At 51.3% G+C, this 70,328-nt stretch overlaps 1 protein-coding gene across 1 annotated transcript; it reads left to right on the top strand.

Annotated features, from left to right (window-relative positions):
- The first annotated feature begins 37,973 nt into the window (after positions 1-37,973).
- Positions 37,974-62,517, top strand: HTRA1 (HtrA serine peptidase 1). Its single transcript, XM_077779519.1, has 8 exons — positions 37,974-38,097; positions 38,390-38,489; positions 38,931-39,135; positions 55,145-55,378; positions 57,603-57,717; positions 58,802-58,859; positions 60,351-60,446; positions 61,804-62,517. Exons 1-8 carry the CDS (start codon positions 37,974-37,976, stop codon positions 61,970-61,972), a joined length of 1,101 nt encoding a protein of 366 aa, XP_077635645.1. The 3' UTR covers positions 61,973-62,517.
- Positions 62,518-70,328: the final 7,811 nt, after the last annotated feature.

Here is a 70,328-nt window from a genome sequence, read left to right as displayed (position 1 = left end):
CCTAGAATTCTGCCTGCCTTGGGGTTGTTAGGCTTTTTCATTTCAGCCATTCTTGTAGGCGTGTGTCATTGTTTTAATCTGTGTTTTCCTGATGTCATTGGCTATTTGTAGATCTTCTTTTGTGAAGTCTTTGGCTCAGATTTTTTTTTCTATTCCTTTGTCTTTTTATTGTGGAGGTATATTCCAAGTATGGGTCCATGTTGAAACACAGTATTGTAAGTATCTTCTCTCCGTGGGTGCTTTTCATTTTTGATGAGCAGAAATTATTTATTTTAATCAAGTCATACTTGTCAATTTTTTAAATAGTGATTTCTGTGTCCTGTTTATGAAATCTCTGCCTACCCTGGGACCTTCAAGACATTTTCCTATCTGGAATCTTTCTCCTGAACTCTGCATTGTTTTTACTTTTCAAATTTAGGTTTATGATCCACTTTGAACAGATTTTTATTTCAATATGGGACCTAGTTCATTTTTCTTCCATATCACTAGCTAGATGATTCAGTGCCATTTATTGAGAAGACCCTACCTAATTGCAGTTATGCCTTTGTTAAATCGGGTTGCTGCTTGATGTCCAAGTCTGATCTGAGCCCCCTCCTGTTTCAGTGATTTATGTTTATCTGTATGCCAGTATCAACCTGTCCTGATTGTTACCTTTATTTTTAATTTTAAGGTTTTTATTTTTATAAATTAAGAGATTTTTTTGTTTACTTCTTTATTTTCATTTATTTATTTTGAGAGAGAAAGGAAGCATGAGTTGGGGAGTGGCAGAGAGAGAGGGAGAGAATCCCAAGCAAGGGGCTCGAACTCATGAACCATGAGATCATGACCTGAGCTGAAGTCAGACGCTTAACCAACTAAGCCTCGTCCTGATTATTTTTCAGTTATGTTGTGATATCTAAACACCATCTTTAAAGGTATCCTGGGAGTCGTGTCCTCTATGGCGTCCACACGGCTATTTCCTTGTGCCAGGGGGCAGGGTATGGGTCACTAGGGATGGGACAGGGAAAGTGGGAAACAGGGAGTGAACAAGCCATGTCCAGGGACAGAGCTTCATTGAAGACTTTAGAAAGATGTATGAATGGATGTCTTGGATTAAAAAGGATGAAAAAGTGTCTTCATTTTTATTTTTTTTAATGGTTTATTTATTTCTGAGAGAGAGAGAGAGAGCGTGAGCAGGGGAGGGTCAGAGAGAGAGGGAAACAGAATCTGAAACAGGCTCCAGGCTCTGAGCTAGCTGTCAGCACAGAGCTCGATGCGGGGCTCAAACCCATGAACCATGAGATCATGACCTGAGCCAAAGCTGGACACTTAACCGATTGAGCCACCCAGGCAGCCAATGTCTTCATTTTTAAATGTCAGCAAATATAGGGGTGCCTGGGTGACTCAGTTGGTTGAGCATCCCACTTCGGCTCAGGTCATGATCTCTCAGTTTGTGAGTTCAATTCCTGTGTCAGGCTTTGCTCTGATAGAACAGAGCCTCTCTCTCCCTCATTCTCTCTCTCTCTCTCTCTGCCCCTCTCCCCACCCTCAAATATAAACATTAAAAAAAAATTTTTAATGTCAGAGAATACAGATTTGGAACAATCTATAAATTTTTGGGTTTATTCAGTGCTCAGCACTTGTGCACACTCAACTACATGCTGGATACATAAACAGCAGTCAGGGGCGGAGTCTACAAAGGCTGAGGAGCAGATGCTGAGCTCAGTGCGGGGACAGGGTGGGTTGGAGGGGCCTGAGCTACAAGAAGGGACCACAGGCAAAAGCATGGTCCAGTGTTGGGGGGTCCTCAGACGGGGAGCCCCTGCTGTGGGGAGAGCATGCCCAGGAGCTTGACTCTCACTGACGGAAAAGGCCTCGGCTTTCTTACCTTCTCTTCCTTTACTTCTAATCGTCTATCTCCCCCAGAATTACTGCTTAGCCCAGAAAATGTGACCAATCACCCTCCTCCCCCCCACCCAGAATTAACCTCGGGCTTTGTTCTGCCCATGTTTGAGTCTGACAATCAGTTTCTTGGCAGTCAGGAGCAAGCCCCCCGCATGCTTCTGTATCCTGCATTTCTTGCTCACTGTATAGCATCCCTCTGGGCCATTACTGTGCTTCCTCTGGAATCTCAAACTAGGGAAGTTGGGCCATTAGTGAGGATTTCCTGAACCCCCTTTGAATGATCACAGTGGCCGGGCTTGGGCTTCCTGCAGCTGAGGGGTCAGGTTATGTGTCCCTCCCCCTTCTCTGGCTGCAGGTCTGCATGACAGGAACACTGGTGGTGATTTTTCAAGTGGTGACTCTTCTTTTTTAAGGAACAGTGAAGTCATTTAAGGACTGGGTGCCAGGATCTGGGCTAGGCGTGAGCACCCAGACCCCACCTCCAAGAAGTGGAGTCCATCGGGCAAGAGGGACACAGGTCTCCACAATGCGAGGTGACAGGGCTTTAAGGAAGGATGGAGAGGGGCCAGTGGAAAAGTACCTCGGCTGTGATTCATCGGGGATAATGCTCCGCTGGTCCCACGCCATCCAGGAGCGCTGGCAGCTGACGGCTGGAGGACGCATCAAAAATAGAACCAAGTTTGGGCGAAATGGGTGAAGGGGATTAAAAGATTCCAAAAAAATAAAAAAAAAATTTTTTTAAAAATAAGAGGAATCCATTTAAGGGAAGAGAGTCGATGAAAATCAAGATAAAACGCGTTACTTCGGTGCCATGCCCGGCCTCTGAGGCAAGTGTCTCTTTAACTCAACAACCTGAGAGCGTTGGTGGCTGGCACTGTCTGGTGCAATCGGCAGGTCAGGCTTCCCAGTCCAGACAGCTCCCAGCCTGCTGGGGGAGGGCAATGCGGTGGCCCATCTGAGCACAGACCGGCTGATTAAACTACAGGCTGTGAATTCGACAAATAGAATTCCCAGAGCCACAGAATTTTGGATCCCAAAGGACATTACTCTGGCTGTAAAACAACGGGATGGTTTAGAGGTGTATTCATATAGTCTCAACACAGAGAAATGGCTTGTCTGTGGTTCTCAGCCCGACTGCTCCCTGGAATCCTTGGGTGCTCTGAACACTCGTCATCAGGGATGCTCAATCACACCCCCTCGAGAATCCCTTTTCTACCACTCCTATTGAGATATCCTCCAAATACCATACAGCTCACCGTTTCCAAGGGCACAGGCCAATGGTGTTTAGCATATTCAGGGGGTTGCAGCCATCACCACAATCATAAAACATTTCAATCACCTCAAAAAGAACCTCCTGCCCTTTTACTGCTACCTCTCATTCCCACCATCCTCCCCACAGCCCTAAGCAACCACTAATCTATTTTCTGTCTCTGTAGGTTTCCCTGTTGTAGACTGAATGGAAGCGTACAATGTGGCCTTTAGCGACTGGCTCCTCTCATTTAGCATAATGTAGTCAGGATTCGTCTATTTCGTAGCAGGTGTCAGGATTTCATTCTTCTTTCATGGCCGAATACTATTCCCATTGCGTGGATACGGCACCCCCACTGGACATTTGGGGTATTTCCACCTTTCGGCTATTGTGAATAACGCTGCTACGAACGTTTGTGTCCGAGTCTCATGTGTGTGGACATATGTTTTGGTTTCTCTTGGGTGCATACCAAGGCAGGGAATCGCTGGGCCACGTGGTAACTCTGTGTTCATCTGAGGAACCCGTAGACTGGTTTCCAAAGTGGCTGCACCATTTCCCATTCCCATCAGCAGCGCTGGAGGCTTCCCATTTCTCAACATGTCTGCCATCTCCCGTTATCATCTGACATTTTATACAAGCCTTCGAGTGGGTGTGAAGTGGTGTCTCAATGTGGTTTTGATTTGTTGATGACTTATGATGTTGAGCATCCTTTCGTTATTGGTGCCTTTAGAGCTTTTTTTCTTAATGTTTATTTATTTTGAGAGAGAGAGAGAACATGCATGTGTGCATCCATGAATGGAGGAGGGGCAGAGAGAGAGAGAGAGGGAGAGAGAGAGCCCCAAGCAGGCTTCATGCTGTCAGTGCAGAGCCTGACTCGGGGCTCCATCTCACTGAGATCAAGACCTGAGCCAAAACCAAGAGTTCATCGCTTAGCCAACTGAGCCACCCAGGTGCCCCAGTGCATCCAGAGTTTTTGATTCAGTTGATCTGGGTGACTTATTGTCAAGAAAGTTTTTTATCTGGAAGTAATTTTTGGCTTAGGGAAAAGTTGTAAAAATAGTACAAAACTCTCATTTACCCTAAACCCAGCTTCCCCATATATCGGTCACATTTGCTCATTCTCCTCTTCTGAACATTTAAGAGAGAGATGCAGACCTGAAGGCCCTATAACTCTAAATGCTTTAGTGTGTATTTTCTTTTATTTTTAGTTTTTAAATTATTTTTTAATATTTATTTTTGAGAGAGAGAGACAGAACACAAGTGGGGGTGGGGCAGAGAGAGAGGGAGACACAAAATATGAAGCAGGCTCCAGGCTCTGAGCTGTCAGCACAAAGCCCGACGTGGGGCTTGAACTTACCAACCGTGAGACCATGACTTGAGCCAAAGTTGGACGTTTAACCACCCAGGCATCCCATGCATTAAAAATTTTTTTATATGTTTATTTTGAGAGAGAGAGAGTGAGCGAGTCAAGGAGGGGCAGAGAGAGAGGGAGACACAGAATCTGAAGCAGGCTCCAGGCTCTGAGCTGTCAGCACAGAGCCCGATGTGGGGCTCGAACCACGCACCGTGAGATCATGACCTGAGCCGAAGTCAGACGTTTGACCGACTGAGCTCCCCAGGTGCTCCTGCATGTATTTTTTTTAAAACATGAAATTAAAAACCAAGTTACTCTTATGCAACCACTGTAAAATTATCAAAATCAGAAAATCAACACTGATTCAGTACTTTTACTGAATTTGATCAAGTCTTGCCAAATTTCAGGATGTCAGCATTTTAAAAAAGCTCCACAGGTGATTCTAATACACATCAGGGGCGTCTGCCTCCTCCTCTCAGAGCGGGGGACGGTAGAAACGAGAATGCCCTCCCCAAGGTCACCAGCAACTTAGGGCAGAGTGTCAGGGTGCCCAGCCCCTGAGGCACCTCGTATGACTTAGGAAAGGAGGCCTCTCCTGGAGCTGAACCGGATGGGCACTTGGCTTGGCGAGGGGACAGGACCTTTGTTGCTGAGTCGTGCCCCTGCACCCTAGCACGAGGCACGCTCTCTATCTAGGACTGACGATAACTGAGGAAGCAGGGGGGAAAGGCAGGGCTCCTGAGGGCCTGGGACTATCAGTCTGCTCTGCATCATGGGCCCCATGCCCTTCATGTCTGCCCTTGGAGACTCTGCGCTTGACCCTGAGTGGGAAGGAGCGGAGCTGGTTAGAGGCTGAGGGGCAAACCGTTTCTTTGTTGTACTCCACGACCTGAGCTGCTAAAACCCGGACTCTTCTCTCCTGCTAAACCCTGTCTCCAGACCCCCCCCTCCTTCCACACCTCCATCCCTCAAACCAGATTTCACCCTGGTCCTGGTGATCTTTCCAACCCACAAATCTGACCACATCCCTTTCCTGATTAAAACCACTAGTTGAAGCCGGAGGTCCCCCATATTCAATAAACGGGCACAGCGACTCTCTCTGCTCGGCCCTTCCCCGCACCCTGGTCTCTAACTCCTACTCACTCCTTTTTTTTTTTTAATTAATTTATTTATTTTTATTTCTGAGAGAGCAGGGGAGGGTCAGAGAGAGAGGGAGACACAGAATCTGAAACAGGCTTCAGGCTCTGAGCTGTCGGCACAGAGCCGGACGCAGGGCTCGAACCCACAAGCTAGGAGATCATCATGACCTGAGCCGAAGTCGGACGCTCAACCGACTGAGCCCCCCAGGCGCCCCTAACTCCTACTCACTCTTAAGACGTACTCTGGGGTGTCTCTGCAGAAGCCCCGCCGAGGCTGGTCATCCGTTCCTGCAAATGACGCCATGCTTCTCCCCCACATACAACCCAGCGTGTGTATGTGGAGATGTACCAGCAGAGCAGGGATGGGGGGTCGACCAGGGACAGGAGGGGACACAGATTATTTGCCTAGTGCCTCGTTACCCCAAGTGCGCTCTCCAGGCCAACAGCACCACGTCACCGGAAACTTGTTACACATGCGAGTCCTCAGGCCCCACCCCAGACCCGCTGAATGAGAAATTCAGGGCGGAGGTCAGCCACCTGCCCGTCAGCCAGCCCGCCCTCCAGGTGTCCCTGATCACGCTCAGGCTTGACAGCCACTGGCCTCGAAGCCAGAAGCAGGGTGAACTCAGCCCTTCTCTGGGTTCGAGTAATTCAAGGTTGATATTCTCCATAGCTGGTAAGTCAAGAATATCAACAAATATTTCCAGTGCACCTAATATGGGCCAAAGGACACAGGAAGATGCACCGGGTGGGAGCAGGTGGGGGAGACGCAAAGCCCATAGAAGGCCGTCTGGGGGGCCCCTCCAGCTCCTGGGCTGGGTTTGGAGTTACACTGATGGAAGCAGAGACCTCAGCTCTCAGGGACCTCTAGCCAAGGCTTCTAGAGTAGCCATTAGCTAAGGGGCACCACCTTTATATTCCCACGGCTTCACATTTCTCATGGTCCCATTAGGATAGGGATTCAAAAGAAACCACATGCAACTGTAAATGTAAGAAGGTAACAATGCAAGTCTGTATAGAAAGAATCTGGGCCTTCTAGGTCATGTTGGTTTAGAATGATGACATTCAGGGGTGCCTGGGTGGCTCAGTCCATTAAGCATCGGACTCCGGCTCAGGCCGTGATCTCATGGTTCGTGAGTTCAAGCCCTGCGTCGGGCCCTGTGCTGACAGCTCAAAGCCTAGAACCTGCTTCAGATTCTGTGTCTCTCTCTCTCTCTGCCCCTCCCCTGCTTGTGCTCTGTCTCTCAAAAATAAATAAACTTTAAAAACTTTTTAAAAATGTGGACATCCAAGCACCCTTCTACTGATAAATACACTCAGTGAATATTTTTTAATACATCTAGAACTTTGGCCCTTTGTCTGTAACTTAGTGCCTATATAACTAGATGATGAAACACTTCTAAGAGTGATCATCCTCCCCCATTTAAAAGCACGTCTTTTTACAAGCACCTTTAAAATTCTGGTTCAGAATTTCTTTTATTCAAACTCAGACATCGTTGCCTCAAAGGTAGCCTGTTCTATATGTGACCCTGTTCTGTTTTCATGCTGCTCCTATCAGAAAATTGACACGTTGTCACTCATTGCACTTTGGTGGCTGCCTGTGGCTCTACTTGAACTTGTGTCCATCAGATATTCGGTCAATGGGAGTGGAAAAATTTGGTCATATGGCATGTACTTTTCATTTCTTACAGCAAATACGTTGAAGAGAGTTGATTAATGCAAACACAGAGCATCGGTCTTCTGCAAATGACAGGGGACAGGTTAGCCTAAATTAATGAGAGGTCTGAATTATAGATCTTGAAGGCTTAAAAGGAAACATAGAACAGCAGGGAGGCTAGAGATTGGTTTCTACGGGTCCTCCTTTGATTAAGAGACATGAATGTTTTGTGATTTGATATTAGAAATGCTAGTGTCTCCTCTTTTAAATTTTAGAGCGAGAGGGGGGAGAGATTTCAGGAGAGAGGGGAAGGGGCATGGAGGGAGAGAGAGAGAGAGAGAGCGAGAGAGAGAATCCCAAGCAGGCTCCATGCTCAGCACAGAGCGACCCTGGGATCATGACCTGGACCGAAATCAAGAGTTGGAGCCTCAACTGACTGAGCCACCCAGACCCCCAAGAAATGCTAGTATAAAGAGGCTCTGAAGGTCTCAAACATATTTTATTTATTTATTTTTATTTANAGATTTCATTCTTTCTCATTGCCATGTAGTATTCCATGGTATAGATAAACCACATCTTCTTGATCCATTTGTCAGTTCAAACATATTTTAAACATCCTCGCCATTTGCACTATATTTGAAGGAGGCGCTTGCATGGAAGAGGTCATGCTGAAATGAATTAATTGTTACAAAGCTATTGGAACTTCTCTGCTTCTTACCCTATTGGGTTACATTAACTGCATCTTCAATGTAATTCAAAGTGCTTCTTAGCCTAAAAGCTAATAATGTGTGTATACTTAAAAATGTATGTGCTGAACCCATTTGCTTTTTCAATCCGCCATCCACACTGCAGTAAGGTGATTCTGCCAAAGCACAGCTCCTTCCAAGCCCCCTGGAGCTCCGCGTCAGCACCAGGGTAAAGCCCAAATTCCTCAGGAGGATGGCGGGAGCCCTTCAGAAGCTGGCCTTCCCCTCCAGCTGCCTCTCCTGAGCACGGGGCCCCTTTTTTTGGAACTTCTCCAGCTGAGTGGACTCCTAGGTTCACCCCCACCCATGGCTGCCTGTTCCTGTCTGCCTGGTGACTTCCTCCCCATCCTGTGAGCTGCAGTTCAGTTCGTATCTTTCAAGTCCTAATTCTCTCTCTCCTGGAGTTCCCTCCTGTCACCCTGTGCTTGCTTTCTTATCGCTCTCTCCAGTGTCATAGGCGCTAGTTTCATACCACTAACAGGGTGCACTTGTGTGGTTACACTCAAAGGATTGAAATGAAATACAAATAAAAAGTGAGTCTCTAAGCTGCACTTGCCACATTTCTAATGCTCAGTAGCTACACATAGTGGCTACCATCTTAGACAGGTAGAGAACATTTCCATCATTGCAGAACATTCTAGACTGAGCTCCATTTAATGCTGCATCACCAGTGTCTAGCAGAGTGTCCAACACATATATGGTAGATGCTCAAGAAGTTTCTCTAAACGAAACTGAACCGACGTGGGACTGTCTTCAGAGAGGCAGGAAGGAGAAGGGTGTGTCTTTTGTCAAAGGAGGTCATGACTTTCCGATGGGTGCAAGAGGAGTGTGCTTGCTTCGCAGAGGGAAGGGAATCGAAATTGGCTCAGAAGTCACCTTTGACCTGGGCAGCCTGTCCCCGCCAAGGTTGTCACTACGGAGAGAGTAGGAATGGACGCGAGGGGCAATGTGGGGACGCCTGCCACCCTAGCCAACCTGGCTTGAGGGGCTGTTCGGGTGACAGCATGGAGCATTCTGGAAGTCAAGTTTAAGAAGTTTGGACTTTGTTTTGCTAAGATTTCGAGCCCCTGAAAATTGTTGAGTAGGGCAATTGTAAGATTGTAGGAAGAGTCAAAATTATTGCTACAGCTCCTTAGGGTTTAGGTCCTGTGGGTTAGGAAAGGAAATTTGAGTCCCCAACCATTCTGGGTCCTTCATACTTTTGGGAGGCCCCAAAAGTGGGAGATCTTTCTCTTTGGGGGCAGCACAGACATGGTTGCTCTGTGCCAGTTCAGAAACCTCATTTCCTAACAAAGGCTTTGTCAGCCATGGTGTTTTATTTGTTCATTATTGATGAATAGACTTGACTTTGCTCAAAATTAAAGTTTAAATGCTGCAAATTCGAGCTGCAGAGAAGATAGCAGGGCTCGTGTAGCTTCAGAACTGCCCCCTTTTCTCTGGAAAAATCCTTTCTAGGAATCTGCCAAGCCCTGCTGAGAAAAGAGTTTTCATGACGTATTTAAAAAAAACACACACACACATCTTATAAGACACTGTCTTTATAAATGGCATCAGAGGGGGGAGAAATAAAAGAAAGAGTAGACCTTTCAGACCAAAAGCATTAGTTTTAGATCCAGAAATGCTAGGAACAAGGGAAGGGTGATCAATGAGAAGCGCTTGATGCCGGGTTTCAATTGTATTATTCTGTGGCCTTCACCGCAAGCACTCTCATGGACACACGCAGGCACATGTACACACATGACACAAACCCAAGTGGATGATCCAAAATCTCCATAATCCATCCAGTGGGACTTTCATTTCTCGAACTCAGAGTCAAAAGGTCTTGCAGATGGGGGGCCTCCAATGAGTTGTCTTCTCAGCGATCCTGTTAACGCAAGTGGGTGATCTGGGGTCACATCCGGGAGATGATGCAATCACGGTCTTTCTAAAACCTTGGACATCGTCGATTCTGCTTGTCGGGTACTGCTCAGTCTTCCAATCCTCCTCCGTTGGCTCCCTGGTGACACCACCCTGGTAGAAGAGTGACCCCGGCCTCTGTGGCTTGTACTTCCTGATGATCGCCGTTGGGAACATCTCTTCCAGGCTGTGAACCCTTAACAGGGGTGGTTTCGTTGCCGCAAACACCCTTTTTCAGTCACTCAGTGCAGAGTCATCCCCATTTTCCCAGTGAAGGTCTCCAAGGTTCTTGAATAACTTGCCCAAAGTCACAGAATTAAGGGCCAGAAGTGGGACTTTGACTCCCAAACTTCATCAGATGACGTGGCTTCTGCCAGCGTCACTAGGTCACAGTAACTCACTCTGGCGAGGAGGAAGGGCATTGCAGGAGGAGGGAAGAGCATGAGCAAAGACATAAAGACTTTAAACAGAAGGTATGTTCCAGAAAATGTTCAGCACTGGAGGAGTCAGGTGTGTGTGGTGGGGAAAAGGGGTGGAGATGGGAGTGAGGGCCAAGGGGTGATGGGGACTCAGTGAAACCAGCAGGGACTTGTCCTCTGATAGGGTAAAAGCCAGGAGACGTACCCATCATGCACTTTATTTATTTTAATGTTTTTTTTATTTATTTCTGAGAGAGAGAGAGAGAGAGAGGGAGAGAGGGAGAGGGAGGGAGAGAGACCGTGAGCAGGGGAGGCTCAGAGAGAGAGGGAGACACAAAATCCGAAGCAGGTTCCAGGCTCTGAGCTGTCAGCACAGGGCTCGATGCAGGGCTCAAACCCACAAACCGTGAGATCATGACCTGAGCCGAAGTCGATGCTTAACCAACTGAGCCACCCAGGCGCCCCCATGCATTTTTATTTTTAATCAGCTATTTCACTCCAGAAACTTAGCTAGAGGGTGAAGGATGGGGTGCTGGCTGTTATCACTCTTAACTTGTAGTGTAATCCTGGGGGAGTCACTTACTCTTTCTGCTCCGTTTTCTCTCTCATCTGTAAAATAAGAGTATTAGACAAAAAGAAGTCACCGCCACAGGCTGAGTTTATCTTATCTGCCCACTGGGCTGCAGTGGGGAGACTATGTATTGGCTGATCCACTTTGGAAATTCTTCCCCTTACCCCACCCATCCCTCATTTTGGGTAATCACAGCTAGCCAGGCGCAAGGCTGTGCCCCTCTCCAGTATCCAGGGGCCGAGTGAATGCTGGGTCGAGGTCTCCCTTTACACAAGGATGAAGTTCATGGCTTTAGGAAATCCGGTGCATTAATGTCTTTCTCGAGCTCCAGGCTGCTGGACCTCCTGTTTCCCAACTCTCTGTCCCAGGTACCCCTCTGGATTCTGGACACTAGCATGGCTCACATTTGGGAGGTGCTTTGGGCAGGGGTGGTTATAAATATTTGGATTTTGCTTCTTAAAACTATTTTTATTGGAAANAAAAAAAAAAAAAAAAAAAAAGTACAAAATCCCTAAGCCTCCCATGCCCCTTCCCACACCTACTCCACCCCAAGGTCAGAGCTCCCAGCCTGCCCGCCCTTGGGCATCTCTGCCTGGGCAGGGCGTGTGCAAACAGGTCTCCTCCCTGGGCCTCAGGCTTAAGCTTTGTTCTTTTGCTCCATATTGGCCTGGTGGCCGGACGCCCTAGGGCCTGGCGCCTCCAGGACAAGCGGATCCACCTCCGGAGTCGCCCCTGCCCTTCCAGGTGATGCCTTGACTTGCATCTGTCCCAAAGGATCCACCGAAGACCCTCAAGCGTAAGAGCAAAGAGGAACTTCTTTATGTGATAACGTTTTGAGATAATCATGCACGTAGTGAAAAACTCAGGTGGTCCGAAGTCCCTCTCTCACCCAGGACTCCCACACCTCCCGCCCCCGGCTACCAGCTACTCGCGTCTAAGCTCCAGAGCTATTCTGCGCGTGTACAAGCACGCATCCCACCCATCACCACGCTCTAAAGGAATCTGATGCGCATGATTATATTCTANGGGCCTCCCGCCTGGGGGCAGCTGCCGGGGGCCCCGCGGGCCACCTCAGCGCACGGGGGAACCGGGGCAGACGAGACCGGAGTGTGCGAATAGAGTGGAGAGTGACTGAGAAAGGTGCCTTGTGCCCGAGGCGTGGGGACCGGCCGGACTCCTTTCTGTCGCTTCGCCTTCCCTCTACTTCTCTGCATTCCGCCCCCTCCCCTCCCCTCCCCGCGCCTTTGGAGTTAACCGTGCGGTCGCCGTATCAGGGATCCTGTCCCGGAAAACTTTTCCGTAACTTCGGATTCGAAGGGAGCGGTGTTCCCGCCCGCCCCGTGGTTCCCGCAGATGAGCTCGCGGGGCCGGCATCGCTGAGCCCGCAGACTTTGCAGCGNAAGCTGAACGGAACTTGGGATCGCGGAACCTGAGGCAGAGGGTGGGAGGCGGGTTAGGCACGAAGAAGTGAACCCCTTCTTGCTTTCGCATCTTTTCTGTCTCAACGAGACCCGTCCTGGCTGGGGAGGTGACGATGATCGGGCGAAGGGTGGAGAAACTGGCTCTCTCGCGGGACCTTCCGCAGGGATGCTTCTCCAGGCAGAGAGACCATGTGGAAAAACAATACGGAGTTCAGCTGCGGCCAATCCGGCGGTGTAGGGACGGGCCGGCCGCGCTTGGCAGTGCACTTGGCCGCAGCCTCCTACCGCGGCGGGCAGTGCATGGAGACGGAGGGAGGCAGCGGAGCCCAGCGCCAGGAACTGGTCTAGATTTTCTTTGGAGGAATATGGTCCAACATGACCAGCGAGGGCCTGGCACAGCTTGGCTCCCACGGAGAGAAAGGAGCCAGAGCAGCGGAGGAGAAATTGGAGGCTGTGTATTCCAGCAACACAGCAGCAGGAAGCCGGGCCTCTGCCCTCAGGAAAGAGCCTAGCCAGGGGTGGGGGTGGGCGCGGAGGCAGGAGACTTGATCTTGGAGAGTAACGATCCAACAACATCGGAGGTATGGCTGTGGCAGTGCATGGGTATGAGTGTGCACTCCTGCACTCCTCGCCCCAGCCCGTGTGCCGCGTGTGTTACATGTGTGACTTCCCTTGGCTTCACAGCCTCGTGAGGAGGAAGCTTCTGTCGTTCCCGTTTCACAGATCGGGGAACTGAGGTTCAATTACTTGCCGAGGCCACCCAGCTGGAGTTTGAACCCAGACAGCCTTCCTTGGAGCCAGCGTAGTGCTCAAAACCCCACGACTGAGAAAGAGAGGTCAGGCAGGGTGACGGAAGTTTCCGGAGGGCTGGAAAGTGCCTCCCAGGCAGAGTGTTCAGCCTGGGCAAAACCTGAGACTTGCTTGGGAGCCGGTGAATAGATTGGTGTGGCTGGGGACAGACATTTGGGGAGGGCAGTGAGAGTGACTCAGGCTGGTGGCGCAGAGTCCCAGGCCCGAAGAGGCCAGCTGTGCTGTGTACTGGGATGTTCTTGGACCGGGGGCAGCTTCAAGACATCCCAGCGTAGGACTAAGCTAGCCCCGGAGCGCACAACTCGCCAGGGCGCGGAGTGAGGGCCACCGCAATAGTCTGGGTGTGAGGTGACGACATTAAAAAAGCATATTGCACATTTTTGACAAAAACAAGCCAGCTGTTACTGTGTGTAGTCTCACTGCTCGGGGTCTTGAGTAATTGGTACCAGCTGAGCACCTGATTTATTGCCCATGAGGTGGAGTCACTTAGCGAGCTTTGCAGTTGGCAGAAGCCGTGTGGAGAGAAACAGGTCCTTGTCCCTTGGCCATCAGGCCCGCAGCAGGCTCCCAGAGAGCCAGCGTGGGGACAGCCACAGGAAGATGAGTATAGCAGCCTTGAGAGGAGAGAGGCAAGAGTGGGCAAGGCTGTTCTCCCCTTTCCTCTGCGGGTATTTACTGAGCGCTGCAGAGTGTCACTAGGTTGTGCTTCTCTGCCTGGCACGCAGCAGGCACCTGATAGATGTGTGGGCGGGGGATGAATGAATAAGTGAACGCGTCAGGAAATAAGAGGTGCCTGAGACACAGGGCTACCCAGACTTTCCTTAATGGAAGGCTTTGCTTGGCCCACCCGCTCCTGCCATCTAGCACTCCGCCCTTGACTTCCCAGAGGCACCTCTGAGGACCCGAGCCTGGGCGCCAAGACTTCAGTCGAAGCCCTGCCCACGAGCAGGTCACTTGATGTCGTTGTTGAATGAGGTGAATTGGCTGCCCGCTCAGCTGAGCGCATTGGCAGGAATGTTCTTTTCGCTGGGGTGGACGCGGGAGGCCTGAAGTTGGAGGGAGCCGTGCACGGATGTGGGGAAGGAGCCCCCAAGACAGGAGTGGCTCTGTGATTTCCATGATGCTCGGAAGGGTTTGTCTGGAGCGGAGAGTGAGCGGGCAGCAAGAGCATCAGGCCCTGGGCAGTTGAGCGGCTCTTTGGAATCGGGGTGGATGGTTGGACGGCGGAACCATTGAAAAGAAAGCCCTTTTCTTTTTAAACTGTTTAACAAAGAGTTCAGACAACATCTACTAAGAATGGTTCTGGAAATGAAGGCAAATCATCTATTTCAGAAATCACAAGGCTGCTGTCAGGGTTTGGATGGGAAAGTGTCCAATTATACTAGAGAACAAAGATCTCTCATCTTCCACTGCTAGCAGCTTGGACTTGTTGAAAGCAAAAACTCTCTGCTGTCAGGAAATTATAACAGAGAAAGGAATTGCAAGTAATATAACCGTATAATAATAAAGGCTAACATATATCTAGGGCTTATTCTGTGCCAGGCATATGTGAGCCCATCTGACCCTCCTAGAATCGTGTGAGGATTGTGCTGTAATCGTTCCTGGGTCCCAAATGGGAGACAGAGTCACAGAGAAGTTCCTTGTCCGGGACTTGAACTGGTGCATCTGATCCAGGGCGCATTCATAATCCCCATGCTGTGCTGTTGACAGAGGAACTAAGATTATAAGCCAGCTTCAGCTAAGCCGCGGCTAATAGCTGGAATAAACAGTGCTCCAGATGGCCATGGCCTTGAGATGAAATGTAGGACACCTCCCAGCTCTCATTCCACAGGCACGGGAGTTGGAGGACGTGGTCGTCCTCGGTTGCCATCAATGCAGCTCTTGCTACAGAAAAGCAAAAGAACAGAAGGGGCTGGACTAAAGACGTTTCCAAACCAGAAACTTCGGCCTCAACTGCTGTTGGGGAGAGAAGTCCCCTCTGGGTTCCCAGACTTTGCAAAAGACTAGCCAGCACTACAGATCTGTGCTAAAAATGGACAAGGAGCCAGAAAAAAAAGACTTCTCGAAGCAGCAGGCTACTCCATTTCTGCCCCTAGTACCCATGCCAGGAGAGCCCACCCCACCCCCAAACAGCAGCCCAGACAAGCCTGGAGCTCTCCTGCCCTGGTCCTGGTACCAGTCGCCAACCCCCCTCCCCCCCAACCCAAGCCTGATGTGAGGTGGAGCCTGGCTCTGCGTTCCTGGTGAAGAGCCACTGGCTTGGAAGACAAGCCGTCTTTTCCACAGTTTATAAGGCTTTGCTCTCTCCGGTTGGTTATTGGCTTTTATTCCCTTGTCGGTTTTGCTAAAGAGTTAAAATATGAAAGTTTCATAAAATTAGTAAGTTAACAGGCTCGAAAGCCAGGCATTTGAGTAATTTCATTCCGTCCAGAAGAGCTGTAAATAGGTTGCATTAGAGCTTAAAATAACCATATTCAGTAAGCGATGCTGGTGCGGACCATGAGCTAACTGTGGTCAGGCGACCGGCAGCCTCTGGACTGCAGGGCTGGGTTCTGAGTCCATTTGGAGTGGTGTGGTCCTGGACGCCGTCTCGTGCCTTGGATTGAGAGATCAGACTTTCCGTGAGCTTGTGTATCAAGCTGGTTTGGAAATGTCTTTAGTCCAGCCCCTTGTAGCAAGTGAAGAAATAGCTCTGGTCAGGCTTAGATTGAAGACAAAATCAAGCTTGGCTGTGGTTGAGGGTTCCTTGCAAGGCCAGCTGGTGTGGAGGGCCCAGCGGCCTGGCCCCTGGCTCTGACCCTTCATAGGCTGTTACCTGACCAGGTGACCGGCCCCCAACCTCTCAGAGCCTCAGCACTGAGGGGATTGGGCCAGATGATCTCTGAGGTCCCTTCTGGCTGGAATGGTCTGTGACTCTTGTAAGGAAACTAGTCTGAAGACTTGTGGTCATGCGGCCCACCTTGGGCCTGGTTCCCTTGTACTTCAGCTTTTGCTGGCTGCAGAAAGTCCCTGGTTGACCATTGTGGTGGCTGCCACCCTGAGACATGAGCTTCAGTGAACCTGGTGTCTCCTGCTGCCTTTCCAGGGGCCCTGAGGCTGGGCTGCACGGGTCTCTGGAGTGGATCCTTCTTGAGTCATTTCATCTTCCTTTCCCACCTTCCTTGCCATTAAAAGAAGGAATAAGGGAAGGAAGGGAGGGAGGGAGGAGTGAAGAGAGAGAGAGGGAATTAGTATCAACACAGGAACTGAGAAGTGTAGCTGTTTTAAACGCTTTACCAAAAGGTCCCCCGGAAGCGATCGGAAGGTTGATGTGACCCAATGCTGCTGCGTGACGTGTGCCTAGAGCCACCGATGGACACCAGCTGGTGTAACACAGCACAAGACAGAAATGAGTGGCAGTGAAGAAACCACTTGCTGCTCGGAGGGTACAAAATTTACCTTTTGGAATTAGTGACATGAGTTCTATTTCTAAGTTTCTTCAGAGCATTTATGGAACACCTACTGCATACTCAGAAGGTCCAGGTATAGGGAATCAAAGGGAATAAGGCTAGGCAGCCCGCAATCTGAAGGAGTTCGTGGTAGGTTGCGTAATACCCGGCCTAAGGAGTCAGATCACCACTTGCTAAACCTGGGCCTGCTGTGTGTGACTTAATCGCTGTAAGCCTCAGTTTCCTCATCAGCGGAATAATAATAAAAACAATAGTACGTGCATACATATGTCCTTGGGTTGCTGGGGGGTGGACGCTCCAAATTATACAAAGTGTTCCCAATGCATTACTGGAACCCAGTCGGCATTAGCTGTAATAATAGTAACTGTCGTCATGACTGAGACATCTAACAGGGAGTCAGCTCAGCGGGGAAGTGCTGTAATGATCGTGTCTTCCTGGGGATAAGGTGGGCGAGTGGGTTCCAGAAGGCTTCGCAGAGAAGGAAGGTGGTGAGAAACGTGTGTCCTGGAGGCTGACTTGGAATCTCTCTGTAAATATGTTTGAAAGTGTCTCTGGGCAGAGGAACTGGGACCCCACCTTCCCCGTTACCTTGTGAACCTCCCCCCCCAAGTCATTGCCTATGTATCATTTGACAAGCGTGTGACTTTTCTTTCCTTTTTTTTTTTTTTTTTATGTTTATTGATTTTTGAAAGAGAGAAATCAGCAGGGGAGGGGCAGAGAGAAAGGAAGACACAGAATCCGAAGCAGGCTGCAGGATCTGAGCCGTCAGCACAGAGCCCGACATGGGGCTCAAGCCCACGAACCTCGAGATCCTGACCTGAGCCAAAGTCGGTCGCTTAACCGACCGAGCCACCAGGCGCCCCTGTGTGACTTTTCTTGAATGAGGCGCTGGGGCCCCTGAGAATTTACAGGCACCATCTTGGTAACCCTCCCTGGAGAGGACTTTGGTGACCCTCAGGAGATGGCAGTGTACAGAAGCCCTGAGAGCTTCTTGAATGATTCTCGTTTTGGGAGCGTCTCACATGGAAAGATTTGTCACATCTAAGTGTGGGAGCCTTCGGGTACCCTATCATTTGAGATTCCTGGGACAAATTGTCAAGTAAGCACATTGCATAAACACAGCCCTCCCAGGATCATGTGACAGCAGCCCACTGCATGGGGGGGGGAGGGGCAATCCTGTGCCCTTGGGCTCCTGATGGTTTCGGAGGGCATGTTGTTGCGGCTAGAATTTTTGATAGTTTTCAAATTGGAATAAGCCCTGTCTAAGTGAGTCAGAGCCTTGTGCAATATTTTCAGACCTCAGGAAACATCTTTTTCATGAGTTGTGCAATCAGATCTTGAGAAGAAGACGGTAAGCTTGTGTGTGTGACGAGCTGTTTCCGTCTCAGGGTTTGGTGAGGCTGGCAGGAGAGCTCCCTTTCACACAGTCTCGGGTGAGGTTTCACCAGACCATCTGGCACTTGAGTCACCTTGCACCCCATGACTGGGAGAGGCCTCTCTTCGGTGCCACCATTCCAAGTGGCAGTCACCACTTAGTGGGGATGGATGGACAGAGAGAGTTCTGCCAGTTGCAGTTGCCCAGGCAGGTGGCCGCCATCCGGATACAGAGGAGAGAAGGTTCAGCATCTGGCGGTCACATCTGCTCTTCTCCGGCAGAGTGAGCTAGCCAGGGGGTGCCCGGGGGCCCCAGGACGGCTACGTGGTGGGTTACGGCCCCGGAGAAGCAGTGGCCGTGAAGAGCTACTGTGGGCGCCCTCTGGGAGGGGACACTGTGCACCCTGAGTTAGGGGCCTGCTGCCTCCTTGGCTCCTTAGGTCACCCAGGGAGGGGGTGGCACTGTCCTAAGCTCCCCGGCTTAGGAAACAGAGGAGGCCCCAAGCAGTGGGTTGTAATTGACCAAGGCTCCCCCGCAGGACAAAGCAGGGCTGGGATCGGGACCCGCCAATGTCTTATTCCCAAACCATTGTTGAGACTCCTATTTTATTTATGTTTTTTATTTATTTTTGAGAGAGGAGGAAGAGTGCAAATGAAGGAGGGGCAGAGAGAGAGAGGGAGACAGGATCTGAAGCGGGCCCTGCACTGAGAGCGGAGAGCCCGACGCGGGGCTCAAACTCACAAGCAGTGAGATCGTGACGTGAGCTGAAGTTGGACACTTACCCGGCTGAGCCACCCAGGCGCCCCAAGCCTTCTTTGACTCAAGTGTTTCTTAGAAGCCTGTTACTCAATCTCCCAAGTATTTGGGGGGTTTTCCAGAGATCTTTTCTGTTTTTGATTTCTAGTTCAGTTCCACTATGGTGTGAGAACGTACTTTGTATGATTTCTGCTCTCTTACGTTTGTTAGGGTGTGTATTCGGGTCTGGAATGTGGCCTGTTGTAGTGAGGGGTCCACGTGAACAGCAGGCTATTCTGCTGTGGGTGTTGGGCGGAGTGTTCTCTGCATGCCAACTGGGTCTAATGGGCTGATAATGCAGTTTGGGTCAATGCCGGCCTTACTGATTTTTGGCCTGCTCGGTCTGTCAGCTCCCGAGAGAGGCCTGTTGAAGTCTCCTGAGTCTGCCCCGAAGCCCTGACCCGTTATCTCCTTTAAGACCTTCCAGTGTCAGGAAACCTGGGTTCGCGTCCCTGCTTGGACTTTTTGGGGGAGTTACTACCTCCCTTCAGCCTCACCTTTCCTCATCTGTCATATGGGGATAAGGATGCTGCCTGGGAGACCTCAGAGGGACACTGGAGGGTCAGGCAAGAGAGTGGCTTTGAAGGTGTGTTGTCAACCGGGAGTCCTGGAGCATTGCATCTGCAAGGAATTAGGACTCCGAGTTGGCAATTCCAGACTCTTCCAGGACCCCTGGTACCAGAAGCACAAGGAGCGAAGCCAGAGAATGGAAAAAGTAATAATACGCGTCCTGTGTGTTTAAGACATGGGTCCCCTCCGGGCGTGTTTCCCACTGAGATAGCCCTTGGCCAAGGCGGCTGAAGCATTCGTAAGCACTGAGCCTCTGTTTCAGGGAAGCCGAAGGCCAAGTCCACTACCATCGGCTCCAAGGAAAAACACTTTGGTTCAAACCACTAGCAGCCCGATTGTTATCCAGAGCACACCGCCATCTCCCGTGCCTCCAGGGAGCCTGTGGCGTGCCTTCTGAGTTCCCCAGGCAGAGTTTCTGTTGAACATTTGCTGGCCAACAAGTGGCCCGAATTGAGGTTCCTTAGGCCCTAGCTTGAAATTGCTTCACTGGTTTGACACTTTTGGCTCTGAAAACTAGAGCCCGGTATGGGTTCAGGCCTCGCTGGAAAAACCCAGTAGGAGAAGTCTAATGACCGCACAGAAGGCACAGGAGAAAGGGCAAGAATTAGAGACCATCGAGAAAGGACCCATGTGCCCTGATTCCTTTCTGGGTGGGGGGAGGGGGTTCCTGCAGTGTTCTCAGACACAGCATCCCCTTGGAATAGCCATCGGTGGCCAGCCGGACAATCCCTCGTCCTCTGAAAAATGTCAGGGGCTTCCACAGCCCGTCTTCGACCACGGCTGCTCCTCATTTTCATGTTTTCTGGGTTTCAGTGGACAAGAATCACTCCTTCGCTGCAGGCCATAGTCCTACCTGCCCTGGAGAGAGGATCGAATCCCAGAGCACGCAACCTGAGTATGGAAGGGCTTTGCAGGTCCCGTAGCCCCAACCCTTCACTTTACAGATGGGCAGACAGGCGCCTAAGGGGAACATGATTCACAAGCTGCCCAGCTCCTCAGTGGGGAGCCAGTGTGAACTCCATCCTGAGGCCCTTCCCACGTCAGCCACACCTTCCTGCTGGAAGCAAGTGGGTGTTTGGGAGGGGACAGGGTCCATCCATAAGATTTTCCCATGAGGCTGAGAAGCCGTGGGTACTTTTGCTTAGTCTCCCAAATGATGCTGAAGAAAACTCTCCCCACCTCTAGCAAAAATGATCTCCCCCCCCAAAAAATGACCTCCTTCAGTTGGAAGATGACCCTAAAGCCATCCATGTAATGACTGATTTCTTCTCTCAAGAGTTCTAAGCACATATTATTAATGCCCTTGAACTATAATTACAGTGCTCTCGCCGAGGGAGGAGAGAAAACCTGTGCAAATACCATGGTGGACATGTCAGATAAGTCAGGGCTGAGATGCTTCTGTGTCTTTTTTTTTTTTTATGTTTTTATTTATTTCTGAGACAGAGAGAAAGAGACAGCGTGAGCAGGGGAGGGTCAGAGAGAGAGGGAGATACAGAATCTGAAATAGGCTCCAGGCTCTGCGGTAGCTGTCAGCACAGAGCCTGATGCGGGGCTCGAACCCATGAACCGTGAGATCATGACCTGAGCGGAAGTCGGACACTTAACCGACTGAGCCACCCAGGCACCCCAGCTTCTATGTCTTTTAAGCTGAGGTTGAATTGTCGTTGAGATGAATATAACCGGTTGTCTTTCTCTTAGCATCAAGGCTCTTTTTAATTTCTTTGACTGGACTCTGTAGACATCTCGGGATGTGAATTCATACATTTGATGACATATTTTACTGTATCAGTTGCTTTTAATTTTTAATTTTTTAAAATATCTATTTTTGAGAGACAGGGAGAGACAGAGCGTGAACGGAGGAGGGTCAGAGTGAGAAAGAGACACGGAATCTGAAACAGGCTTCAGGCTCTGAGCTAGTGGTCAGCACAGAGCCCGATGTGGGGCTCAAACCCATGAACTGTGAGATCATGACCTGAGCTGAAGTTGGACGCTCAACCGACTGAGCCACCCAGGCGCCCCTGTATCAGTTTTTTTTAAGTTATAAATATAGTCTGATTATAACACAAATAGAGAAAACTAGAAAAAGAGCCACAGTCTGGCATCTTCATCTTTCTGTCCCAAGCATGACCAGCGTCTGGTTACTGAGTACCCGCTTTGTGTCCGTTTGAGTGGTGATTGCTGTCGCAGGGGATACTGACGTGAACAATTTCATGCTCTTTGCTACTTCCGTATCTAGGGTTATTCCCCAGGGTAACTGTTAAGAAGTGTGAAGACTGGATGTAAGGATAAGGATTTTTTTATGCCCTTCGGTGTATATTGCCAAGTTGTTTTCCAAGAGAGTTGTATCCATGTTTGTTGCCATCAGCTATAGAATTATCAACCTCTTAAGTCACTGAAAGTTGAGATGGACAAAAAGAAATATCCCCAAAAGAAAACCTTCAAGATGAATGGAACAGGATGAGTCATTCTGTTCAGTGAGTAGATTACCTGGTTGGTCTTTAAGTTATTTATTTATTTTTAATGTTTATTTATTTGTGAGAGCCAGACAGAGCATGACCAGGGGAGGGGCAGAGAGAGAGGGAGACACAGGATCCGAAGCAGGCTCCAGGCTCTGAGCTGTCAGCACAGAGTCCGACGTAGGGCTCGAACTCACCAACCGTGAGATCATGACCTAAGCCAAAGTCGGATGCTTAACCGACTGAGCCACCCAGGCGCCCTGGTCTGTAAGTTATTTTTATTCTCAGGTGGATGCTTTTAAGAGATAATCAATGTGGGACGCCTGGGTGGCTTAGTCGGTTAAGCGTCCGACTTTCGNTAAAAAAAAAAAAAGAGATAATCAATGTTTGGAGTTGAATGAACCCTTGAAAAATTTGGTTTTTACCTGGTGATGGAGTTGTAATCCCAGACTGTCAGAGCTGGAAGGAGTCCCCTGTTTGTTAGATCATCTTATCTGACCCTACTGTTTTCAGTGAGAAGCCAACCGGGGCATGTAAAGGTCCGAGGTCACAAGCCAGGCTGTGAGAGAGGACTTGAGTCCCCGGACACCTAGCCCAGGCCTCTCTGCACTGAGCCTCCCAGATACCAGTTCTTCCCAGGATGCAGGAGGAAGCCAGAATGTTTTTGTTTGTTATGAAAAGGGAAGAAAATGTTTATTCAAACATTTTATACACACGGACAGATATATGATATGAGCCACAGAGATAAAATCCACCTTTCTTGTAGCCCCATTAAAAGAGTTAAAAAGGAACAAATGATGTATTTTTCTTTTGTACTATAGTTGTATTGAGATGTAATTCGCATACCATAAAATTCACCCTTTTAAAGTGTATGGTTTACAGTTTCTGTATATTCTCAGAGGGGTGCAGTTATCCCCATGATCGAATTCTATAACATTTCCATCACTCCCCAAAGAGACCCGGTACCCAGGGGGGCACCTGGGTGGCTTAGTCAGTTGAGCATCCGACTTTGGCTCAGGTCATGATCTCATGGTTCGTGGGTTTGAGCCCCGCATCAGGCTCAAACTGCCGTCAGTGCGGAACCGGCTTTGGATTCTCTGGCTCCCTCTCTCTCTGCCCCTTCCCTGCTCTCTCTCTCTCTCTCTCTCTCTCAAAAATAAAGAAACATTAAAAAAATAAAGAAACCCAGTACCTATTAGCCCACACTCCATACTTTCCATCTGCCCAGCCCCAGGCAACCACCAAATCTGCTGTCTGTCCATATAGATTTGCCTCTGAACATCGATACTAATGGAATCACACACTGTGTGATTTTTGGTGACTGGTCTCTTTCACTTAGCGTAAGGTTTTCAAGGCTCATTCACATTGTAGCCTGTGTCAGCACCTTATTCCATTTTATGACCACATCAGACTGTTGAGTGGATACAGGAAGGGCAGACTTTTTATTCTGTCTTGTCTTCCTGACGGGGAACCCTAATCCCAGCCTGGAAAGTCACTTTGAAAATCTGAACTGATGAGGTGGCACTGGCCTTTTCTATCGGAAAAAATCAGAGCATGTAACACAGGAAGCCAGCATTGAAAACAGGAATATTTCTTTTTTAAAAAAAATTTATTTATTTAAATTCCAGTTAGTTAACATACCGTGTAGTTAGTAATGGTTTCAGGAGTAGAACGCAGTGATTTATCACTTACATATGCCACCCAGTGCTCATCCCAAGTGCCTCCTTAATGCCCATCAGCCCTGTAGCCCATCCCTCCACCCACCTCCCCTCCAGCATCCCTCAGTTTGTTCTCTGTATTTAAGAGTCTCTTATGGTTTGTCTCCCTCTCTGTTTTTATCTTATTCTCCTTCTTTTCCCCTATGTCCATGTGTTTTGTTTCTTAAAGGAAAATGGTAGTATTCTATATGGATGGGAATTATATGCTGACAGGAAAAGATCAGAAAATGCACTTTTCAGACTTATTAGATCATATAACTTTGTTGGGAGCTGGAAAGGATGTCGGAAATGGTCTAGCCTAGCCCCTCATCGTCTTACCGCTGAGGTAACTGAGGCCCAGAGAGGGGAAGTGGCTTGTCTTGGGTCTCGGGCCCACTTTTCACTTCTTATTTGAGCCAAAGATCCCTTCTGGCTTCTTTCTCAGTTTTGTAAGTTACCTTCCTTCTCCTCTTTCTCTCTGGGGGATCGCGCTCATCACAGAGGGCTGGGGGGTGCTTCTTGGGAAGAACTGTCCCCTTCCTGGATGGGGGGCCTTGGTTCACTGACATATCCCTCCCTGTGCCTTCTGGTCCCCCCTGACCCCCCTCCCCTCCCCTCCCCCCCAGGCCCACCCTCTCCACCAGGGGGCTGTGGGAGGGAGCCCATTACCGCTGAGGAGTGTGGTCCGGCCCATGAGCAACCCCACTGTCGCCTCCCAACCCGCTGCTTACGGAGGCTGAGCTGCCTCGGCCACTCCAGACATAACAAGTAGGGGCGGTCGGAGCAGGAAGAAAACCCAAATGAGAAATCTGGGAAGGTCAAGACCGGAGCCAGATGCTTATCAAGAGGAACGTTAATAGTGTTTTTGTGAACTGAGCGGTCAGCCGTTTCCCTGAAGGTAATAAAAGACACATCATGCTGGGCATTCAGGAGACTTCGGGAAAAAAAAAAATTATGTGGTGGAATGGATGGGAAACTTTTTTTCGTAATATGTACTATAATAGGTCAGGAAAGACTGTCAGATGCAGCAATACTGACCAGACCCAAGCATTCACCGTGGTGCGCAGGGAAGGGTTTTTTTTTTTTTTTTTTGCTGATGAAGATGAAAAGTAATGATCAATGACAGACACCGTGAAACATAGACACGCTATTCTGGAAAAGGCACCTCTTTACCAGTAAAGTTGAAGCTGCAGCACTGAGCCGCGCTTGTGACTGACAGCACATTTAGGGGCATGGCGGCCAACTGGCCAGGTGCCCCTGAGAGCCTGTTGTGGGTTGGGGAGAGGCGGGTCTCAGGCTTGTTTGGGTCACAGGGTGTGTGTGCTCCTCCCCTTGACCTGCATCATCTGCTGCCCAGCCTCGGCAGGGGCACCACCGGGCTGGGGGGCACCTTCACGGCCTGGGGGCTGGCGTCAGGGGAGCTTTCTCCACCCTCGGCCGTCTGGGAGACTGCACCGGAAAGAGGGGCTGCCAGCACTTGGAAGTCGGGCTGGAAATTGAGGCCAGGCTCCCAGGCCCCGCCTCCTCTTCCTCCTTTCTTCATTATGAAGAGAGAAATAGGTCACACCGGCCTCTCCTGCATTTCATTTCTTTATTTCTATGCAGAAGACAGAGGGTAGAGGAGTGCATCATTCAGCTTTGAACCTTAAAAAAAATAACAGTGGCTCCTTATGAATTCAGCTTATTATTATTTTTTTGACCACTTAAAAAATTCTTTTAAATTTATTTTTGAGAGAGAGAGAGAGAGGGAGAGTGTGCGGGATCGAGCAGGGTTGGGGTAGAGAGGCACAGAGAGAGGGAGGCACAGGATCCGAAGCAGGCTCTGCACTGACAGCAGAGAGCCCGATGCAGGGCTCGCACCCACGAACTATAAGATCATGACCTGAGCCAAAGTCGGAGGCCCAGCGAACTGAGCCACCCAGGCGCCCCCTGAATTCAGTTTATTTTAACAAGAAGGGGTCCAAGAGCCTTTGGCCTTGGGAAGTTGGACTCCAGAACTGTGTCTGCCGTTTCCTTCTTTCTTTGATTTGCAGACAGTGCCCCTGATGAGACACTGCATTTTCAGGTTTATTTTAGACCTCAGCCTGCTGCCCTGGCCACAGCCAAGTGGCACCTACCGCTCTTCCTCCTGGGCATTTTTCTCTGCAAGGTTCAGAGAAACGTTGTACAGGAGCCCCTGTGCGTCAGGGCCCCAGCGCCCTGGAATTTGCAGCCACAGCACTGATTAGAATGGGGGTCTGGTTTCCCGGAATGTGCAAAGCCTCGCTTCTGTTTGTGCTGCCTCCACACCCCAGACCAGCGCTGGGCCAGCCTCGGGGTTGGGGCCGTTCCTGACAAGCTTACTTGGAATTTAATGGAGTGGGACAGATAGATTACAGTCACTCAAACTGACAAGATGGAGAAAATGAGTCTTTCGGGACATCTTTGCTGCTTNCTGGAGGCCCAATTCCCTTTGCACATCATGACTCATTACCTATTAGGAACCTGTTTAAATTGGTTCTCTGCTGACCCTCGGGGAGAAAAAGTAGTGAAAGTTCACTGCAAGAGGAGGAAGCCGCCTTCTGTTTCTCCGCCCGTGCAGCCTGCCCGCTTCTTTCTCCCCCCTTGGCTGGTCGGCCCCCCACCCCCACCCCTTTCACGGTCGTTCTTGAATTCATCATGCAACCTCACAAAGAGAGCTTTTCTTAGTGAAAAATCATCCCCCTGGCCCTCCCCCAGTGTGGACCAGCACCTCTCCCAGCTGCATGGTGTCAGGTTAGTTAACCGCCTGCTTCCTGGTCCCGTCTCCACGCACCTACTCAGGTGGGAACAGGTGTCCCGCTCCAGCTTCAAGTGCCCGCGCTCTGCGGAGTTGTGGAGCCCAGTTCCAATTCTGACATTAAAAGACCTGATGTGCTGGGGCACCGCCCCCATCGCTGTGGCGTCTGACTCTTGATCTCAGCTCAGGTCTTGATCTCAAGGTCATGAGTTCAAGTCCCACGTTGGGTGAAGCCAACTTAAAATAACAACAGCAGCGAAGGTCAGATGTGCCAAGCAGCGTGGTGGGGGTGGGGAGCCGGCCATGGAGTGAAAGCGTGGTGTCCCCGACATCAGAGTGGTCGGGCCACGGCAGGCCCTCCTATCGGTTGGCCTTGGCCTGCAGCCCTCTCATTCTCTGCTTTGTCTCTGCGATTGCTCCCCCCACCCCATCAGAAGTGTGGGGACCTTGGGCTCAGGGCAGTGCAGTGCTGGGGGAGTAGGAGGCGCATCGGGGGGACAAGCGTTGGATCCTGACTGCAGTTGCTCCCCCCGCCCCCCCCTCCCACGGCCCCACTTGGTGTGTCTGTGAAGGTGCCAGACTGTGAGCAGGACAGCAGGTGGGCTGCAGGCCCCGGGAATGTGCAGGTGATGTGCCGGGGGTGGGATTTGCTCCTTCAGGTCCCCTCTGGATCTGAGCCCGGATTTATTTACCCAGCAAGTACCTCTTGGTAGTTAATCTGGCCATGCTGGGGACAAAAATGTTCAGATGTGCCCCTTGGATGATCAAAAGATGAAAAAGAGGACAGCCTCCAGCATGCAGCCCCATGGCAATACATTCTGGGGGTGTCCCTGGGTTGTCAGCCTGAGTGGAGGCTAATACTTGGAGGAGGGGGCTCCAGAGGCTGGGCCTCATATGGGGGGGATCCTGTTTGGGGTGTTGGGGCCGTGGGGGTGTGGCTGATGACAGCTGAGTGTGTGTCCCGGACCCCTTAAGCAACTGAGCCATTCCTAAAGAGTATTTAAATGTTTCATGACACCCCCCTGGGGCCTGCTGTGGTTACGTCCTTACCTTGGTTTCTGAGCCTGTGGGAGCCCGGCTGGCAGGAGCTCTGCCAAGTGGCCAGGGTGCATTGCCCCAGGCTTATGGGCTGGACCTTGAATCTAGGGCAAGGTGGGTCCAAGCTGGCATCTCGGGGGTGATTATTTCTCCTGGTCATCACCTGGTCGGGGGCAGGCGTGTCTCCTGGGCGTTCAGGTGAACACGGGGACGTGCTTTCCATTGGCCTCCATCTCCAACCTCTGCGTGGTGCGTTTTGTGCCCTTGCCTTTGAAAAGACTTTCTTCTGTCACTTGTGCCTGGGCCCGTGTGACAGAAGGAAGGCAAGGGCCGAACCGGAAGTGTGCAGGAGGTAGGGGTGAGTGGAGGAGGGCGAGCTATCCCCGACCGCCCTCCCGCGGTCCCTTGGAGAGCAGGCTCTGGCCAGCCCTGGCCTTGTGGGCCGAGCGTGTCTGTTCAGATTTCGCCGTTTCCCCTGCGTCCTGCCAACTGTTGGAGCTGGGCTGCGCTGGGATTCGTCGGCTTGGAAGGGCCAGTACCTTTGGTGGCGCTTAGCGTGGAAGCAAGTGGGTGAAACATCACCAGCGGTTTCTTCCCTTTCTCCTCCAGAGCTGGGAGGGATCCTGGAAGCCATCCAGTTGAGCCTCCTTATTTTATTTCTTTTAAACTCTATTTTTTGAGAGAGAGAGAGAGAGCAGGGGAGGGGCAGAGAGAACCCCAGGCAGGCTCTGCACTGTCAGTCAGTGCACAGCCTGATGCGGGGCTCGAACTCACGAAACGTGAGATCATGATCTGAGCTCAAATCGAGAGTCGGATGCTTCACCGACTGAGCCACCCCGTGAGCCCAAGCCTCCTTATTTTAAAGTCAAGGAACCTCAGCTCCAGGGCCACGCCTGCGGTTGCACACTCGTCTCACCCACGTGTGAGGTGTGCCCGGCACCTTGGGGCATGGAACAGGAGTGCCCGCCTCCCGGCACATGGAATGCCCATCAGCCCCTGTCGGCCGCCTGTGGGCTCCTGGGCTTGGCCAGATTCAGCCTCTCCATCAGCTCCTGAGTAGCAGATGCTTCCTCTCAATACCTCTGCGCTTTGGTTTCTTTTTTAAATTTTTTTTTATGTTTCATTAATTTTTGAGAGAGAGATAGAACATGAGCAGGAGCGGGGCAGAGAGAGAGAGGGAGACACAGAATCCAAAGCAGGCTCCAGGCTCTGCGCTGTTAGCACAGAGCTTGACACGGGGTTTGAACTCACGAATGGTGACCTGAGCTGAAGTTGGGTGCTTAACTAACTGAGCCACCCAGGCACCCCTGCGCTTTGGGTTTTAAATCAAATCAAATAAAACGCAGGCAGGGACGGCATCATGGGCACGCTATCTATACAGCCCATACTCTGAAGGACCCCCGCGCCTGTGTTAATGCCTTGTGGTTACCATCTTGGATTTTCTTACTAATTTGGCAGCAAGGAACCCCTGCATTTTCATTTTGCACAGGGTGCTGCAAATCATCTATCCGGTCCTGAATGTAGGACAGGGCATTAAAATGCCCATGATTTGATCAATCTGCTCTTGCGACTGATTTGAATTTTGGGAACACGCTGTTCCCTGTGAATAAAGGGGGATTCATTTCTTTTCCCTCGAATACACTGTGTTCTGTTTTCCAGATTAGCTCTACTTCTCGATTCTCTTGAGAAACTGGAAGGCGCGATTGTTCTTGTTGGAAGCCAAGGCTGGATTGTGAGTCCTGAGTCCTGGCCCTGAGCTCTCAGGCATGGGAGTGGGAAGCCTTTTCCTATAGCCACGGGTGCCGCAGGGGGCTGGAGGCCGAGGGAAGGGGCTGGCACCTGGAAGGGAGGCTACCACAGCAGAGCACAGGGGGAACTTGCCGCCTGTGCCACCTGCCAGCTCTCAGGACGTGAGCAACATGCTTCACTTCTCAGCCCTTCTTGGCACATTTCATTTTCCCATCTTTCTGGAGACGGCGTAGGATCCGCCTTAGAAGTTTGCAGGAATAATTACAGATAATGTTTGTCGAGTGCCTTACATTGTGCTTGCACATAGTAGATGCTTAATAAATGAGTACTATTATTATTCTTGGTGTTGTTATTTTATTGTCAATATTGCGGGTTGGGTGGGATTGGACCGGCTGTATGGGCGGAGAATGAGGATTCCAGGCAGGAAGAAAAATAGTGTGAGTGCAGGGGTGGGTGGGGTGGAGCGTAGCGGGTCTGGAGGCCAGTGAGAAGTTTGCAGCAGCGGAGGGTGTGCATCAAGGGGCCCTGGGAGAGCGAGTTGGGGAATCAGGGCCGTGTGGAGCTGTGCTCTGGAGACGGAGGCCAGCGTGGGGTCCTGCAGTAGGTTCACGTGCCCCAGGCGAACATCATTTCATTTTGGAGACGCTCCCCCATATTTTTGGGGGAGGCCGGTGTGGGGGCCAGGCGTGCCTGAATTAGGATGCAGAAGCGGGATTCTGAGAAGTCTTAGAAGTGTGGGAGGAGGCGCTTGGAGGCCCTGCGGTGCACCTGGGCGGCGCCTGGACCCAGAGCTGGGAGGTGATAATGGCCTGGAGGGCAGGCACCCGCTTTGGACTCCCCACTGCCTGGACAAGGCGGTGCTATCTTCAAGATGCAGAATGGGAGCCTGAGGCTTGGACGGAGAGAAAGCCACTGCCTGGAGCTAACACGGCTGGCAGGGGCCGCATCGGGATCTGAGGCCGCGTGTGGCTCTGGAGCCATCCTGGCACTAACGGAAGCTTTGTGATCTTTCGCAGTATCGCTAACCCTGTTAGGAACCTGCTGGGGTTGGAGCTCAGCCTGGCATCCCGTCTATTCCCCCTGTGTGTGAACCGGAGTTGCCGGGCCAGATTGGGTGACAGTGGAGCTGAGAACAGGGGCAGGCATCTGGGACCCACGGCTCGGATTCCTGAAGCCAGGTCTGCGGCGGCAGCTGCCCACCGACGTGGCCCGGGGCTCTCCTGGGACTGCCTGGAGGGCTCCCTTGGTCCTTCTAAAGCAGATGCCTCAGATGCCTCCCATGCCAGCCATGCTGTCCGGACGGTGACCGGAGTCCTGGTGGCTGAGGCAGCGCCTCCTGTAGATGTAGCTCAAGGTCCCCCACCCCTTGCCTTACACTGTGAGCCGGTCATGAGCTCCAGAAAAAGCCAGGGAGCCGGAGAATGGGTAGGACTCTGGCCTTCTCCTTGGATAGGAGCTGGGACTCCCGCCTCCCCGCTGGCTGGTCCAGGGTTCATGGGATCCGAAGCTTACACAATTCAGGGGAACCTCTTTAAGAAAAAGAATTCAAGGGGCGCCTTGGGCGGCTCAGTCAGTTAAGCATCTGATTCTTCATTTCAGCTCAGGTCATGATATGACAGTTTGTGGGATCGAGCCCCATGTCGGGCTTTGTGCTGACAGCACAGAGCCTGCTTGGGATTCTCTCTCTCTCTGCCCCTCTTCAGCTTGTGTGTGCGTGCTCTCTTTAAAAAATTTTTTAAAAATTTTAAAAAAGAAAAGGAATTCAAAATTATAAATACAACATTAGGCATGGACACCATCTTTGGTTTGAAAAAGCAAACTGCCACAATTACAAGATTTTTAAAGGGAGAAAATACTGCAGACTCCAGAAATCTAGAAAAATGCCGTGATGTTGTCACTAACTGTGAAATACACTTTTGCCTTTAAAATACCTCCCCCCGTATATTTTTTTGGCTATAGACTCTTGGATCACCTTTCATATGTATATTTGTAATGTTTCCTATGGAGACGATGGAATTATTTACTGTTATTATTATTATTATAATTATTTTAAGGTTATTTATTTTGAGAGAGAGAGCATAAATAGGTGAGGGGCAGAGAGAAGGAGAGACGGAATCCCAAGCAGGCTCCACACCATCAGTGTAGAGCCCGATGCAGGGCTTGAACTCAGCACATAATCTGAGCTGAGATCAAGAGTCCAGAGCTTACCCGACTGAGCCACCCAGGTGCCTTATTGTCATTATTATTAGTTTAGTCTTTCCTCTGGTGTATTTCTCTGGTCCCATATACTTCCATACCCTGTACACCTTCTGGCCAGAGGGAAGGATGAGTTTCATCTCTTCCTGCCCCACATCTAATCTTTACCAGACATTTTTGCCTTAAATATGAAAACACACACACTTTGATTTTTTAAAATATTTTTATTTATTCATTTCTAGGAGAAAGAGAGAGACAGAGAGACAGCGTGAGCAGGGGAGGGTCAGAGAGAGAGGGAGTCACAGACTCTGAAATAGGCTCCAGGCTCCGAGCTGGCTGTCAGCACAGAGCCCGATGCGGGGCTCGAACCCACGAACCGCGAGATCATGACCTAAGCGAAAGTCGGACGCTCAACCGACTAAGCCACCCAGGTGCCCCCACTGTGATGTTTTTAAAGCACATATCTAATTCCGTGCACATATCTTTGGAGAGAAACACAGATAATAGTTGGTTCATAGTCCCCACATTGTGATTTTTCATTTTTACTGCAACACATTTTCCTCACTGTGATCATGTATGTCAGATTCTTAACCTAGTGCCTGGCACTTCTCAGCAAACACAATAATGGAAGTGTCTATTATGCTGATTTTAATACTAGTTAATGATTAGCAAATGGTGTGTATCTCTCTCTTCCCTCCTGTATGGAAGTTTTTGAAAGTAGTTAAGAAGTATTATCTGTAAAACTCCAGAGAAGAGGAGTGCCAAGAAAGCAGCATTTACAGAGTTGTGTGTTTCCTAGTAGTTTATACAGAGGAAAGAGAAATCATTTATTATCTTTGGATAAAATCCTGGCAATTTCAAAACTCATTAAATAATAGGAAATGTTGGCTACACTTAATGGGTCATTTGTTGCGTTAAAAATCAGTAATGATAAATATTTATTAGGTGTATGGAAAGGCCTGTCCTGTAAAATGCTGTGACTCATTAGTCTACTAATCCTAGTTATTCAGAATTTTTCAGTTTAAAGTGAAATCACATAGTAGAAGTCATTTGATTTTCTCTTTTTGAGGATTATTTTGAATATCCTAGGATTTTTTTTTTTTTTTTTTTGCTGCTTTCCACATTAACTGCAAAAATAGCTCATCAGTTTCTACAAATTGATTTTCATGGGGAGTTTGCAGAATCTGTAGATCAATTTTAGGAAAATTGATAGCTCGACAATAGTGAGTCTTCTGACTCATGAAGATAGTATATCTCTTGATTTATTTAGGTCTTTCTAGTTTATTTCAGCAGTGTTTTTGCAGCGTTCAGTGTATAGATCTTGCACATTTTTTGTTAAATATTTACCTATGTATTTAATATTTTTTTAATGTTTGTTTATTTTTGGGAGAGAGAGAGAGAGAGAGAGTGAATGGGGGAGGAGAAGAGAGAGAGGGAGACACAGAATCCGAAACAGGCTCCAAGGCTCTGAGCCGTCAGCATAGAGCCTGATGCAGGGCTCGAACCCAAGAATTATGAGATCCTGACCTGAGCCAAAGTCAGATGCTTAAATGACTGAGCCACCCAGGCACCCCTGTATTTAATATTTTTATGCTATAATTGGTATTTAAAATTTTTCAATTGCCAATAGTTTGTTTTTTTAAATTTTTAAAATGTTTTTATTTATTTTTGAGAGAGAGACAGACAGAGCATGAGCTGGGGAGAGGCAGAAAGAGAGGGAGACACAGTTGGAAGCAGGCTTCAGGCTCTGAGCTGCCACCACAGAACCCGACGTGGGGCTCGAACTCAAGAACCGGGAGATCATGACTTGAGCCGAAGTCGGACGCTTAACCAACTCAGCCACCCAGGCATCCCAATAGTTTTTTTTTTTTAATGTTTTATTTATTTTATATATAGAGAGAGCACAAGCAGGGGAGGGGCAGAGAGAGAGAGCGAGAGCGAGAGCGAGAGAGAGAGAGAGAGAGAGAGAGACAGAATCAGGAGCACAGAACCCGATGTGGGGCTTGAACCCACAGACTGTGAGATAATGACCTGAACTAAAGCCAGACGCTTCAGTCACTGTGCCACTCAGGCGCCCCCAATAGTTTATTGTTAATACCTAGAAATACGATTGTGTATACTGACCTGTTCTGTGACATTGATGAACTCACTCTCGGCAGTATACTTCAGAGTCTTAAGCAATTCCCATATGGACTATTGTGTCATCGTCAATTAATGACAGTTTTATGTTCTCCTTTCTAATCTTCATGGCTTTAATTTCTTTTTCTAGCTTAATTATTCCAATTAGGACATCAATACAATACTGAATAGAAGTGGTAAGAATGGATGGCCTTGTTCCCAGTTTTAGAGAGAAAGCATTCAGTCTTTCACTATTAAGTCTGATGTTAGTTTCAGGTTCTTTTTTTTTTTTTTTCAATCCCTTTTATCAGGTCAAGGAAGTTCTCTTCTCTTTCTAGTTTGCTGAGTGTTTTTATCACAAACGGCTGTTTTCAGTTTTGTCACATCTTTTTGCAACTATTGGGGTAGTCACTTGGGTTTTCTTAGTATTAGATTGATGAGTTTCCTCTTGGTAAATCTTATCAATCTTTCCTGGAATAAGCCCCACCTGGTCATGATATACATATTATCTGCCTTATACGCTGGGGTGCACAGGTGAACATCAAAGCCAGAAACATCGGCCTGTCGTGCAACTTCCCCTTGATCTCTGCCTCTATAGCAGTGGCCGTGATGGCCCCGTGAAGACATAAACAGATTTGCCGAGGTCGGGAGACTGGCTTGTAGACCCCATCACCTTTCCCTTTACTGCTCTGTTGTACCGCTGAGGTGTGCAATGCTCACGCCTGTCCGCACTTGCCCCCTGGGCAGCACCTTTACCCCTCCTTTTCTTTTTCTTTTTAAACAGTACGGCCATGACTTGGCCAAGCTCTTCATATACAGTAGTTCATAAACTCAGCATCCGAATCACATCGAGGCAGGTTTATTGTCATCACATTTTATGGACAAGGGGATAAGACTTCGAGGAGCGAGGTGACATGGCTAAGGTCGCACAGCACGTAACTCCCGTGCCGAGCATCACACACACTCTGCTCTGACACCACAGCCCGCGCTCTTTGCCATTTCCCCCCAGGCTGAGTGGCCTGGACGCCTCCAGCCCTCCATCGTCTAATATCACTTAGAGACTGAGCCACCTGGGGTCCACCTCTGGGAATTCTCCGCCTCGGGTGACCCCTGTGGAAGGAAGACAGCTGGCTGGTGGCAGCTGAGATCTGAGCAGATGAGCCAGCCGGGGCCCATAAAGACCGGGGGCGGTGCCAGCCCCCTCTTGTTTGATGGACAACCTTTTACATGGAGCAGGACTCTGATCCTGAGCCCTGCTGGTCTTAGAGACTTTTGCATTCCTCGTTCTGAAATAGCAGCTTGAGAAGCCAAATGCTGCTTCTCTGGTTTCACATTCTGCCCATCTTTGACCAATTAGTTGATGTTCCTTACGATCATTGCTTCTGCTCTATTTCATTTTCCTGCTGCTGATGCGGGTCCACTCAGTGATGGCAAGGGGAGGGGGGCCACTGGTTGTTTTTTCATCTAAGCTTCACAATTAAGGCTTGTCCGTTGGGCTCTTCATTGTGGTCTTTCCTCCCACTTTTTCTCCTTTCTGTTTACTCATCTGCAGAGTTCGGAGAGACGTGCGCCCAGGCTCAAATTCCACACGTTCTTTATCTTGCCGTAGCATGTTGGCGTGAGAGGGAGAGACAGAGATTAGATTACAGAATGTTGGAGCAGGACTGGATGACTTTGCAGCTCATTCTAGAGGCAGTTGGCCCCATTTTACAGATGGGGAAAGGGAGGCCCCCCAGAAGATGGGATGGGACCTGGGCCTTCTAGCGCCCAGGCCAGTGTCCTTTTCTTGCGGTGCGCCAGTGCCTGGAGCCTTTTTCTCTAGCTTCTGTGGGAACGTAGCTGGTTCTCGCGGGACCTGGAAAACCCCATGGTCATTTTTACCCCTGATGCAGGCACGTTCTCCCGTGCCTACTTTGGGAAGTCAAAAAGAGGAAGTGAGTTACCGGACCCTGGCGATGGAGAAAGTCTCTGAAACTTCACGTGCCCTGGGGGTTGCTGGCCTTTTGGAGTTAAACCTCTCTTTGGTCTTTCCTGGGAAGCTGGCCTGAGGAAGCCCAGATGTGTTTTGTTGACAGCTGTCTCTGGGTGATGTTCGCCAGGTTCTGTGGTCAGAAGCGATGCCCCTATCCCCTTATTTATATCTCCCTTCAGAGCACTTTGGGACCAATTAACTGCAGCTACCTGGAGACCTGGGAGGGTGGCAGATACGTCTGGGGCCAATATTAAGAAGAAAAGTCGTAGGGGCACCCGGGTGTCTCGGCCAGTTCAGCGTCCGACTTCGGCTCGGGTCATGATCTCACGGTTCTTGAGTTCGAGCCCTGCATTGGGCTCTGCCGTCAGGGTGAAGCCTGCTTCGGATTCTCTGTCTCCCCCTCTCTCTGCCCCTCCCCTGCTTGCCCATACTCTCTCTCTTTCTCCAAAATAAACATTTTTGAAAAAAGAAGAAAAGTTGTAGATTTGCCCAGATTTTCCCATTATTTATACTCTCTATTAAGAAAATGTAATGTCTATGGAGAAGTCATTTAAGGTCTGCGAGCTTCTGTTTCCGTAAATATAATATGGGAACAATAACTGATTTTCCTCATCCTTAGGGAGGAAGGGGGAATGTAAGTAAGGCACTATATGAAAGGGCTTTAAAAGCAAAAATAATCAGTTGATGCTACCGTGAATTTGTTGAATTAGTTTTCGTGATCTGGTAGGTGCAGATCTTCTGACCTGAGAAAATCATGCTGTGCAAAAAAAAGAGTGGATCCCAGCCCCGAAGTAAGGTGGCTCAGAGCCCGGTAGCTAGGACACAGAGGGGCCCTTGGTTCATCGATGGGGCTCCCACTTCTCAGAAGGAAAGCTTGGTAGAGGTAGGCTGGTCCCCTCCACATCCTGGGGCCCAGCGGTATCGAGTCGCAGTACTGAGGTCCCTGGTGGGGACACACAGCCATGGCAGGGACCCAGCAAACAGTCTGAACAGGTGCTCTGGTGCCACCACGAAAACTTGTGGACACGCAGCTCTGAGAGCCACAGACGCTTGAAAGGGTCACAGCTGTTACTACCACCCAGAGCCTGGGAAGCAGCTACAACCCTTCCTCACAGGGACGGAGGTGTGTGGGTGTGTGTGTCTCTGTGTGTGTGTATGAGTGTGTGTGTGAGTGTGGGTATGTGCATCTGTGTATGTGAGCCTGTGTACATATGTGTATATGCACGTGAGAGTATGTATATGTGTGCATGTATGTGCGTGTGTGAGTGGGTGTGAGTATATGTGCGTATATGTTTGTGTGAGAGACGGAATCTATATCTGAATGTATGTGAATATGGGTGTGTGAATTTGTGTATGTGTGTGTGTATGTGTGTAATAGAGTGTATATATGTGAGTGTGTGTGGGAGGGTGTATGTATGTATGTGCATGTGTGAGTGGGTGTGAGAGTATATGTGCATATATGTTTGTGTGAGAGACAGAGTCTATGAATGTGTCTGACTGTGCATATGTGTGTGCGTGCTCATGGGTATGAGTGTGTAAGTGCAGGTGTGTTTGTGTGCACCTCTGTGCATGTGGGTTGGGAGTGGGGCGCACAGGCCCTTTCTTGGGTGAATGACGGGCCGTTTTGCAGGCAGTGGTTTCTTTTTAAACCGCCGAGTGGGTGGTGCTGTGAATCCCACTGAGTGAGCTGTGATAGGGAGTGACCGGTGAGGGGACAGATCAGTGTGTCTTAGACCATCTGTGGCAAAGGAACAGATTTCTTTTCCTTTAATTCCCTATCCATTATGGGTCAATGAAAATATGCTAAAAAATGAATGACGACAAAAATGTTGTAAAAAGGACACAAAACATAAGCCTCAATGTAAAATGTTTAGACGTGCCAGACGGAAGGTTACCTGGTCAAATCGCTGGGAAGGTTCCCGCAGGTTGCCTGCCAGTGTGTGCCCGGGGCCCAGGGGCCGCAAGGCTGGCAGGGCCGCTGGTCCCCGGAGCCTGCTTTGTGTCGCATTGGGCTAGGTGACTGGTCCGAGGGAGACATGGAGAGAGCACGGAAGGGGTCCTTTGCTGCAGGCTGGCCTAGAGCCCCTCTAGTCTGTGAAAGCAGAGAGAGATGCGTCGAGGGCTATCACCAGGGGCCATCAATTTGGGGCCAGAGCAGCCGGCTCAGGGAATACTTCCCAGGGCCACCCGGCCTCTGTCACCACCCATGCCAGCGGCAACGGGTGTCCTGGGACCAGATGCCATGGTGTTGGTGGAAAACAACTTTCTGGCCTTGCTGGGTGAGAGCCCCCCACTGGGATGTGGGATCGCTTTGTCCGAAAGCAGCTTTGAAATAGGGGCTCACTAATTACAGTGTGTATCTTTATATAGAGACTGTGGTCGTTTGATTTCTCTCTCTCTCCCTTTTCCCCCCATGGCCTCAAGGCACTTCTTGTGCCTTCTGGCCTGGGATGTCCCAGGGGGGTGGAAGAAACAAGGCGTAGGGGAAAATGGCTCTGGGGACAGACGGTGGCCTCTGTTCACCTTGTGGTATCAGTGGGCAAGACAGGATCTGTGCCTTTGCCTTAATGCCTTTCCATGATAGTCTTTTCAGACTGTAATGTCTAAGGTGCGCCTCCTCCAGGGCAGCCTCAGCCCTCCCCTCCGTGGCGGCGATGTGCTGGGAGGGGCTGCTTCTCGGTGCCGCTGTGGGAACTGGCAGGGATGTGGCGGAGGGTGGCTCTGGCACGGTGACCCTGGGCAGCACAGCCTTTGCAGGGGAGCCGCCAGGAGGTCCGGGTATCAGCTGGTGCCTCTGGCTCAGCATTTTTGCAGCGAAGCTGTTGGGAGGAAAGAAGCAGAACAAAGACATCCACTGTGATGGGTGTCGCTTCTTACCTAAGTGGACGTTTCCTCGGGAGCTGCGAGGATCTTTGCAAAGGAGCCTAGGTCTGGGGTCTTGCCCTCGCGTGTCCTGGTTTCCAAAGGCCCCGGGCATATATTTTGGCTCCTTCTCACCCATGGCCTTTCTCAGAACCCACAGCACAGAGCAACGGAGTCTTAAAGTGTCTTGTCTTTGCTTTGTTCTCAGGGCAGGAAGACCCCAACAGTTTACGCCATAAATACAACTTCATCGCTGACGTGGTGGAGAAGATCGCTCCCGCTGTGGTTCACATCGAGTTGTTTCGCAAGTAAAGAGGGCCTTCTTGTTTTCCCACGACCTCTGATGCTTCCCCGCAGCCGCACTGCCGTTAGCAAAGCGTCAGAGCTGCCTCTGAGGCGCTTGGGTTTGTCCAAGGGCCATCAAATATATTCCTACGGGAAGATAACATTTATTTGTCCCTTAGTGTGCTTTCCCTTTTGGCTCTTTAAATACACATTCTTGACCTTCTAGAGAAGTTAAGAACCTCTCGTGCTAAAGAGAGTCCCTAAGAATATTTTATAAGTGGAATTTTTTTGATGCTCACAACAATCGGTAGCCTTCCATTGTATTGAATGATACATAGACCCAGCATGTAAAGCAACGATTGCTAGGTGTGTGTTACTCTTGCAGAACCAATTAATCAATGTGTCCAAGAGTTGATCGTAAGGTGTGTCATGCTTCACTGGGCTCTCTCTCCTCGGGGTTCTAGGCTTCCTTTTTCTAAGAGGGAGGTGCCGGTGGCCAGTGGGTCTGGCTTTATCGTGTCTGAAGATGGACTGATTGTGACAAACGCCCACGTGGTGACCAACAAGCATCGGGTCAAGGTTGAGCTGAAAAATGGCGCCACCTACGAAGCCAAAATCAAGGATGTGGATGAAAAGGCAGACATTGCACTTATCAAAATTGACCACGAGGTAAGTGCGCGCCACACCTGCAGAACTCGATTTCCAGGTTGTGAGACTGGGAGCATTTAAGAGATACGGGGTGTATGGCCTGGGCTGGGTGGGAGAAGGGGGCTCATGGCAGCTTCTTTCATAAGCAGACTATCAGATCACAGGTTTTTTAAGAAAGTTTTATTTACATTTATTTATTTTTGAGAGATAGAGTGAGACAGAGAATGAGCAGGGAGGGGCAGAGAGAGAAGGAGACACAATCTGAAGTAGCCCCAGGCTCTGAACAAGTGTTCAGCACAGAGCCTGATGCGGGGCTCAAACCCGTGAACCCCCAAGCCCTGCATCACGACCTGAGCCAAAGTCGGACACTTAACCGACTGAGCCACCCGGGCGCCCCAAGATTGGAGTTTTAAAACTAGAGGCTTATATTTTTATAAAAGAAACCAACAATTAAAGACATTAGTAGGTAAGCACTGAACACTGAGTCTCCCTTCCCGGCTCTGAGGCAACTGCTGTTAACAGATTTGTGTTCATTTGTGCATTTCAGCAGGTTTCAGCATCCCAAATTGGACATTTGCAGCTTTCCTAGATGTGTTTTAACACAATGCTCCATTCTTAAGTTCTGGAAACCTTGAATTAAAGCACCGCTAATAGAGTTCTCCTTACAGGACTTCTCAGAGCTTTTGATGTACTCATATGCACACAAGTGTCCCACAAAAGGGTGTATACTCCAAATGATAATCATCCGAGCTTAGGACTTTTTTTTTTTTTTTTTTTTGCAAAACTGAGACATCGTGAGCTCAGTCTGGGAAATACCATGTTCGAAAGCGGTTTGCTCTCTATTTAAATATTCTCCTCGTCGTCATTTTTGCGCTGCTGATTTGTTCAGCAAAGCCTTCATACCTGAAATTAAATCCAGTTCTTACGAGGCTGTCACCAGTTCCCACTTGATGGCGTGTTGCTTGCGGAGGCTGGGTTTGCTCCGTGGCGTGTGTAGTGAGATTTGCATTTTCTGGTTGCTTCGTGCTCTTGTGAGCTTGCAGACTTCAGGTGGAAGGAAGACCCTGGGGAGGCCGGAGTCATGTTGTTGGCCTAGGAAAAGATCCTGGGCTGAGAGCTATGAGGGGTCTCTTTCCCACCTCTTCACGAACCTTTGCCTGGCTGGGGGCTTGAAGGCAGACCAGTGGAGTATCACACAGGCTGTTGTCTGTGCTGTTTATCTGGCCCTGTGCCTGGTGGCCTTTAGCAAAGTCTCGATTGCGTATTATTTCTATTAGGTAACTGTGGAATTTCTAGCAACAGCTCTCTTAGAAGATGTGTTTATTGGTCAGAATATAATCATAAAAACTTCTACTTGATGAGCTCCAGTGCTGATCCAGGCTCTGCCCTCATGTGTAACTTCCCCCTAATCAGCTGTATCATCCCCATTTCTCAGAGGAAAAAACAGGGGCTCAGAGAGCTTAAGTCACCTGCCCAAAGTCACACAGCTATGCTGCGGTGAAACTAACCTTCCAAACCATGACAGGCTGCTGACCTTCCACTGCTCAAGGCCGTGGCCTTCACTGGAGGGATGGAACCCAGCCTTTTGGGGTGATGGAATGGATGGCTGGACTTGAAATAGCCCACGGGACGGCTGGCGCTTCCCTATTTAGGAACGTGCTGCCAGAAAGGTGTCCAGGATGTGGAGTCTCACCGGAAGGAGGCTGGCCAGAATAGCACATCCTGTGGCCACACGCAAGACTTTTCGGCTCCCCTGGGCTCCTGGGAGGCAGCCAGCAGCCGGGGCTCTCTGCAGGCAGGGTGCCGACCCGGTGCCGCGTGAGCTGCCGCCGCGCTGAGTGATTTTGTGTTCGGAGTGCGTGGGCACATAATGTGCCTCTGGCCAGGGGGATGTTCTTTTCAGATTCTGAGCCAAGGTGGAGACTACTCTTGTGTCATCCCTGACATGTCCAGGCAGGACGTGAAACATCTCAACCCACCGGCTTTGCAGTATTTCTGACTCCGCCCTTGCCGCTCGCCTCCCCCCACCCCTGGGGGTCCAGCGCTTCACCCAACAGCACACAGTCTGCCGTGTGTTTCCAGCTCAAGAGAAAGGTGCTTAACATTTAAAAGCTGAACTAAATGTGGCTCTTGAGAAAGGAATCGGAAATGAATGGATATTAAATTGCAGACACCCACACAAGAGACTCGTCTCCACTTACTAAACTGCTTTTTTTATTTTTTGCTGATAGGAGTGGGAAGTGGGGAGCGTAAAGCCATCTCTTCCAGCTCTTTCCCTTTTGTTGCCTTAGTTTGATGATTGATTATTTAGGAGGGGGCGGAGACTGGCAGGGAAGGAGGCTCAGTTTGGAGGGAGCCTCTCCTCGGAGCAAATCCATATTCGCCCCACATTCGCCCCAGCCGCACACAGTGTAATAACTTGCAGGCTGTGGATGGGCTGTGAGCTTGCCCTGTGTCACCGTCAGGAATGGAAAAAGAGAAAGCGAGTGTGAAAACTCAGAGCAAAGCGAACAGAACCAGCAGAAATGGAGCCTGAGGATCGAGAATCATTCCAAATGGTGCCACGTGAGGCTGTGGCCCAGCTCCCCTCCCCACCCGCCGATGCTGTTTCCTAAGAGCCCAGTGAAATCCATGTGACTGCCTGCCATGTACAAGGGCTCAGTGGCTCACTTGGTGGCTCATAACCTGGGCCCATTTCTTCCTCACCCCCCCGCCCCCCCTCGTGATTTCTTTTGGAGGCTCTCTGTGACTTTAAACAGCTATGTTCGTACTGAGTGTGGTATTCTTAACACTTTTAAGGAATAGAAATGACCATGGACATCTGTTGTCANGCCAGCCCGCCGCCAGCCACTGTCTCCCGGGAACAGCAGCTAGCGTTGTCTTTGGGGTCTCCTTCTCCCCTCTTGGACCGTCTTGGTGAGACTGTCAGTCGCGGTGCCCCACCCTCCGGGGCCGGGGGTGGACGCATGACCGTTAGGTCAAGCAGGCCCTCCCCTCAGGGGTGCAACTGTGTGTTACCCTCCCAGAAACTGCAGGGGCCGCGCTGGCGGAGACCCCCAGGCACTGAGTTCCAGCCGTCTCTGAGCCCAGTCTGTCTACTTTTCCGTCCATTCCTGGAGTTCCCCTCCCATCTCCAGTGAACCCCCTTTGGCTTGAGGTTGCCAGCAACATGTCTGGGCTTGCGACCAAGGAACTCTGTTTTTGCTTCTCACGGCCGAGAAGACACATGTGCACTCACTTTCCCTGCTGAGTTTGGAGACTGGAGAGCTTTCAGAAGAGCTTGCCCGGTCTGTTCCCCTGCCCCCCGCCCCCCAAGCTGGGGGAGGTCGGTGCCCCCCCTGACCCCCTCAAGTCCATTCTGTGCTTCTGTCCTAGGATTTGCACCTCCTCTTTCCTGGGGCCAGCAGCAGCCCGGGGAGGGAGCGCCAGCTGCAGGAAGTTGGGACAGCACGCATGCAAACATTTTAATAGAAAGCAGCTTTGAGGGCAGACGAGTTCAGCTTCAGATACAAACTGTTTCCAAATGTGTTTAACATGACACTGGCCGTGTTTNGACGCAGAGGTAAAAAGAGAGTGGTTTGGTTTCTCTCCGCCAGACTCCAGAGCAGAAATACTGGGGGTGTATTGAGGGGAAATCTCCTTTTGTTACAGCAGTTTTCCAGCTGTGTGGACGAGGAAGCACATGCCTCCCTTGCTCCATCCAGCTTTCGGACCACTGCTGTCTCCCCTTGACGCATTTCCCTGGGCTCTTAGGAAGAGAGCATAGCTCCTTTGTGGGCCTCGGGGCCCTGGCCTGATGGGGCGCCCTCCCCTCCCAACCTCATCTCCTCCCTCCGCCCTCCGGCCACCCGCTCTGCTTAGCCTCCCTCACAGCAGGGCTGCTCCTCCGGGGGGCCTTGGCCGTGCCTCCCTCCCCACCCCCACCCCTGGGTGTCTCCCTGCACCTCCCCCCAGAGCTGGCCTTCCCATCTCTTCGGGGCTCCCGCCAGATTCTGCCCCAGACAGCCCTTCCCCAGCCCACGACCTGAGGGGGCAGTCCACATCCCAGCCCCCCGCCTGTCACTCTGAGGACAGTCGCATGTCCCTTGTTCATTCCCCCCTGCTCACGTCCTTAGCACAATGTACACTTGCCTCATTTGTTGGTGTAAGTGTTTCCTGCGCGGCTGGAAGGTGAGGGACACGCCCGTCACACTCACACATCAGGTCGTGAGTGCTGGGCAGCCGTGTCTGGGCACGGATCTAAGTGCCCTCTGCTCCGAGGAATTGCCAGAGCGGGGAGGCACCGGGCTCACACGGTGGCCTGTGTCCCACTGTCACGTGAGGGCGTGATGGCGCCCGCCCACCGCGCCCTCCCCAGCCAGTGCTCGTCAGATCCCGAGGCCTGTCTGGTTTGGACGGACACCTGGCCTTGCCCGGCCTCCAGTAGCCCTGTGATCTTTGCTAACTCAAAGCCCTGCTGAGGCCGTTAGGTTTCCTGTGGGCGCCTTCCCCTGACGCCAGCAACCGGGGAGGCATGTGTGAGCGGCCAGGTTGAGGCTTGTGAGGTGTTTTTCTTCCCTCACCCCCAGGCCTGCGTCCGTCCACATTCGGGCCACATTCGGGCCAGTTGCCGCCTACGGGCCAGACTCATTTGAAGTGGCCAAAGAGGAAGACTTCTGGGCGAGGGGCCTGCTTTGTTTTCAGAGGTCCTTTTACTGCTGAGCCGGCCACTGGGGCAGGAAGAGCTGCCGGCTCTGATGTGTGAAGCTCGGGACAGGGGTCACTCTGGGTCGAGGGCCCTGGGCCTTCCATATACGGGTTCCAGTGGCCGCTCAGCAGGCCCTGTCTTCTCCAGGCCCGTGTCTGAAGGTTTGGCCCGGCGCACGGTGGCGAGTCTGCTGTGAGGAGGGCCCGAGGAGGCCCCGGGACGGTGACGAGGGCCCCGGGGGGTGCGGCGCTAGGCATGACTCATGCCCGCCCGTCTGCCAGCTCTCCTTAGGCAACCTGACCGTCAGAAGGCGCTGACTAAGCCGCGTGAGCCGTCCAAGAGTGAATCAGATAACGCAGAGGCTGCGCTGGAATGGCGTCCCATCTTCTGGAGTCTGTCACTCCTCGTCGTAAAGCAAGCGGGAGCCCGGGCTGAGAGCACGACCACAGTTACCCTCTCAGTTTGCGTCTGTGTTTTTCCTTCCTGGATTCTTTTCCCCACGCCCTCCGTGCCGGCTGCTCCGTGGTCTCGCTCGCTCGCTCTCCCAGAACGCCGAGGCTGCCGTTGCATTTGTAGAGATGCCACGGACCCTGTTGGTGTTACAAGGCTTCTATTACCGTATTGATTTTTACCATTTTTAGGGGGTGGGGATCAATAATTCATGAAATATTATGTGGAAACTAATTTGACAATAAACTATTAAAAAAAAAAATAATAATAATTCATGAGGTAATGGAAACCCAGGCAGCAGAGACGAAGCCGGCCTTCGTGCCTCTGAGCAGCCGTGGGCCAGACGTGGCCCCTCACGTTACGATTGCAGCCCCTCCTGGAATGTGGAAATGTTTCAGTTCCCCAAACTATCAAAACCGGAGCCCCAGTGTGTTCTCTGGCCCCGGTTCAAGAACTTAGCTGATTGTTAAGGAAATTCTTTGGCTATTTTTTCTCTTAATATGGTAATGCCTTTTTTCACTTCGGCGCTCCCTCTTCAGGGAATTGGATTAAGACTCTGATTTATGGTTCTGACACAGCCGTTCCCAGGTTTTCAGCCTGGATTTGTAGGTGCCCCATCTGGAGGGTGTCCCGTCCCCTTCACTGCGTGGGGGACACACACTGCTTCCATTTGACAGTTTAGTGAGTGTGTCACGGCGCGTTAGAGTCCAGGGCTGGCCAAGTGCCGCCTGCAGGCCCCATGCAGCCTATACCCGTTTTCGTAAATAAAGTTTTATTGCCACGCCAGCCATGCCCATTCCTTTGTTTAGAGTCTGTGGCGGCTTTTGCCCCGGGCCAGCAGAGTTGTAGTTAGGATGGAGGCCACATGGTGAATTCTTTTTGGCCTTTCACAGAGGAAGCTTGCCAACCCCGGTGTGAGGTGATTAACACCTTGTCCTGGGGAGCTGAGTGTGCTGGGGGCCAAGTGTACTCCTGAGACCCAAGCGAGAAGCGAGTGAGGCTCTAGGGGACCAAAGGCGAGAGGACAGAGAGGCTGATTTCACCTGCTCTTTCTCCTGGGGCGTGTGTGTGCATGTGTGCGTGCGTGGTGAATTGTGTGTGGTGTGTGCACGTGTGTGTGGTGCGTGTGTGTGCATGTGTGCATGCGTGGTGAATTGTGTGTGGTGTGTGCACGTGTGTGTGGTGCGTGTGTGTGCATGTGTGGTGACTTGTGTGTGCACGTGTGTGTGTATCTGTGGTGAATTGTGTGTGGTGTGTGCATGTGTGTGTGGTGCGTGTGTGCATGTGTGGTGAATTGTGTGTTCACGTGTGTGTGTGGTGAATCGTGTGGTGTGTGCACATGTGTGTGGTGAATTGTGTGGTGTGCGCCCGTGTGTGGTGTGTGTGCGCATGTGTGGCGAATTGTGTGTGGTGTGCGTGCGCGTGTGGTGTGTGTGCGCATGTGTGGCAAATTGTGTGTGGTGTGTGTGTGCATGTGTGGCGAATTGTGTGTGGTGTGTGCACGCGTGTGTGGCGTGTGTGTGCATGTGTGGCAAATTGTGTGTGGTGTGTGCACGTGTGTGTGGTATGTGCGCACGTGTGGTGAATTGTGTGGTGTGTGCGCGCGTGTGTGGTGTGTGTGTCATGTGTGGTGAATTGTGTGGTGTGTGTGTGGTGTGTGCACGTGTGTGTGGTGTGTGCGCATGTGTGGTGAATTGTGTGGTGTGTGTGTGGTGTGTGTGTCATGTGTGGTGAATTGTGTGGTGTGTGTGCATGTGTGGTGAATGTGTGGTGTGTGCATGTGTGTGTGGAGTGTGTGTGCATGCGCACGTGTGTGGTGTGTGCGTGTATGTGGTATGTGCATCCATATGTGCATGCGTGTGCGAAGTGAATGTGGTGTTTGTGCGTGCGTGTGGTGTGTAGGCGTGTGTGTACTTGTGTTTGGGGTGTGTGCACGTGCACGTCCATATGTATGTGTGGTGTGTGTGTGCACATGTGAATTGTGTGTGGTGTGTGAGTGTGTGCACTTCATGTGCATGTGTGGTGTGTGCGTGTGTGTGGTATGTGTGTGCGTGTGCACGTGCATGCGTGTGTGTGTGCATGTGGTGTGTGGGAGTGTGAATTGTGCTTTATTCGCTGCTGCTCCTGCTGCTCGGTTTTGCTGGATTCGGCAGGGAGAGGTCTTATTTTTGCCCATTTCTCTGTATTCTCAGCACAGGGTTTCCATGAATCCAAGATGTTTTGAAAATTATTATCCAATTTGAAATCCTAAAGGTCTTTAGAGCCTGCTTTGATCATTTTCCTCAGTTACTCTTTATTCACTCGTGGATTCTGTAAGTCTTTACTGAGCGTCTGTCTTGGCCAAATGGTGTGTCAGGCGCTGAGGGTATATCAGCATGTGGCCAGGAGCCGTGAGGTGACAGTCCAGGGTGGGAAACGGGAGAAGTGGAGGAAAAGACCGTGACAGGTACAGAAAAGGAGCGAACAGAAGAGGTAGAAGGCACTGGGGGCTGGGGAGACTCTACTTGGTGCGGGCAAGGAAGCTTACATTTGGAGGTGTCAGGAGGGCAGGTAGAGCCACCCCAGGGGAGGATTGGGCACCAAGCCTGCCACGGACCTTGGGCCAAGTGCAAACTTACTTCTCAGTGAGTTTATTCGGGCCCGTCAGATCACCAGCCGACGTTTCTCGTTAGCTGCTTTTTCTGCATGTTGTCTACATTTCTTATTGGCCTTGTTCTTGGGAATTCCTGGTCATACTCTGGAAAGCTCCACTTTCTTATGTAGTCAATCTCCTGAGAGTCTGAAAGTGCTAAGACTGCATAACGACTTGGTTGCCTCATTTCACGGCAGTGTAGATGCAGTTTCCCCAAACCGCTTTCGCACCACCATCGTGACCACCTTCTAGGGCAAGGGAGAAATAAGACATTCTGATGAATTTGGACCGATTATTTTAATACATGTGCTAATTAACAAGTCGCTTTTGCTAATGAAAGCACCAGAATCTGGTAATGAGAGTATGTGACTCATGGTATTTCCCTCTTTGCTTTGGTTACCAGGCAGCTCATTGAAACCATTGGCTTTGTGGTTAGACTATTCTTTGTGATTCTTTTTTATGTTAATTAGCTTAGTGTAATATGCCCTGTGTCACCGTCTCAGATTATTTTTATGCAGAGGCTGTTACTATTTAAAAATTTTTCTAAACATAAATTTGAAAGGAAAGGTATTTCCTTGGGCTTCTCTGCATACAGGACAGCACAAGGTCTAAGTGGTCATGGGGAGTGAGGAGCCAGTTCAGGTGAATAGACTTGGGTGGCTGCGGCGTGCTGAGCACTGAATCCACCAGAGATGGACCCCTGCCCTTCCCTTGGGGAAGGATCTTTAATGATCTGGTTTGTTCATTCTTTCATTTTTCACTTTCCTATTCGCTGACTTATAAAATAAATCCTTAGCGGCCAATCCCTATCGTGAGTGAAGCTGGAGTCAGTGTCTGATGAAAGTGATGGGGTCCAGAGGCTGGTGTGCGGCGAAGACCAGAGTTAGGCTTGATGGAGACAATGTTTTGCCTCCTCTGGATGCCGTGAAATGAGTACAGTCACTGCCCGTTGGGCTCCCATATAGAACTGTTGACATTTTGTGGCTTAGACAACAGGAGTAAGCGAATTTTTAAGATGCCAGTGTTTCTTGATACAGCCTGATGGAGACTAAATATTCTGGCGGGGTTCACAGACAGGGATGACGAAGGTCGTTGGCTGACTCTTTCTCTTTCTGCTTGGGCTTGACCATGCTCTGTTCCTTTCTCTTTCTCCCTCCGCCTCCCCTGCTTCTCCCGTCTCCCGAACCCTCCCCTACTCCCATCCATGGAACAGTCTTAGATGCTGACAGCACCCCCGCCCCCCGCCCCAATGCCTCTGCGGCCTCGTTTGCTTTTCCACGGTAAGCAGGCAAGCTTTGCGGTTCTGCTTCTTCCTGGGTATGGGGGACGTGCTATTTTCTCCATTGCATATTTTTTTTAAAAGAAAATGAAAGGTTAGCATAACTGTTTCCAGAAAGCGCACTGAATCACTCCGTTGAGTCCCAGCCAGCTGCTGCAACATTAGCCTTTGAAGCACCCTGCGGCCGATACACACAGGACCAGGCTGGGAGCTCCAGCCCCTCGACAACGAGCGTGCCGGACAGCGGGCAGAGGCAGCGGCTCCCGCCCACTCAGCCACGAAAATATTTTTGTAGCAGGAGCGCTTTATACTTTCCAAGGAAGAGAAAGAAGTAGTTCACTTGCCTCATTAGGTTAAGAACATTTTTTTCTCTTCAGTTTTATTGGCCTTCTCTGTAAGGAGTGCAGGGGCATGAGCATCTGCTCGTAGGCAGAACCCGGTGTGGCCAGAAGCTGAAAGATCGACAGGCCATTACCTTTAGATCCTCTCTACACAACTCTGGGCTGAGCCAGCGTCTGGAGAATTCCAGGAGTCCCCTCTCCTCTTGCGGCAGGCGCTCGCAAGGACCATCTATCTGCCCCCATCGGGGAGTTGTATGAAAAGAGATTTATTTATTAAGGACTGCGGTGCCTGTTTTGATCTCACCGATTTAACGGTTGTCTGCTAATAGGCTTTTTGGACATCAGCCAGGTCTTTTGGAAAGAACCCTAATTGTCAGAGCTGGAATGACCTTGGCCATCACTAGCCTCCAACAGCCTTATTTTAGAAGTGGTCAAATCCCGGGCTCAGAGAAGTCAATCAAGTGGCTCAAGGTCACGGAGTGAGTTCATACGGGACCAGGTCCAAAGCTGGCTGTCCCGCTGCCTGGGACATCGTGCTTCTGGGATCAGCGGCTGAGGTGGCATGTATGCACGTGTGTGTGTGTGCGTGTGCGTGTGGTGTGATTTTGTCTGAGCCTTCTCTTGTGCATCACCCTTGGCTGCTGCTGGAGGATAGGCCCAAAGCAGGCCATCACCCAGGACGTTACTCAGCACAGACTCAGACTTCCTTCCTCGGGGCTTCCGGTGTGTGATTCATGTTCAGCGGGAGTCCAGGCCCCATAGAGAGTCATCGAAGCAGGTGGTGCCCACAGGCTTGCCTCCAGGCCCTGGCCCGGGCTTGGCTGAGGATAGTTCAGCCTCCCAGCACCAGAGAAACAGCATGGCCAGGCCCTCCCCCAAGGACTCTTGAACTCAGCCTCCTCTGGCTGGTTTCTGTGCTGATTGCCCTTGGATTCCTCACGCGCCCTGCTGTGTACCATCTCTGCTGCCGTCACTCGCCCCTGTGGAAAGGGCCTGCACCATGAGCGTCTGGGCAGTGGGCAGGGGAGGCCGGAGGGAAGAACACCTGGGTTGGAGGCAGAGGGAGGATTCTGGTCCTGGGACCGCCTGCTCCTAGCCGTGGGAACGTCGTCACATGGGCACGATGGTCTGTCCCACTGAGCGTCTGGTTGTAAACTTTTTTAAATGTTTGTTTATTTTTGAGAGAGAGACACAGAGACCGAGCACGAGCAGGGGAGGGGCAGAGAGAGACGGAGACACAGGATCCAAAGCAGGCTCCAAACTCTGAGTTGTCAGCACAGAGCCCAATGTGGGGCTCAAACCCATGAACCGTGAGATCATGGTCTGAGCCAAAGTTGGATGCTCAACTCACTGAGCCGCCCAGGTGGCCCAGAGCGTCTGGTTGTAAAAGCCAAGCAAACGACAGAGCACAAGGCACGTAGGACATGCATACAAGGCCGGGGCGGGTGGGGGGTGGTTGGTTCGGCCAGGCTCTGTTTGGACCACTTGTGTCTTGCACTAACACAGACTTTTCACGATCATTACATGTTTTTGAAGCAGGTTTCTCCTTTCACCCCCCGTCCACACCCCCCAGCCACCAAAAAACTGCATGAAAGAGCCTATACTTACTAGTGCCCTTCCCAAACATTGTTAGGTATTAGGATTGCTGTCTAAATTTTGTTTAATATTTATTTACTTTTGAGAGAGAATGTGAGTGGGGGAGAAGTAGAGAAGGAGACACAGAATCCGAAATAAGCTCCAGGCTCTGAGCTGGCAGCACAGAGCCCGATGCAGGGCTTGAACTCACGGACTGCGTGATCATGACCTGAGACCAAGTTGGACCCTTCACTGACTGAGCCACCCAGGAGCACCTAGGATCGTTGCTCTAAAATGAACCCATTCCCCCTAAGCCTTGCTGAACGTTAATGGCTCCCACCCCACCTCCTTCCTTGTTCCTGATGCTACAGCCCTGGTCCGTCCAACCATGATCCACCCCGATCCTAATGCGGACAAATTCTGGGGAGGCTAAGGCAGTCATGGGGGTCATGTTCCCCTTGTCAAAGAGTGGTTGAGGGTAATCTTATGGCTGATTGCTCACCGATAACCCAGGAAGAGGAATGTGCTGGGCCTCTGGATTCTTTGTTCTTCTGGAGAGGCACACAGGGGAGAAAAGATTCTTTATATCCACGGGGCATGGTCCTGCCTTTACATAACACTTGGAAAGGAGTGGCTTAAGTTGATCAGACAGAAGGAAAGATGTCCATGAGTCTTTGAGGTGATCAGCCCTGGCACCACCTTGCCCTTGAACAGCTGGACGTTTACTCAATTTTGGGTAGGGTTTTCTGATACTTGCAGCTGAAAATAACCGTAATTGATACACCCAAATCATTTTTAGTGTTGTTCTATATTTAGCCTTTGTGGAACATTCTAGACTGAACTGACCTTGGCAGTGGAGATTTGGACTATGTCTCTTTTTACGCCCATGTGACTCTCCAACCCATCAGACCGTAAGCTTGGGGGCGGGGCATGGATGGATTTCATTGATCTTCTGTGTTCTCTGTGCCCGGCGCTTAGGTGACGCTCAGGGAAGGCTCGTTTAGAAAGTTCTCTTTCATGTTGGCGGTGTTTCACAGGAGCAGTGCTGCCGGCCCGCTGGCTGTTTGTTTGTTGTAATTAACTGAATGGGAGAGCCTTCTTTAATCATGCTCTGCACTCACCTCCTCCACGTTCCAGCATTAAATCTACCACACAGTCAGTATCCTGCCTACGGCTAGTGTTTAGTAATTTAACACAGACCCGGGAAGTCCAAAGTCCACACCCAGGACTTCTGACACCCTCACTTGGGCTGTTTCTCCATCTGCCTGGGTGGCACTGGGCTGAAAACTCAGGTGTTAGGGGGATTCGTGTGTTCTTAAGGTCATTCTCAGTGGTGGTGGTGTGAGGATGCTGTTTAGCGGTGGTGGGTCACATCCAGATAGCTCCCCCACCCGCCTCGATGAGGATGAGCATGACCTTGAGAACTGGGAGCCTGCCGGACACACTGCGGAATATCCCTCATCCTCGAAAGTCTTGGGCCAAACGTGAGACCCAGGCTTTCCAAGTACAGCCTGAGGGCTCCTTCTCGGCTCTGATACGGAGCCTTGGAGTTTTGCTGTGGCCACTTATGAGCTCCCCCCCCCCACCCCCCCCGCTGCTGCAGTGTGCACACCTGACTTAGGTTTTCATCTACCTGGTGGCTGGAGAATCTGACGTGGGCATGGATGCTGCTGGCCCCCTTGCTTGCTGCCAGGCGGAGGAGAGATGCCTGTGTTTTACATCGTAGGCTGCTGCATGCCTGGGATGGTGAGATGGGGGAAGGGGCTGTCAGGAGAGGGGCCTGCTTCTCTGACCGAGCCTGTGAAGCTGGGGTCGCTCCCAAAGGAAACTCAGGCGGAGTGTCTGCTCAGGAGCCTTGAGGCGGCTTTGATGTGGGTGTGCCGGGAGCCAGCCTTCCGACGGCACCACGGAGCGAAACCAGGAGTGAGCGGGCCAGCATTTCCCATCTGCAGGTCAAGCCTGAGGTGTGGCTTGGCGCTTCCACAGTATCTGTGTTTCATCTCCCCGAGGCCCCCTGTGGACCGTGTGTCTAGACAGCCATGGGATAAAATGCTCAATTACCGAGTAGGAATTTGGCCAGCAGAGGTATAGCTGTGCTGAGCCGACAGACCTGAGGTGAGGGCTGATCAGATGAGCCCACTTGGATCTGAAAGAGCTAGAGAGCTGGATGCCGGTGGGGTCAGCAGCCCCTGGGAGGAGCAGGGGCCAGATGGCCCTGAGAGGGCATTTGACTTCATGGAGAGCTGTAAGCCTGGCCTGACCCACGTTCCCGCCCTAGGTCACCTGTTTGCAAAGATCTCTGCCTCCAGTTAGGTTTCAGGGTAACACATACTGGGAGCACAGGTCTGAGAATTGGGAAGCCTGTTCTCTTCTTTAGCCGGGCTGCACGTTCGCTGTGAGGAGTCACTCCATCTCTGAGCCTCAGTTTCCACATCTGTAAAATGGGGGGGGGGGGACGCAGGCCCTAACTCTCATGGTGGCCACAAAAGTGCTTCGTCAGCCGGGAGGTAGAAGGTTCACTCCTTCCATGTCAGTCGAGGCTTCATGTTAAAACCCCCCACCCCCCTGGGATATGTCCACTTGCTTATTGTTGTCTACGCTTGTCCTTCATGATCCAGGCGATGCTGGAGTGAGTAAAAGCTTACACGAGGGGAGGGTTGGCGTTGCCCATTGGTACCATTGGTGCAGGTTTGGCCACTTGGGATCCAGAGTTCCTTCCCCCTGTTGTGTTCAAGGGAGGATTGGTTTCTGGGGAGACGCGGGCTAGCATCACTGATGTCTTCTTGTCCAAGCCCATGTGGCCCCTCGAGTGTGATGACTTCCCTGTGCTGGAGGCCCCTGCAGCCTGGCCCTCCCCAGTGAGCGCGGCTGAGCAGGCCCCAGGTCCCCGCTCTTCTCCTCCCCTCATGGGGGGTGTCTCTCCTCTGTCCCCAGAGCTCCGCTGCCCCCAAAGTGTTTGTCTCCCTGCCTCGCCCTCTGCCCTGAGCTCAGACTTGGAAAAGAGGAGCCCAAGCGGTGTCTTCAGAGCCCCTCTGCCTTCTGAACCCCGAGACCTGGGAGCCCGGGTCCAGGTGGAATGCGGGGATCAAGGGTGTGCCAAGGCTAAGATCCCACGGCGAGCCCTGCCCCGCGGAACTTCCTGACGCGGTTCCCAGTTTGTGTCTGAGCTGGTGTGGGCTGGGCCCACCTCTCTGTTTGAACTTGATCTCTTGCCTTGGAGCAGCAGCCAGACATGCCCCGGCCCCAGGAGCCTTCGCCGCCGTGCCCCCTTGCCTGGCCCTGAAGGAGCCGTAGTGTCCCCAGCGGGCCTCCCCCAGAGTGGCCGAGTGCACATCACCGGCCCTGCTCGCCCACCCGCCGTGACTGCTGGATGAAGTCATTCCTGGCAGGGGCGGCTGGCGCGGGCCCAGGGTAAACAGGCGTGGGGAGCTCGCTGGTGTGCCGCCGGGTGCCGAGGAGCTAGGGGTGCGGGGCCGCAGGCCTGCCCCTTCCAGAGCACCGTGCGCTCTGGCCTCGGGTGACCCCACGGTCACTGTGTCCTGCTCACAGGGTGCCTAACACAAGCCGGGCGGCCTTCATAGTGCTGTTCGGGTCTTGTCGCCTAATCTTCACAACTGACCCATGAGAGAGATGTGCCGTGTTATTCCCGTTTTCCAGATGACAACACTTAGGACCCAAGTGGTTATAAACTCCGGCAGGATCTAATCCGGCACCCTGGCCGGGGTTCTGGGCTCCCAACAGGCCTCTACCCGGCTTCTCACCATCTGTGCCCTGAGGGGCATGTCTCCTCTTGCTATTTCTCAGAGTCAGTTTGAGGTCTTAGATCCCTTCCCCAATATTCCTTCTCCCTCCATGAACTTTCTGACCCCGCCTCTTCCTCATTTGGGGGGCAGGGGGTCTTTACGGCATAGTGTCATGTAAGAGGATGAGAGAATCTGGGTTGGGGGGCACAGTCCGAGGTGTGGATCTCTGCTCTGTCTCGAGTCACCCTCAACGTCTGCATCTTTTAATTGGCCCCATTGGAGCCTCAACTTCTTCATCTGTTGAATGGGTCCATTGATTACCTTGCCTCACCCGCTCGTGTCTGCCTTATCTCTGTCAGAGCAGATGCTAAAGTAGCCCTGGTTTCCCCCCACCCCATCATCTCAGGGGACCCCCTCGCCTCTTTCTTTGTTGAGGCAGACAAACGTGAGGATGCTGGAAGTGCGCGAGGCCTGGGCGGGGCCTCGGCTTCCTGGGCCTGGTCCACGTTGTCTGGGCAGCTGCTGCTCTTGACTCAGGGAACAAAGGCAAGAGGAAGGTTTGCTTGGCGCAGGAAGGAAGGGAGGGGGAGAGCCTCGGGCCTTCCCGAAGGAAGCCCAGCTCTCTGCAGCCCTGGCTGCTCCGGCTGGCTCTAGTTTGTCCGGGCTTAGTTGGAAGAGTTATTCGGAGCTTCTGACTCCGCCGGGCCCTCACAGGGCACTGGGGGTCAGGTTTGTGGGTGGGTCAGTTCACCGGGGCCGTGCGGAGCAGAGGTGGTTGATGTGGGGGGGAGCCTGCTTCTGAGGTGTTGGGGCTGGTGGAGGGGTGGGGAAGGCTGGGTGCCTTGCCGCCCCATCCCGCTGCCCGCGCCTCACCAGAATTGCCCTGCACTTAGCACAGAAATGCACCCAGCTGAACCCGGGCGGCTCCAGGCCTCAGTGCCCAGGACTCGGATAGCAGTGCCTGTGATGAGTGGGGGTGCATCCGCCAGGGGGCGTGTGGGCTCAGGATCCTTTCTTGGGCACGTCTTACCCCGAGTCCAGACTTTGTCTCCTGTCCCCTGGTCTCGGGGTCTCACCGCAGGTCTGTGCTGATATGGCGCGACCCCGCAGTGGCCTCTCATGACCTTCCGTGTTCATCTTGGCCAGCGGCTCCGGCGCTCGCTTGCCCCGCACTGGCTTGCAACATGCTGATGCTGGTGGGCGGGGGGGACGGGGCCCCGGGCCTGCTCTCACTCCCGCGCGAGGCCCGTCACCGCTCGGCGCTCCCCTGTGCGTCGTCTGTTCTGTTACCCAAACGCAGCAGCGCCAACCTTGTGGTTCCAGGGCAAGCTTCCTGTCCTGCTGCTGGGCCGCTCCTCGGAGCTGCGGCCGGGGGAGTTCGTGGTCGCCATCGGGAGCCCGTTCTCCCTTCAAAACACCGTCACCACTGGGATCGTCAGCACCACCCAGCGTGGCGGCAAAGAGCTGGGGCTCCGGAACTCGGACATGGACTACATCCAGACAGACGCCATCATCAACGTGAGCCCTGTGGGGTCGGGCGGGCGTTTGGAAACCTGGGCTTAGGAACCGGGGCTGGAGCCAGGATCCTCAAGGTGGCGGCCAAGGCGTTGCCTTTGAACCCCTAGAGCAGGTGAGGCCGAGGGCTGGTCCTCAGCCTCCACGATCTCCAGGGACTTCTGGGAAGGGGACTTCAGATACGCCAAGGTCTGCAGCCCAAGGGAGCTCCCCACCCCACTGGAGGGGCTGTGGCTCCACTGCCTCCAGGCCTGTTGGTGGAGCCGAGTTTGAGGCTCTGCAGAAGGGCGTTCACCTGGTGCAGGTGCTGTAGCCCCTGAGGTCATCGCCTTGCCTTGGGGTGCAGTCTGAGCGTCAGGCCCAGACTATTCGATGTCTAAGGAGGCCAGGCCTTCTCATCAACGGAATCTTTTATAAACCACATTTTTTCCCCTTTGGCTGTCTCCTTACAGGATTGGCATTTCTAAAAAGCAATGTGTTTCCCCCTGCATCTGTCTAATAAATAAGAAGCAGTGTGTTTTGTGCATTTACTGCCCTAATAGGTTTTACTCCCCAACTTTTCTTGGGATCCGCATGAACTAATGGAAAAAGAACAAACCATGTGGATTTCCAGCCCCAGCAGCGAAGCAGGGACCGCATAGGTGGGGGCCGTGCAGATTTGAAACATTGGGGCTGGCAGGCAGCCAGCCTGTTCCAGCAGAAGGAAGTTGTGTTGGGTGTTTGAGGGAAGTTATAGTTGGCCTCTGGGCTTTGGAGCCAAAAGAAAAAAAAATTTCCTATTTATGGCACATCTAAAACTTTCTGAAATTGTTTAAGGTCCCTTTTCCCAGCGACCTATTAGGATGACAGGAAAAAATGCAAGAAGAGAGCCTGTTAGGCAAGGAGATCCACAGAGCCGTGAAAAGACATAAACTGATAACCTTTTAATTTTTGTTTGATTTCANAATGAATGTGGTAAGGCCTTTCTTTTTTTTTTTTTTTTTAAAATCTATGTACATTTTTGGGGGTTTTTCTTTTGTTGTTGTTTTTTGCTTTCTTTTCAGACAGGAACTTGCCACAGCGCATAATCTGATTTGTTTAAAGTGACATCTGTGAATCTGTACTGTGTCCTTACAAACTACCCTTCTTATCTTTTCTGGAAAGAGTAAGGCACGCGGCAGTCGGGGCTGAAGTGATGCCCGCAGACACGCTTGGGTTTCAGAGCTACAAGTAAACGCAGTGGAACTCAGGTCCAACTCAGGAGCAGCCAGAGGGGGAGGCCTTTATTCTGAAGGTGTTAGCGGTTCTGGCCTGTCCCAGAAAGGCACGGCCTTCAGATGAGGTCTCCAGGCCGCCACACAAGCTGGCTTGGCTCAATCACGGTCTTTGTCTTGGCCAGGAGCCCTCCCTTAAGACCTGGCTGAAATGAGGGGTTGCCCCCGCTCACAGAGATGTCACTTAAGTCTGCAGTTAAATACGGAAGCATGAAAAGGGAGGCCTTAGGATCTGCCAGAGTGAGGCCCACGCAGATCAGGGGTCACCCAGCCCTATCCTCCTGTCCCTCGATGGGAAGTTGAGGCCGTTTTTAGCGAGGCCCTGGGTGGCAGCACCTCCTGGAAGGTTCTCGGTGTCGGGGACCGAATTCTCAGTGTAGCAGGAAGTATACGAGAAGGGAATTTGTAGTCGCTTGGCAGTTGCCCCTTCTCAGCCTGAGCTGAACGAACCATTCAACAGAGGCGTGCAGAAGAACAGTGAGGGGGGCTTCTTATTCCACGAGTAGTGTTTGCCAAACTAGGAATCTGTCTTGAATTGGAGCACACCCTGTAGACTGTCTTCCTCCGAGATTTGAAGCCGGTCTGTGACAAGGAGGGGAAGCGAGGCGGGGCCTTACCCTGCAGCCCCCATAACATCCTGGCTGCTGAGATAGCAGAGATAGCACTGCATTTTCCTGGTAACCCCTAGGCGCTAAGGTTGTCCCCCTGGCTATCAGTAGCAGAATCTTAAGATCATGAGAAATGGAAGAAGCCCAAGGCTGTGAACAGCCCCCTAAAGGACTCTGAGGTTTCGGAGATATTCCCTGTGAAAGGAGCAAAGGAGCACCTTGAAAAGAGCCTCTTGAGGCTGTTTTTTGCGGCATGGTGGTCCCAGAGGGCGGATCCTGGGGTATGTTGGATCCCCCATTGCTNCTCAAAGACTTCCTTCATTACAGATGATCTGTTCGCTTTGGGTGTGGGCCTTCTGGTAAACCTCCGTGGACTCAGCAGGCTGTTTCCATCTTGCCTTTCAGGATGGCGAAGTCATTGGGATTAACACTCTGAAGGTGACAGCTGGAATCTCCTTTGCAATCCCATCGGATAAGATTAAAAAGTTCCTAACCGAGTCCCACGACCGACAGGCCAAAGGTAAAGCACGGCCCCGCACAGCCGCAGGTGGTTCAGGTGGGGCCGGTCACACGCCTGCACGTCAGCCAGGCCTTTCGTTCGGATCAAGAAGGAAAATGGGATGCATGTTGTTAGGCTCCTGGAATTGGGTTACAGATGTGTGACCCTTTTTGGCCATGAATGTTTCGTGTGGTTCAGTCTCATACGTACCAGGCAGGATCCTAGGTGATTTCCATACATCATTTTATTTCATTAAGTTCCTTTGCCCTCTCAGAAGGGTAGTATGAGTCCCATTTTGCTGATGAGAAAAACTGAGAGTCAGGGAGACCGTTCATTCCACAAATGTTTGTTGACCCAGCTGCTTGGGCTGAGGCTGGGGGTTCCATGGCTCCACAGGGTCCCCGGCATGTGTGATGTTTATACGCTGCCTTGGGGAGAAGGGAGGGTGACAGAAGACAAACAGGCAAGATTTCAGATACCGATGATGCATCCCTGAAAATGAAGCAGGGTGGTGAGCTGGGGGAGTGCCGGGCGAGGGGCATTCCACGCCAAGGAACAGTGGATTCAAGGGCTCCATTGTGGGCACAGCACACACGGTGAGTGGGTCACGTGGCTGGAGTGCAGTGAAGGTCAGGTCGCACAGGTGGACGTGGAAAGCGGTTAGCCAGGGGCACGGTGACTTGACCTCTGTGCCCTGGTGGCCGTGGGGAAGGCCTTGGGTTGTACTGAGAACAGGGAAGGTGGACGACTTTGGAAAGTCATTGCCGTGGCTGCGTGGAGACTCTGCTGGAGAGGCTGGGTGGAAGTTGTAGGCCTACGTGAGACACATCGGGGTGGGATGCAGGGCTCAGATTCTGGATTTATCAGATACGGGGGTGAGTCAAAGAGGAATCAAGTATCACTTCAGTTTTTGGCCATTAACAGAAGTGACAGGACTTTCCCCAGGTGCCATGGCAGGTAAGGGTCTGGAAAGGATTTGACCCACATCACCAGTGTACGCCCTGGGGGCCCTGACTTTACACTGGAGGGATCGAGCCTCACAGCTCCTGGTGCCCCAGTGTAGCTGCCAACTGGGCTGACCTGTTGTCTTTTTGTTGTCACACAGGCAAAGCCATTACCAAGAAGAAGTATATTGGCATCCGAATGATGTCGCTCACATCCAGGTGGGTAAGCGGGACATCTCGGTCTGTACCTTAAACTTAAACCTGAACTTTGGAAGGCTCACACTGGCACCCTGAAAAGAGAAACCTCCCGCTGCCTTCAGCATCTCAGTTTCTGGTTATAATTGAGAAACATCAGGAAAGAGCAGAGGAGCCATCATTCCCCTGGGCCTCTGGTTTTATGCTTCATTTTTTTTGTGTGTGTGTTTGGAGGGAACAGGTCCTTCCTTCTAGAAGATTCTACCCTCCTCTTTAAAGGCAGGCCTGAACAGTGGGGCGTGTTGGTTGCTCTCTCTCGTGCTTTCCTTTTACCACTTGTTCCGTTGAAATCCACATTCCAGGAGTGCCCCAGCACCTCCCTCAGCCCAGAGCACCCTGCCTTTCGGGAGCACGGCTGCGTGTGGGCTGTGGCTGCCGGAATGCTGGGTCAGGTTTGTTTGTCGGTGGTGGAAGTCATGGCTTGTGGCTGCCAGGCTTGCAACATACTGGTGTTTTACCCTGAATGGAAAAGTCTGGTATCATCATATGAGTCCTGGTAACTAAGGGCACGGTGGCAACTCTCGTAGGTAAACTTGTAGGTATAGTCAGCAAAGAGCAGAACGTACGAATGTAGACATTAACATATTAGTTATCATCATTAATTTACTCTTAGTTCATTGTGACTATATTACTACAGTTTAGATGCATAGTACGAATGGTGGTGTCATCTTTAGCATTCCAGAATGAGGACTCAAATATGAATCAGTTACCTGTCTTGGAACTGTGGGCGACAGAGGCATGGGGAAGGAGCATACACCCTGGCTTCTGGCTTCCTGAGTTCTTTCTCAGCTCTGCGACTTCCTGGCTAATGACCCTGGAAATGACTTGACCTCTGTGCCTCAGTTTCCTCCTCTCCAGGAGAAGGATAACAGTGCAGGCATTTTGGTGTGTGGTGAGGACTGGGCAACCGAATGTGTGTCCAGGCTTGGATCCACAGGGGGTGGCAGGGGTCACTAACCACAGTGACGCCAGCCACTGTATTTATCCCACGTTTGCTCTGCACCAGGCACTGGGCCAGGTGCTGCGTCCGGACCATCTCACCTAATCCTCGAAACGACCCCTATGTCATAGAGTATTCTCATTATTCCTGTTTTGTAGGCGAGGAAGCTAAGGCACAGAGAGGTTAAGCAGCTTCCCAGGGTCACACAGAAAGTGGCAGAGCTGGGGCTCCTAACCCAGGCAACAGATATACCGTATTCACTCCTTAAGTTATAATAGCTACTATTAAATCATTAGTAAAATTAATAATAATAATAATGATAAAGCACTGCCCTTCCCGTTAGCCAGTACATCTTTGACTTTAGTAGACAGATACGTGAAGCAGAAGCCAAGCTCCTCGAGGTATTTTATTTCAGACTCAGGGATCAGGAGGAGAGTCTGGGTGAGAGCAGAGTCTCAGCCAGCAGGGGGCCCCTTGTGACTTGGTGTTCACACGGGTGTTTTCCTTCCGAGCAGCAAAGCCAAAGAGCTGAAAGACCGTCACCGGGACTTCCCAGATGTGCTTTCAGGAGCATATATCATCGAAGTCCTTCCTGATACCCCAGCAGAAGCGTGAGTTAGAATTATTTTCTCTTTGCCTGATATCCTGGGGCTTCCTGGGGGCGGTCGGGGGAGGCTGTGTTCTCATACCAGCTCAGGTGGTCGTGAGGATCCTTGATAAAAGGGTTGGACATCCTTGGTCAATCCCACCAGCCAGGCCTTCGGACCTGGTTCAGCTCAGGACTCATCAGCAAAAGGATGCTTCCCATCTTCAAAAGTCCTCGCTTCCTGAGAGGTCCTTCAGGTGCAAAGAGCAGTGTCCGACTCTTCATGCGTCTCTGGGTTAGGCCTGGCTGGGGAGGGAGAGTTTAAGGAGCAGTGTCCCTGAGATCTTGGGCAGTGGTCCCATCCTAAGCCTCCGGAAGGACATCTGTCCTGTAGAAGCCTTCTCTAATTCTGTCTGTTACTGATCAGGCCATACCTGTCCACACCTCCAGAAGAATAACACCTCAAAGTAACATGAAAAGAAGTAACTCAACCGGCAGTCAGCACTTCTTACCTCTATTGACGTAATATGCAGACAGAAGAACTAGATCAGAGGCCTGCCTGCAAGCCGTTCCCTGGGCCTCAGATCTGGCCTGCTGTCTGCTCCACTTTAATATGACCCACGGGCAAAGTGTAGATTTTGCCTTTTTAAGTGGCTAAAAAAATAGTTTAAAGAAGAATATTTTCTTATGATACATAAATATTATACGCAGTGGACATTTCAGTGTCCCTAAGTGAAGTCTACTGGAGCACAGCCATGCCCGGTAGTCATACGCTGCCTACAGCGGCGTTAGGGCTACAGCACTAGCGTTGAGTTGTGATGGGTGCCATATGGCCTGCAAAGCCCAGAATATTCCCCACCCAGCCCTGTACAGAGACAGTCTGCTGATGCTGTGCTAGACCATTAAAGGAGCTTACGTAATCGCTTATTTGACACCGTCATACCCAAGAGCTAAAGTTACAGCAGCAATAACACAAAAGAAGGCCTCATAACAGAGCCATTCCACCTGTTCCTTCGGGGACTGCCCTCTGAGTTGTGATGCCCATTACAGGCAAGCTGGCCACGGTCATGATACATGGTAGATGGTCTATGGCATATCCTTGCCCCCTTTGGGGTCAGTCTGTCGTCCGATCATACAAGCACCAGGAAGCATTTCTGCAATGGACAGGACTGATGACTTGGCCTAAAACTCTCAAAAGGAAATAATGCAGTCCGTTGGTAGTTTAAGGCACTCTCGCGTAAGTTCGCCGCTACCCCACGCGCCGTGCTCAGGGCTTCTAGGTTCTAAGCTGAGGCTCTGTCAATGGTCACTTGAGTCCCTTTCATGGCAGTTAGACCTGGAGGAACGGACGTGTTACAACTGTGTTTCCCCTTGTGTTACAGGGGCGGGCTCAAGGAAAATGACGTCATAATCAGCATTAATGGACAGTCGGTGGTCTCCGCCAATGACGTCAGTGACGTTATTAAGAAGGAAAGCACCCTGAACATGGTTGTCCGCAGGGGCAATGAAGACATTATGATTACGGTGATTCCTGAAGAAATCGACCCATAGGTAGAGGCATGAGCTGGATTTCATGTTTCCCCTCAAAGACTCTCCAGTGGACGATGCGTGATCACTCTGGGCTGGTGGCACGGGACACTCAAGACTTTGGACCACCACGTTCCTTGTTCAGCAGAAGCACCCCGGCCAACAGAATCCTCCTTGATAGTTTTCAGACGAAACAAATGTAATGTCATAGATCCGTAGGCAGAAGCTCGCCCTTCTGTACTCCTATGTATACAGTGCGCTTTTCCTTGCCGGCTTGGACTGTTCCTGCTTAGACAGTCAACATCTGTCTCTTCCTTTAACTGAGTCATCGTCTTAGTCGAACTAAGGCCGTTGATACAATGCATAGATGGAGGAAGGCCCCACGGGAGCCCAAATGGTACTGGGCACGTTTACGCTTTCCTCCCAGTCAGCACCCAGAGGAGATTGACGCCGGAGACCACAGGCCGGTGAGCATTGGCTTCCCAAACGGCCAGAGTTGCCTCTTAGGAACCTCTTCAGAACTGGGGGCACAATGAGTTTGAGCTATTAAAGTACTTCTTCATACTCTGCCTTGTGGCTTGCTTCTTTCCCCTTTCCTGGGAACAGCTGGTTGGTGTCCTTTGAAATGATTACATGTAAGGTCAACGGCTCCTCATTAAACCACATTGTCCACGCAGGCTTGAGCTTGCAGGCTTACCAGTGATTTCCAAATCATCCTGTGGGGTTTACCAGCATTACTAACAACTGTGCTTGGCCACTCTGGCTTCATCAAATAGGGTTTGAGGACAGTCGTACTTGCATCTGGAACTTTTTAAACTGATGAGAGTTTGTTGACCCCGTATATCATACAATCAGTCAACAGAGATTTTCTGGGCTTCTGCTCTGTGCCAGACATAGTGCTCAGGATAGAGGAATCAGTGCAGAGGAGGATGGACCCAGGCCTTCTGTGACCCAAGAACTCTCCTGTCTTAAGTCCCCAGAAACTACAGGCTGAAGCTGATTCCAGTTGTCCTGGGCTCTGACCTAAGAACTAGACTGTAAGCCTCGGGAGGGAGAGGGGGAGAGCAGGGCTCCCCTCGACATGTTCTCAAACAGGTGCGACTGCAAGCAGCTGGAGGCACCTCTATCTCTGTGAAAGCTTCCAAGAGTGGAGGCTGGACCCATGTAGACCGTCGCATAAATTTAGTTCAGAAGTTAACACAGGGCTGCGTCCCTGCGGAGAGCACACACCAGGGAGGAGGCTTTTTCTACCCGGAGTGGAGGGTGAGGCTCTCCACTTGTCAGCTGTAAAAAGGGGGGCCTTGGACAGGATGGAAGATGGCTTCCCTAGACGGAAAGCCTAATCCTTCCTGGACCAGGAGATCTCCAAGGTCCAGTCCGTAACTGAAGAGGCTGTAGAAGAACAAAGGCCCAAGTTCAGTGTAGGGGAAATCGATTTAGCAAGACCCTCATCACTAGTGACGCCAGGCAGCAGAGTGGCTGTGTGCCTCACAACCCTGGTGGGTCCCTTCACTGTCTGTTTAGATGACCTTGGAAGGTCAGAAGGAGCCAGTAAGTCCTTTCATTCCTGGGCGTGGGTTTTGCATTCCCTCCCTCTGCCCATAAGGTGATGACTGAGAGAATGGTTCCATCCCCAGATGTTTTTCCCGTGGGCCTGCTCCTCCGGGCGGGCCCCAGGGCTGAGGTGCCACTGCAGGTGGGGTGGGCGCGCTGTGTGGCGTCCAAGGCAGCGGCAGCCCCGGCCGGAGCCTGTCTGTCTCCAGCCTGTCATCCACTCGGGAGATCACAGAAGGTTCTGCTGGAAGGAATCAGCCTGGAGGCCACGGCACAGGCCTCTGTAAACACGGAGCAGCAGTTCCTGAAGGGCCACGGGACCCTGGTGGGGTTGGAGTGTTGCCTGCACATGTGGTCATATACGAGGCCTCGAAGATGGCCGCTTGGTGCACTCTTGACATAATGTGCTCGGTTACGTGGCTGCACTGACCTGTGGTACCGGCGTCCTGTGGGGGCTATTTACCCAACTACCCTGCGTTCATACCACAGGCTTTCACAGGCCCTCTTAGGACAGCTGTTTCCTCTTAAAAAAAAATTTTTTTTTAATGTTTATTTATTTTGAGAGAGAGAGAGGGAGACATGAGTGTGAGTGGGGGAGGGCCAGAGAGAGAGGGAGACACAGAATCCCAAGCAGGCTCCAAGCCCTGAGCCATCAGCACAGAGCCTAACATAGGGCTTGAACCCACAAGCGAGATCATGACCTCAGTCGAAGTCGGATGCTCAACCAACTGAGCCACCCAGGTGCCCCTGTTTCCTCTTCTTGTTTTGGGTTCTGATGGTGGTTTTGGCAATACTAATTATCCTTAAAGCCTGGGAGGCAGAGCTGAGTTGAAGGGGCATCGCTTCTGGAGCTAGATAAATGTGGGTTCAGATTTCAGATCCGTGGTCCGCATCCTACTGGCTGTGTGACCTTGGAGCAAGTTACTTAACCGCTCTGTGCCTGTTTTTCCATCTGTGCTTCGTCCTATGGCTGTTGTGGGGAGCAACAGTTAATGAGTTAATACACGGCACACAGCGAGCACTCAATAAATAGGAGTAACATGGGTGTTTATGGATGTCTTCGAGCCTCAGTTTCCCCCTCAGTAAGGTGGGGAATAATAACAATGTCCCCCCTTGCCCTGGGGTTGTGCGGGTTAACCGTGAGGGCACGCGCTTCTAGATAAGTATAGCTGTAAGTATAGCTGTTCTTGTCTTTGTTGTGATTAGCCTGTCATCCCTCTGGTTCTCAGTTGACAGCTTGAATAGTTAACATCTGTTGGGTGCTTGCTGTGTGTCAGACATCGGGCGGAGCACTTTACATTCATTAGCTGCTCAGTTCTCAGATCAGCCCTGAGGTGGATGCTATATTTGCCTCCTTTGACAGGTGAAGAAATTGACGCCCAGAAATGAAGCATCTTGCTCAAGTCACGGAGCGAATAAGCAGGCGGCTGTGACCTACACCCTGGAGGTCTGAGCCCATCGTCTCTGTGCGGCACTACTTGCCCACCTTTACTCCTTGGGACTAAGGCTCCCAGTCCCTCCGTCTCGGGGCAGGTCTGGGTCCATCTCCACTCTAGAAGGTGGTCATGGGGGCCTGCAGCCTGCTTGGTCTGTGGTTCCTCCAGAGCCTTTCAGACCCCTCCAGGGTCCCCTAGCAGCCCCGCTGGCCGGGGGGCTTGGCAGCGCCCCCTTCTCTGTCTCCCGAGGGGTTCCCGCTCCCCACACCTCTCCCAGTCTTGGCTCTGTGGGTCCAGTCCCTGCTCCCAGCTTTCGTGAAACCTGGAGCGACACCAGTCGGCCCGTTTACGTGGCTTGGCTGGTCCCCATCCAACCCTACCAGATACTTCCCTAGATGCACGGGCCAGGAGAGAGGCCACAGCATGAAGGGGTCTCCTCACCATCTCTTCTGGGGCCCAGCTGAGTGGGTGCTGTGCCTGGAAACTGTACGTGGCCCCCGTCTTTTCTGGCTCCGTTTCTTCCGCTGCAAATTTTGCAGAATTGCTCGTATCTGGTGGGCATGGTGAAGAGCAGCGCGTGGTTTTAAAACTTGTGTGGTGCTTGTCTTCACCTGGTTAACACCTCAGACAGGCCTGAGCCTTGGACGGCAGTATTTTCATTGGCCAGCGAGAGCACTTGGCCCCTTTCGGCAAATGCCACTAGAGTGAGGCCAACCTGAGGTGGTGTCAAAGGGGGCATATATCTGGGTAAATGGGCCAGTGCAGGTTTCAAGGTTACTATGTGAAAGCTGCCTTCTCCTCTGAAGGTGGTTCCAGGTGAGGCCAGAGGTGTGGTAGTACCCGGATGGCACACAGGCTTCTATTGTGTTCTGCCTCCCTGGGTCCATGGGCTCCAGAAACTCCCTGGAGCACTGGGCTGAGCAGGTGGTAAGGCTCAGTGCAAAAGCGTTTTAAAAGCGAGCTGATGTCTGGATGTCACTCTCAGCTGTCCTGGTGATGTTGATGCAGGTGGGCTGGAGGGTGAGCCTGCTGTCACTGCCGCTCTCTGCCTCACGCCCCTCACGTCTGGGCAGCTCCTTCTTGCCCTGAGACCGCCTGGGCTCTCCGTCTCTGCATGGCTGCAGCTGTCTCCCCGGGCCAGTGTCGGGCCGCACACCCTCCCCAGCGCTCCCAGAGGGACCGGACCCCATACAGCTCTAACGTACCCTCCCTAGAACTGACTTGTGAGCTATGACTGCCACGTGGGGCCAACAGAACCGTCAGGATGGGACTCGGGAAGCCAGTCTCCTGTTTTAAAATATGTGTTGTTGGTTACAGTTCAGAGCCCTCCCCGCTCCGCCATGCACCCAGCACAGCTCACAGAAAGGAAATCTGGCTGCCAAGCCCGAGGCCAGTTCTTGGAATCGAATACTCCCTGCACGTTGAAGCCCATATAGACGGGCCCCTGTCTTTGCAGGGTGCTGGGACTAGTTCTACCTGAGCCAAATGGGCCTCGGACCCTGTCTGTGTCCTGCATCTGGACCCCAGTTGGGCTGAGTCATTGTTCCCACAGGGGACTGACCATGGCCTTCCGGTACTGCCATCAAGATGTGGGTGGAGCCCGCACAGAGCTGAGGTCTTCCTGCCCCTTGGCAGCTGTTTTATTTAGCACTTTTTTTTTTTTAAGCACTTTTAAAAGTGATTGTCTCAGTGCGGTGCCTGCCAAGGATCAGCTAAGATCAAATGAAGTAAACACTAGCGATTGCATTTTTCCTTAAAAACAACTAAAACGCAGCTCAGATTCTTTATGGAAATGGATTTCTGTCCAGTGTGCCTCACTGGGTCAGGTAAGATCCTCCACGCCCACTGGCTGAGGCACACACACTGCCTTTTAGGCCCTCTCCTCCTCCTCCTCCTCGGGCACCCCTGCGGGCAGGGTCATCACCGCCATCAGCGTCACCGGCTACAGGAGTGCGCTGTGTGCACACTGCCTCACAGCCACCCGATGATGCACGTGTTGTTAGAATCCCATTTTACAGATGAGGACGCTGAGGCACAGAGCACTGAGTGACAAGCCTGAAGTCACCCGGCAAGGGGGAAGGTAACGCGGGTGCATTGGAATTGAGATGTCCGGCTCTGGAGTCCTCTCTTTCAGCCACTAGGCCTTAATACACTTTTGCTGTGGGCGCCTTCCTGCCCCTAGGCAGCTGTTTTATCTAGCACTTTCATTTATTTATGTTTTTCCACTTTTTTTTTTTTTTTACAAATAGTTTATTGTCAAATTCGTTTCCACATAACACCCAGTGCTCATCCCCACAAGAACTCCCCTATGACCCAACAATAGCACTGCTAGGAATTTACCCAAGGGATACAGAAATGCTGAGGCATAGGGGCACATGTACCCCAATGTTCATAGCAGCACTCTCCACAATAGCTAAAACATGGAAAGAGCCTAAGTGTCCATCAACGGACGAATGGATCAAGAAGATGTGGTTTATCTATACCATGGAATACTCCATGGCAATGAGAAAGAATGAAATCTGGCCACGTGTAGCAACGTGGTTGGACCTTGAGGGTGTTATGCTGAGCGAAATAAGTCAGGCAGAGAAGGACAAATATCATATGTTTGCACGTATAGGAGGATTAGGAGGAACTTAACAGAGGACGAAAGGGGAGAAGAAGGAGGGAAATGGTGGGGGAGAGGGAGAGAGGCAAACCATGAGAGACTCTTGAATGCTGACAAAAACTGAGGGCACTTGTGGGGATATTTAGCACTTTTAAAAGTGATTGTCTCAGTGCGGTGTGTGCCAAAGATCAGCTAAGATCCTTGTTACAGAGGGACCTCTGTAACAGAATTTTCCATTGGACCATCTCTGAAGCGGTAAAGAAAAGCTGGCCGCGCACAGGCTCCATGGCTGGTTTATAAGCATGGCTTTGCAAAACTAGAAAGCGCCCCCTCTGTTTCATGAGCATCACCCCCGTGAAAGGTCATAAACACTGGGGGCGATAAGGAGCCTGTGGGGCCCCGTCGGCATCCATCCTCAGGAGGCCCAGGCCCTGCACACTCCCAGTGGGCCCGCCTGTCTTGTGCTTTTTGCACTGTGCTCTCTCCCAACGGGCCATTAGAGCGGGAACACAGGATCTGAGACCACTTCCAGAGTAAAAATGTGCTTCGCTGTCTAAGGCCCTGCACGGTGGATACTGAGCATAAAGAATGCATCCTAGAGGGGCACCTGGGCGGCTCAGTCGGTTAAGCATCTGATTTCAGCTCAGGTCATGATCTTCCAGTTTGTGAGTTCGAGCCCCGTGTCAGGCTGACAGCTCGGAGCCTGGAGCCTGCTTCAGATTCTGTGTCTCCCTCTCTCTTTGCTCCTCCCCTGCTCTCACTCTGTCTCTGTCTCTCTAGAAAATAAATAACCATAAAAAAAAATAACCATGAGGTTTCTTAGGTCCTAGAAACCTCAAGAAAGAGAGTGTTAATGAATCAGTTATGTAGAACTCAGACCTCCTCAGAAATCCCAACAATCAAGAACCCTCAACTGTGAGAGCTATTTTCTGGCCTATTTTCCTTGTCCCTTCCCTCATAAATTAATTGCACTGACATTAATAACTGGAATCAACAGGGGCACCTGGGTGGCTCAGTTGGTTAAGCGTCCAACTTTGGCTCAGGTCATGATCTCGTGGTTCATGGGTTCGAATACCGCACCGGGTTCTGTGCTGACAGCTCAGAGCCTGGTGCCTGTTTCAGATTCTGTGTGTGTCTCTCTCTCTGCACCTTCCCCGCTCATGCTCTGTCTCTCTCTGTCTCAAAAATAAACTATAAAAAAATTAAAAAAGAAAAAACTGGAGTCAACAAAGGTGGAGTCGACGTGGAAGATTCTGAGCTGCTTTCTTGCTTTAATGAAAGTAGATCGCAGTGAATGGAGGTTTCCGGAGAACGTTCTGTTGAATTACGGCAACCGAGTTAGGGGCTTGTTGAATCTGTTTTACTTTCCCCTTGGTCATGCACCCGTTCCTGTGACTTTTCTCCCGCACTGATTGTGTGCCCAGCACTATGCCAAGCCTTTACAGCCACCATCCCAGCGAATTCTGAATTCGTGACTTGTGGCCCCCCTTCTCAGAGGAGGAAACCGAAGCTCAGAGAGGTGGCTTTCCTTGTTCAATGACACACAGCCATAAAAGTCAGAGCAGAGAGTGGAAAGCGGGATTCCTTCTCCAGAGCCCCTGAGTTGGTTCCCAGGGCAGCAGCCGTGGTGCATCCTTTGGAGGGGGCATCTGCAGAATCCCGTGCTGGCTGCCTCAGGGGTCTGAGCCCCGAGCCCTGTCCCTATGCTGGATTAAGGTGGGGAGGGAGGCAAACATTTGTCAGCCACCGTTTCCTCATCTGTACACATTACTTTAAGTGTGTTAAGCTGAAAACCTGCAAAGAGTAAAAACACTGAAAGACAACGGGAAAGAAAACACGTCCACGCAAAATCCTGCATACGGATGTTTATAGCAGCTTTATTCATAATTGCCAAACCTTGAAAGCAACCGAGATGTCTGTCAGTAGTCAAATGGATAAATAAACTGTGATACATCCAGACAGGGAAGTTTTATCTGGTGCCTAAAAGCAACGAGCAATCAAATAACATTTAAAAGACGTGTAAGAACTTTCTGAGTGAAAGAAGCCAATTTGTAAAGGCTCCGTACCGTACCATACCAACTGTATACCTTTCTGGAAAGGCAAAACTATGGAGACAGGGGGAAATAAAATCAGTGGCTGCCATGAGTTAGTGAGGAAAGAGGGATGAGTGTCTTTTAGGGCAATGGAGCTATTCTATAGGATACCAAATGATGGACACACACATTTGTCCAAACCCATAGAATCTATGACATCAAGAGTGAAGGCTAGTGAAACTATGGACTCTGGGTGATGAGGACATGTTAGCGCACGTCCATTCGTTGTCACAAATGTCCCACTCCAGTGAGGGATATTGGAAATGGGGGTTGGTGGGGGAGAGGTCCCTGGGAACTCTGAACTTCCTCTTCAATTTTGCTGTGAACCCAAAACTTCTCTAAAAAAATAAAGTCTATGAATTAAAATTCAAAACCAGACTTCTGAACGATATGCAGCAGTTCCATGAAACCTCGTGGCCATGGTGACGGCATAGGTGTGTCCACTAGGGGGTGAACTGGCCTCATGAAACTCAGGGAGGTGCGAGGGGGGGGTTCGGGGGAGGGACCTGGACTTGAAAGGGAAGGATGTCTGGAGGGAGCAGCCAAGAGAGGGGGAGCTGAGGGCAGCACCATCAGGCCGGGGGAGATGTTGAGCCCACCACCTCTCTGCCCCCTCCCAGCCCCTTCCCTTGTGTGTTACACACGGACCGCATTTACTTGTTTATTGCTTGTTTCTCCTGCTAAACTATAAG

Source organism: Crocuta crocuta, unplaced genomic scaffold (assembly GCF_008692635.1).
Source record: "Crocuta crocuta isolate KB4526 unplaced genomic scaffold, BGI_CrCroc_1.0 scaffold138, whole genome shotgun sequence".
In the NCBI taxonomy this organism is placed as follows: Eukaryota; Metazoa; Chordata; class Mammalia; order Carnivora; family Hyaenidae; genus Crocuta; species Crocuta crocuta.
This window is presented reverse-complemented; position numbering and strand designations above follow the sequence as displayed.

What these genes read in the sequence shown, in the direction of transcription:
- HTRA1 (XM_077779519.1), top strand. Translation starts at nt 37,974, where the DNA reads ATGTGCTGGGAGGGGCTGCTTCTCGGTGCCGCTGTGGGAACTGGCAGG. An exon ending in CACATCGAGTTGTTTCGCAA is followed by an intron (nt 38,490 to 38,930) that starts GTAAAGAGGGCC and finishes TCGGGGTTCTAG; the next exon opens with GCTTCCTTTTTCTAAGAGGG. An exon ending in ATGATGTCGCTCACATCCAG is followed by an intron (nt 58,860 to 60,350) that starts GTGGGTAAGCGG and finishes CCTTCCGAGCAG; the next exon opens with CAAAGCCAAAGAGCTGAAAG.